This window comes from Hyla sarda, chromosome 7 (assembly GCF_029499605.1).
Source record: "Hyla sarda isolate aHylSar1 chromosome 7, aHylSar1.hap1, whole genome shotgun sequence".
NCBI lineage: Eukaryota > Metazoa > Chordata > Amphibia > Anura > Hylidae > Hyla > Hyla sarda.
In genome coordinates, this window is record NC_079195.1 from 29,125,597 (window position 1) to 29,197,483 (window position 71,887).

The window sequence follows — 71,887 nt, forward strand, 5'->3', positions numbered from 1 at the left end:
TTCGCTCTGTGCGTAATGACGGCCGCCACGCCCCCTCCCATAGACTTGTATTGAAAAGGGCGGGCCGTGACATCACGAGGGGCGGAGCCGTGACGTCACGATGCTCCGGCCCCTGTATTGCCCATCATTACGTGCAGAGCGAACTCGCTCTGTGCTGCAATGATAGTGTGGTGCCGCAGTAGGGATCCCGGGGCTCCCCAGCAGCGGGACCGCGGCGATCTGACCTCTTATCCCCCATCCTTTGGATAGGGGATAAGATGTCTAGGGGCGGAGTACCCCTTTAAGGTCCTTTAAACTTTCCTGGTAAGTTTTATCCTGCAATCCATGTACTAGTTTAGTATCTTCTCTGAACTCTCTCTAGAGTATCTATATCCTTCTGGAGATACGGCCTCCAGTACTGCGCACAATACTCCACGTGAGGTCTCACCAGTGTTCTGTACAGCGGCATGAGCACTTCCCTCTTTCTACTTCTTATACCTCTCCCTATACATCCATGAGCACTTCTCTCTTTCTACTGCTTATACCTCTCCCTATACATCCAAGCATTCTGCTAGCATTTCCTGCTGCTCTATTACATTGTCTTCCTACCTTTAAGTCTTCTGAAATAATTACTCCTAAATCCCTCTCCTCAGATATTGAGGTCAGGACTTTGTCAAATATTTTACATTCTGCCCGAGGGTTTTTACGCCCCAGGTGCATTATCTTGCACTTATCCACATTAAATTTCAGTTTCCAGAGTTCTGACCATTCTTCTAGTTTTTCTAAATCCTTTTCCATTTGGCGGATCCCTCCAGTAACATCAACCCTGTTACATATCTTTGTTTCATCAGCAAAAAGACCAATACATTACCATTGAGACCTTCTGTAATATCACTAATGAAGATAAACAATATTAGTCCCAGTACTGATCCCTGAGGTCCCCACTCTGAATATTCTCCATTGACTACAACCCTCTGTTGTCTGTCCCTCATCCACTGCCTAATGCACTGAACAATATGGGAGTCCAAGCTCAATAACTGTAGTTGACAAGTCTTCTATGTGGGTAAGTGTCAAAAGCCTTACTAAAATCTAGATATGTGATGTCTACTGCCCCTCCGCCATCTATTATTTTAGTCACCCAGTAAAAAAAAAATCTATAAGATTTGTTTGACATGATCTCCCTGAAGTAAACCCCTGTTGTTTTTCATCTTGCAATCCATGGGATTTTATATGTTCCACAATCCTATCCTTTAGTAGGGTTTCCATTAATTTCCCCACTATTGATGTCAGACTTACTGGCCTATAGTTGCTTGATTCCTCCCTACTACCTTTCTTGTGAATGGACACAACATTTTCTAATTTCCAATCTTCCGAGACGACTCCTGTTACCAATGATTGGTTAAATAAATCTGTTAACGGTTTTGCTAGCTCACCACTAAGCTCTTTTAATAATTTTGGATGTATCCCATCAGGTCCGTGACTTGTCTTCACTTTAGATAGCAAACATAGCACCTCTTCCTCTGTAAAGACACATGCAAACAATTAAATTAGTCTTCCCTAACTGAGGTAATTTTCCTTCTTTTTCTTCTGTAAAAACTGAACAGAAGTATTCATTAAGGCAGTTGGCTACCCCTTTATTCTCTTTTACATACCTTCCTTTGTTTTTAGTTATTCCCTGTTTTAATTTCCTTTTTTCATTTATATATCTGAAGTATGTATTATCCCCTTTTTCACAGCCTGAGCTAGTTTTTCTTCTGCCTGCGCTTTAGAAGTTCTTATAACTTGCTTGCCTAGTCTTGCAGATTTCCCTATCTTCATTGCTCTGGGTTGTTTTATAAATACTAAATGCTAGTTTTTTATGATTTTAGCCACTTCTGCTGAGTACCATACATTTACTGACAAGTCTAATGTAGTTTTCTGTTGTTCAATAATGCGTCTTTTAAGTAGTCCCATTTCTCCTGGACTCCGTGTAATCTGTTCCAGTCTGATAGGGACTCATTTATGACTAATCTCATTATTGAAAAGTCTGTTTTTCTAAAATCTAAAACTTTTGTTTTTGTGTGGTGTGACTCCTTTACTGTTCTTATATTAAACCACACTGACTAATGATCACTAGATCCCAAGCTTTCGCCTACAATAACATCATATACCAAATCCCCATTTGTGAATACCAAATCCAAAATGGCCTCCCTCCCGGTTGGCTCCTCAACCACTTGTTGTCGAAATAATCCCAGTAGGGAATTTAGAATATCTGTACTCCTGGCAGAACTAGCTATTTTGGTTTTCCAGTTTATATCTGGAAGATTGAAGTCTCCCATTCTCCTTTCATTGTAATTTTAGCTATTTCTTCAACTAGTAGATAATCTAATTCTTTAACTTGGCCAAGTGGTCTATATATCACACCTACACGAGTTACTGTCTGATTACCAAACTGCAACGTAACCCAAACTGACTATGTTGGCCTCACTAACTTGTATTAGGTTAGATTTTATGCCATCTCTCACATATAGGGCCATTCCTCCTCCTTTCTTGCCTTCTCTGTCTCTTCTGTATAAAGAGTACCCTGGTATGGATATGTCCCAGTCATTACTTTCATTAAACCATGTCTCAGTAACAGCCACTAAATCTACATTCTCAGATGCCATTATTGACCTAAGCTCATTGTTTTTATTACCTAAACTGCAGGCATTTGTAGACAGGACTCTGAGCTTGTCATTTCCTAACCTCTGTGCTACTGACATGTTCTGGCATTGTTTTGGGGGGGCAACTGGACTCATGGATTTTCATTCTTTTGCCCCCCCCCACCCCCCTTGCCTTGTTTAAATATTCCTTAGCAAATTCTTTGAGAGAAATATGCAAACCATCTTTTCCCCCCACGTCTCCACGGCAGCACCCATGAGATTATCTCCTCCTCCTGATTGGGACAGGAAAAAACACTGAGAGGTTAAATTCCCCACCCCTTCATCTCCACACCAGTGTTTTTTCCTGTCCCTGTCAGGGAAGGAGCTGAGAGGCGCAGGTTTTTTTTTTGCTCTCCTGCATGAAGAAAATTGAAGGTCCTTACCGGGGCCTTGCAGACTCGGGGTGCAGACACAGCACACCCCCTGTCTTTTTCTCCCCTTTGGTCCGGTCCACTCTGTAGGTCCGCTCTAGGAGCATGGAGGCGGAGGGATGCCGTGGGAGCACCGTGTAGTGTGCGAGTCTCTGTGCAGTCTCCTTGCAGCAGTCTCTGCCTTCAGCGAGGAGTTCTTTACCTCGTGCGAGCGCTTCTTAGTTTATTTTCTCCCGGAAGATCTCCTTCCGGCCGGGATGTTGGCGTCTGACGTCACTTCTGGCCGCGCTGGGGTGGGGAATTTGAATCTGGAGACCGGCTTTTTACCTATAAGAAGCCCCTCTCCCAGATGGAAGCTGCTCTACCCGATTCCAGCATTGGATAATACAAGGCGGCATCATGAGGTCACCTGCAAAAGTTCCAGATCCTCCAGTGATCCCAGGATCAGTGAGTACTGAGGGCCTATGGGTTCGCCCTGGCCTATCTTCATTGCATGGTGTTTTATCCTTCTCTTCCTTGTATTTGCAGGGAGACAAGGATTCTGCAGGTTCTTCGGTTAAACCGAAAAAAATCAAAATCTAAGAAATGTGTTATTTGCTATAAGGAGTTTCCTGAATCTGCTTCTACACCTCTGTGTATTGCATATATGTGTATATGTATTGCATCAGTAGTAAAAGATGACTCTCCAACTCTTATGCAAGAAATTAAATCCATGGATTCATTCAGAGATTCACTCAGCATTAGCCTCTTTTGCACCTGTTACCCCTGTGGCATCCACCACTATGACTCAGCTGTAAAAAAAAAATACTAAAACGGTGTCTTTTTCGGATTCTGAAGAAAGTGTATCTCCAGAATTGGAAGAAGGAGAATACGTGGAAAATCCTCATGAAGAGGAAGATTCCTCTTGAAAAAATTCTTGTTAAATTCTGAGGATATAGAATCCTTAATTAAGTCGGTTCGTACTACCTTGAATTTAGAGGAAGTTTAGGAGACTAAGTCTATCCAGGATGAGCTTTTTGGAGGCCTAGGAGACCCTGAACTTTCCCTGTTCATACAAATTTGCATAAATTTATTAAAGATGAATGGGAAAAGCCAGAAAAGAATGCTTTTATACCTAGGGGTCTAAAAAGGTGTTATCCCTTTGATGACACAGACTCTACTACCTGGGACACGATACCATTAGTAGACACCCCGGTTGCTAAGGTTGCAAAGCGTACCTCTCTGCCTTTCGAGGATGCTACACAACTTAAAGATCCAATGGATAGAAAGGCAGAGAGTTTACTTAAAAAGACCTGGGAGACTACTTCTTCACTGTTAAGGCCTAGTATAGCCTCTAACTGTGTAGCCAGGACTTTAGGAGTTTGGTTAGACCAGCTGGAATACCACCTCCAGTCTGATATCCCTAAGGACCAGATTTTGGAATCCTTACCCCTGCTTAAGATGGCATCTAATTTTTTATCCGATGCCTCTGCAGAATCGGTAAAACTTGCTTCTCGTACTGCAGTTTTGTCCAATACCACTAGGCGTGTACTGTGGCTGAAATCTTGGTAGGGAGACATGACTTCAAAAAGTAAACTCTGCTCCCTTCCTTTTCATGGAAAATTTTTGTTTGGTCCAGAGTTTGATTCTATTCTGGAAAAAGCAGCAGACAAGAAAAAAAGGATTGCCCTTAGATAAGGTCCAACCTAAAAAGTCTCCTTTTCGTCTTTTTTCCCCAGTCAGACCAATCTTTCAGTAGAGGTAAAGGGAAAATAGGACGTTGGTCTTACAGGAAGGGAGGTAGGGGTAGAAATATATTTACTAACCCCGGTCAGTCTTCTTCCAACCCTAAGCAATGATGCCAGGCCAGTGGGGGCAAGGCTTTCCCATTTTGCCCCAGTTTGGGAGTCACTAATTCCCAATTCCTGGATAGTAGAGATTATATCTCAGGGCCTCCGGATCGAGTTGTTATCATCTCCCCTCCAAGGTATGTTGTTACTCAGCAGAGTAAAAAAAAAAACAGAAATTGGTTTTCAAGGGTGTTCAGGACCTGGGTGCTATCCAGGAAGTTCCTCTCCTTCAGAGGGGCCTAGGTCATTATTATTCCCTGTTTTTGGTTTCCAAACCAAACGGGAAGTTCCGTACAATTATAAACCTGAAACCACTGAACAAATTTGGTTTACAAAAAATTCAAGATGGAAACTGTGAAGTCTGCAGTTCAGTTAATAAAGGAGGTGGGCGGTGATGGCGACTATCGATCTTCACAAAGTATATTACCACATTCTCATCTATTCAAATTCCCAAAAATATTCGAGATTTGCCATCGAGTGGGGGTACAGGGTCTGCCACTTTCAGTTTGTCTGTCTCCCATTCGGCCTGTCATCTGCGCCTCAAATTTTCACCAAGGTCTTAGCAGAGGTGGTTGCCCTTCTCAGAAAGGAGTCTATTCTAATTATCCCTTATCTAGACAACATACTGATAGTGGCAGATTCAGTTCCTTAATTGGAACTTCATTAATAGAGAAAAATTCTTGTTCTCCAGAAGTTGGGTTGGATCCTAAATCTAGACAAATCAATCTTATTCACAGTCAGAGGAACATTTTCCTAGGTACCCTTTTGGATTCAAGGATCCAGACTTCTTTTCTTCCGGATTCCAAAAGGGTATTACTGCAGGCATTAGTCTCCAGATTTCTAAGCCTCCATTCTTGTACAATCAGGACAGCAATGTCCACTCTGGGTCATATGACATCATGCATCCAATCAGTAGCTTGGGTTCAGTTTCACTCCAGGCCTCTACAAAAGTGGATCCTAACCATTTGGGACAAGTCTCAGAAATCTTTAGACAGAAGAGTGATAATTCCCACTCAAGTAAAAACCCATCTAAGATGGTGGACGTTCAAGAAAAATTTAGAGAAGGGAGTAAGTTGGTTTCAGACAAACCAGTTACTGATAACAACAGATGCCAGTGCAGGGGGATGGGGTGCTCACTCAGAAACTCGAGTAGTCCAAGGAAAGTGGGATCCTCAGACAGCAAGAAAATCTTCCAACTTCAAAGAGTTGCTGGCAATATGGATGACACTCCAAGAGTTGGAGGAGATCTGCAAAAATCGCCATATTTTACTTGGACAACATGACTGCAGTGGCCTTTATAAGGCATCAGGGAGGTCCAAGGTACACAGCTCTCCAGTCAATTTTGCATCAAATATTTTCTTGGGCAGAAAACAAGGTGCTTTCTATCTCAGCAGTCCATCTCAAAGGGGTCTGGAACTTGGAGGCAGACTTCCTGAGCAGACACATATTAGACCCAGGGGAATGGTCTCTAGCTCCTTGGGCATTCAGGATGATTATGGAGAGATGGGGGGGGGGGGGGGGTTTCTCTAATAGATCTGTTTGCAACCAGGAGAAATCACAAGGTGGATCTATTCTATTCCCTAAATCCAAGGGACTCTCCGCTAGCAGTAGATGCAGGATTGGACATTAGCTCAGGATTGGACATTCAGTATGGGATACGCATTTCCTCCCCTGCCTCTAATATCTCGGGTCCTTCAGAAGCTAATGAACTATCATTGCATTCTAATCCTAGTAGCTCCATACTAGCCAAAGAGGAGTTGGTTCTCTCTATTAAAGACTAACTGTAGAGGATCCCATCTGCCTTCCTCTACCTCTAGAATCTATGCTAAAACCTGGAAGAAATGTATCTCTTGGTGTAGGGATTCTTTTTCTGTCAACACTCCGGTGATTCCTAAAATTCTAGACTTCCTTCAGCAGGGATTTGATTTAGGTCTTTCCCCTAGTACCCTCAAAGTACAGGTTTCTGCTCTCTATCATGTAAAATTTGCCTGATAACATGTGGATTTCAAGACTTGTTAAAGCGTCCAGCAGATTCAGACCTAAGACTTTAAATATCTGTCCTCAGTGGAATTTAAATACAGTTCTAGCGGCTCTTCCTCTGGATCCCTTTGAGCCTCTGGATTCCATTTCTGAAAAATGTTTGACTCTCAAAACTTTATTTTTAAATTGCCATCACTACAGCTAGGAGAGTTGGTGAAATTCAGGCTCTTTCTATCCGAGAACCTTAGATCAGAATTTTGGACGACAAAATCATTTTTAAGCTTGATCCTAACTTCCTCCATAAAGTTGTCTCTACCTTTCATAGATCACAGGATATTGTGGTTCCATCCTTCTGTTCAAATCCAAAAATTGACTTAGAAAAATCATATAAGCCCAGATTTATCAAACTGTGTCAGAGAGATTTTTCCACAGCAGCCAATCACAGCTCAGCCAACGAGCTGAGGTAAAGTGAAAGCTGAGCTGCGATTGGTTGCTGTGGAAAAATCTCTCCACTTTTCCTCTCACGCAGTTTGATAAATGTGGGCCATAGTCTTTTGGATGTTAGAAGAGCTATCCTCATCTACATTGAAAGAACTAGTCAGTGGAGGAAGGGTGACAATCTGTTTATTCAGTTTGCTGGCCCTAATAGAGGCAAGAAAGCCTCTAGGAGTTCTATAGCCAGATGGATTAAGACTGCAATTTCAGAGGCTTATGTGGCCAGAGGTAAAGCCCCTCCTATACAATTGAAGGCCCATTCTACTAGAGCAATTTCCTCATCATGGGCAGAGAGAGCCGAAGCTTCTGTAGAACAGATTTGCAAAGCTGCCACTTGGAAAAACCTTCACACTTTTTCCAGACATTATAGAGTTCACATTTTGTCTTCTGAGGATATGGCATTTGGACGTAAAGTTCTCAGTGCTGTAGTCCCTCTCTAATAAATTCTTTGGTATTTCTCATGGGTGCTGTCGTGGAGGGAAATGGTGAATTATACTCACCAATTATTCCTTTTCTGGAAGTCTCCATGACAGCACCCATACATCCCACCCTTTGGTTTTTTTATTGTAGTGTTTTTGGTGCACTTTTTTCCTTTCGGTGTTCTTTATAAATACACTGGAGTGGAGAGGAAGGGGTGGGGAATTTAACCTCTCAGTGTTTTTTCCTGTCCCAATTAGGAGGAGGAGATAATCTCATGGGTGCTGTCATGGAGACTTCCAGAAAATGAATTATCGGTGAGTATAATTCACCATTTTTGTAGAGTTCCTTTCTATTCCAAGTAGAGCTATCATGAGACACAAAACCAAATCCTTGCTCTTGACACCATTTACTAAGCCATAAGTTGAATTCCTTAATAGGCCTCTGCCTATCATTCTGAACCTTATGCACAGACAGAACTTCAGAAAAAGAAACAGAGGATGCAAAATCCTGTACATCATTACCAAGTGTGATAAAAGATTCCTTCACCTCTGAAACTTCATTGGAAGCCAGGTCATTTGTCCCTAGATGGACAAAAACATCCACGACCCCTTCCTGCTTTGACTGCTTAACAATATTAATAATACATCTTCTATCTCTTCTAGCAGTAACACCGGGAGACATCTCACAAAACAATTTTCCTTAAGCTCCACACTTCTTATGATTGAATCACCCAGCAACAGCTGCTTCCTTTCAGATTTTACTTTATCTTTTTTGTCCTTGGCTGCAGTCTTGCATATATTAGACATAGGAGTTGATGGTTCCTCACCTTCTGTGCTTGAGACAATATCCATGTTGCCCTTACATTCTGAGAGTGCTGCAAATTAATTGTGCTCAGGGCTTTCATTCGTGCACGTGGTTGCAAAAGTTGACTACCGATTTATACATGAACACATATTGACTAACCAAGAGGTTAGAGTACTTCCATACCTGAGATTGCACCTTACAGACAGACCTAAACCTATACCAATGAGAATGACTAACTCAGTGGTTGAATTGTGCCCATAACCGCGAATGAGGGCACGCCTGAAGAGGGTAAAAAACTCAGACATAGAATTGATAACATTGCTCCTGATCAAGATAACCCACACCACCACTAGTCATATCTATCTACCCCTAACTGAACTAACTAACCTCGAGCAACCAAGAGAGAGTTGAGCCTGCCGTTTCGCGACCACATTGGCAGTACCTAACCCTGAGAAGTAACGGTAGAGCCGCCTACTACGGACGGCCTGACGCTGGAACAGGACCTGACTATATACCTGCTGATTCAAACCTATTGACATACTTACTGTGACAAATGCAGCAAGATGGAACCAATAAACTTACCAGGCATAACATACTCCAGTCCCTGCTAATAAGTCGCAAAGTTTCCACTGTTAGTCAAGTGATACGCAAACTGACAAAATAACCGACCTTTGGTGACAATGACGCCTATACCAATTAAGCCTTGATAAGCAACCTACCTGAAGAGTTGACTCAACTGAACTGTGAGCCATACCCTCACCTGCCCAACATTTCGTCATAAATAAGATCTGAGGAGTGACGACCTGCAGCAAATGATGGTCTCCTTGTCATGCACATTCCTGTAGATTTGACAGAACTCGTGTAACAATTGTGCCTATAGACTGTCGTACATGATTGTGTCTGAAGACATGATCGGTCTCTGCGTGCCTATCGTACCTGTAGATTAGATAGGTCCTGCGTACCTTCGTGCCTATAGATGTGGCAGGACTTTGCGTAATCATTGTGCCCGTAACAAGACAATCTAACTCAAACCTTGTACCTGTGGGCGTGACAGATCTTGAGTAAGCCTGTGGACATGAAGTACATACTCGTGATGTTGACATCACTGGACTAAACAGATTAATGCTGACCACGAACTACAAACGTAAGCACCGTGGACTGCTACCACCGTATATTCAGTGCAAGTTTAAACGTATGCGAAGTATAATGGCACAGAGGTATGTGCGGTGTCACTGTTTGTGATTGTAGAGTACACGCTATGACAATCTGTACAGTATGAAAGCTACGAACGTATGTGTAGTATAATCCATATGCATCCATGAGCATATGACCAGTGCGAGCTATGTGTATGGTAAGACAGTATGAAGCTAGATACGACAACAGTTATGAGCACATATTTCTGGATAGCGACCCACGTATATGTATGAAAGGACGGCACGCGTAAGTGCAATGTGACCACGACAAGCACACAAACAGTGCTCAAGGCATGAGTGTTTAACACTGTCTGTACACATTGCATATAACACAATGAGCGTATGAACAGTGTGAGCTATGTGTATGGTAAGACAGTATGAAGCTAGATACAACAACAGTTATGAGCATATATTCTGGACTGCAACCTGCGTATGTATGGAAAGGATGGCACGCGTAAGAGCAATGTGACCACGACAAGCACACAAACAGTGCTGAGAGTCTGAGTGTATGACCTTATGTCTGTACACATTGCGTGTGACACAACGAGCGTGTGAACTGTACACAACAGTAACTGTACCTGCTGCATGAGACACTATGGGCGCATGTACTGTGTGCAACACTAACTGTGGGTTCTGCATATGACACTGAGTGTACGTACTGTAACAAAAACACTAACTGTACCTGCTGCATATGACACTGAGCCTAAGCACTGTATGCCACCTAACTGTGCCTACCGCCTATAACACTATGAGCGTATGCACTGTATACCATGCCAGTGTGACTGTACCCACTGCATATGACACTGCGCATATGTACTGCAAACTACCCTAACTGTAACTACTGCATGTGATACTATGAGCATATTTACTGTATGCAGCACCTATGAGTGTAACCCCTACAAATAACACTATAAGCATATATATTGGTGTACAAACTAACTATACCCACTGCAACAACCCTATGAGTGCATGGACTGTATATAACACTATGAGAGTATGTACTGTATACGATACTACAACGTGCCCACTGCAAGTACGCCACGAGCGTATGTGCTATGCCTAACCCTGTAACCTACTGCATGCTACTATGACCTTGTGTACTGTACACAACACTGTAACTGCACCTTCTGTATATGATGCTACAACGCATGTACTATATATGCATTTTTTTTTTGTGACTGTACGGTATGAACGCTATGAGTGACTGCACGGTATGAAACGCTATGAGTGACTACACGGTATGAACGCTACGAGTGACTGCACGGTGTGGACGCTATAAGTGACTGCAGGTAAACGCCATGAGTGACTGCACGGTATGAATGCTATGAACGTAATGAACGGTATAAATGCAGCAAATGCACAGTGTACATATGTAATATGTTGTAAGAATGCACGGAATGCAGGCTTGCAAATAATGATCGCCCAGTTATGAGTGAATCTATGGTAATGGCGCAGTGAATGAAAGTGTGGAAACACTACAACCAGTATGAAATGAGCACAGGAACTACTTGCATACTGGCACCCTATAATGACATGGCTCCAATTGCCTCGAGAAGCTAGGAGGCGCACCCCCCCCCCCCCTCCAGTACCTCCGAGGACGCAACATTGGGGCTCTGAGGGCGACGGGCGTCCAGCATATAATGCTGCTGGCATGCAAACATTGCCCCTCCCACCCCCTTACAACACTAAATACCCTCTGCAATTCTGTGCTGGTAACGCTAGGAAAATACTATACTCTGGTCGTATGAGCTCTGGGCTCCCGAATCCTCAGGTCTGACACAGAGCCGGCGGAGGCTTTTTTTTTTTACAACAGCGTCACCTGCCGTCTGCGGGCGGCTTAAAAAACCGTACCGCAGGCCTGCTGAGGCAAACAGACGCCGTCTGCCGCAACCAAACCTGCCATCACCATAGTAAGCAAAAGCACGTGGGATGCCGGTCCATTCCCTGTAGTACGGCCACGAGCGAGCGGCTCCTGCCGGAGACCCCCAGGATAGAACAGTAGACCGCAAACGGTTATCAAGGGAGCGCCAGCTGTGCAGACCAGCCGCACAGCCGGCCAGAACAATACTGGTGCCGGAAGCCGTCCGCCGGGTCCCGGGGAGCATAATGCTGAGGCTCAGGACACCAGCCAAAAAGGTAAGAAAACTTGCCGGAGCCCGGCACTTACTGAACCGATCCTGACGCTATCTCGAACGGCTACGCTCATCCTCTGCTGCACCATACACCCATGGCCCCGCACAGAGAACCGGACCAACTGCCGACGTCCTTCCGCAAAAGGTCACGTACGCCCCGCCTACATGATGCAGGGACATTTTATACTCCTTCCTCTAACATGGCTCCGCCTAGAGGTGGGTGTGAGAATTCCCGCCCCCTCACACAAATTCAGCCTGATAGGCTTCCCACTTATGAGAACCACAGACTGTGAGACATGTCTTCTATCCACAACTCTAAGTCTTCAAGAACCTACAGTAACCCATCTGCCATTTCTAGGGGTCCTCTGTGGCAGTGGCATTGCAGCAGTCCCAGCCAGAGTTGGTTTAACAGATAATTTAATTTAATCTCAGATTTCAAAAATGCAATTTCCTGCTGCAGTAAGGAGAACTGTCTACAGATCTGACCGTATCCAAAGAGTGGAACCTGAAATAAATGCACAATTCATGCACTGAACCATGTCTGCCATTGTAAAGAGAAGAAACATTCAAAACAAGCAAATCCTACCTTTTATAGACTGTATCCATCTCCTGACTATCTCCTGCAATATCTCTCCAATGCACTTAGAAACAGCAGCACTTTGAATATAGCAGCTAATGAAACACCCTCCGCTTTTTTGGCTCCAAACCCTCAAACATGATAACTTGTACAGATTTGACCAGTTTCGGGTCCTCAATATTCATGTCTTATGCTAGAAAAAAAAAAGGCCACCCAGATGTAGAATCTTCCGCAGAGGAGGACTCGTCATCTGAATCCACAGAGCCCAGGATAATTCCCTCTTCTTCTGAGCCTGCACCCCCACTCTCTGTTCCGGCCTGACGCGCAAGCGCCGGCAACCAGTGCTGCCCGACCTGAAGGACGCTCCCCATAATTTTTTTTTTATAAATTGGTGTCGAGAAAATATTTACATCTTCCGAAAATGTTAGGACTTTTTCTTTTTAAGCAACCATATAAAAAAATTACAAATAAAAGGATTTAATATTGAACTTTGAACAAAAAAATAATATTACATAGGAAGCAGCAGCAGCAGGAGGAGGATACCCGGCATCTTCATACCACCCCCCAGACTTCTTCGAAAGCGGTGCAGATCTTGGCGCAGGTGAGGGCTGCGGACAGCGGATACTGACTGATGGACACACTGCGCTCAGTGAAATCTACATTAACCTGCAAGAAAAAATATATATTATTAATAATAAGGATAATAATAATAAATATATATATACACACACACACACACATACATACATACATACATACACACATATACAGCGCTCAAAAAGATAAAGATAACACATCCTAGATCTGATGGAATGAACTAATCGTATGAAATACTTTCGTCTTTACATAGTTGAATGTTCTGACAACAAAATCACACAAAAATGATCAATGGAAATCAAATGTATCAACCCATGGAGGTCTGGATATGGAGTCACACTCAAAATCAAAGTGGAAAACCACACTACAGGCCGATCCAACTTTATGTAATGTCCTTAAAACAAGTCACAATGAGGCTCAGTAGTGTGTGTGGCCTCCACGTGCCCGTATGACCTCCCTACAACGCCTGGGCATGATCCTGATGAGGTGGGGGATGGTCTCCTGAGGGATGTCCTCCAAGACCTGGACTAAAGCATCCGCCAACTCCTGGACAGTCTGTGGTGGATGGAGCGAGACATGATGTCCCAGATGGGCTCAATCGGATTCAGGTCTGGGGAACGGGCGGCCAGTCCATAGTATCAATGCCTTCCTCTTGCAGGAACTGCTGACACACTCCAGCTACATGAGGTCTAGCATTGTCTTACATTAGGAGGAATCCAGGACCAACCGCACCAGCATATGGTCTCACAAGGGGTCTGAGGATCTCATTTCGGTACCTAATGGCAGTCAGGCTACCTCTGGCAAGCACATGGAGGGCTGTGCCCCCCCCCCCCCAAAGAAATGCCACCCCATTACTGTCCCACCGCAAACCGGTCATGCTGGAGGATGTTGCAGGCAGCAGAACTTTCTCCACGGCGTCTCGAGACTGTCACGTCTGTCACATTGTGCTCAGTGTGAACCTGCTTCCTCCACAGGGCGATGGTGCTCCTCCTGCTCCTCCTTGCACAAAGGCAGATGTAGCGGTCCTGCTGCTGGGTTCTTGCCCTCCTACGGCTTCCTCCACATCTCCTGATGTACTGGCCTGTCTCCTGGTAGCGCCTCCATGCTCTGGACACTACGCTGACAGACACAGCAAACCTTCTTGCCACAGCTCGCATTGATGTGCCATCCTGGATGAGCTGCACTACCTGAGCCAATTGTGTGGGTTGTAGATTCCATCTCATGCTAACACTAGAGTGAAAGCACAGCCAGCATTCAAAAGTGACCAAAACGTCAGCCAGGAAGCATAGGAACTGAGAAGTGGTCTGTGGCCACCACCTGCCGAACCCCTCCTTTATTGGGGATGTCTTGCTAATTGCCTATAATTTCCACCTGTTGTCTGTTCCATTTGCACTACATCATGTGACATTGATTGTCAATCAGTGTTGCTTCCTGAGTGGACAGTGGGATTTCACAGAAGTGTCATTGACTTGGAGTTACATTGTGTTGTTTAAGGGTTCCCTTTATTTTTTTGAGCAGTGTATATGTGTCACAATAAAAGGGGAAATACGCAGGGGAACAACAACTCCCAGCCACACCACATGAAGTGTCTACTGTATCCTCTGCTCCTACCTACTTCTGGGCATAGACAGACCCCCAGGGGCAAGAGTAAAAGAGGGAATGAAGTTTAAATGGTGCAGTTGCCCATAGCAACCAATCAGAACGCTTCTTTCATTTTTCAGAGGCCTTTTTGAAAAGTGAAAGAAGCAATCTGATTGGTTGCTATGGGCAACTAGACCATTCTTCCCCAGTGTGAATTCATCACCCATTTTCTAGATATCTGCTTGTTGTTAGGGAATGAACATTTTCTTCTTTACACTCTGATGGTGTTTCCCAACCAGGGTGCCTCCAGCTGTTGCAAAACTACAACTCCCAGCATGCCCGGACAGCCAACGGCTGTCCGGGCATGCTGGAAGTTGTAGTTTTGTAACAGCTGGAGCCACCCTGGTTGGGAAACACTGACAAAAGAATTAAACTGTGGCTAAAACTGCCGTAACTGGGAAAAAGCAGTCATGTTTATCGCAAGTTTTGCGTCAGGTTCTCGAATACTTACCGAGCCGTGGGCGAACGCTCCGATTACGATCATCATTGGCTCCGTGGAGGGGACGAGATCTCGCACACAGGGAACGCTGTCGCCCTGGAAGGAGGTGGCGATCTTCACACAGCCTGCGGGGAGGTGATCTGTTATAGGGTTCTTAATAACCTGGAGACCGAAAAACAAAATAAAATAAACACGCAAGCTGCAGTACCGGGAACCTCCACATGTATGCGCTGTGTTTGTGCAATTAATAAGGACAGGGCAATCACAGGCCGAAGTGGGAGAGTCCTGGTGATGGCGTCTCTTCTATTAAAAAGTCTTAACCCTTTCAGTACTTATCTGCTGTATGCTCCAGAGGCAGTTGTGTAGTCCTTTCCAGTCTGACCACAGTGCTCTCTGCTGAAAGGGTCACTGTCCGGAGCAGGAGAGGTTTGCTATAAGGATTTGCTTCTACTCTGGACAAATCCTAACACGGACAGAGGTGTCAGCAGAGAGCACTGTGGTCAGACTGGAAAGAACTCGGCAACTTCCTCTGGAGCATACAGCAGCTGATAAGTACTGGAAGGATTAAGATTTTTTTTTAATGGAAGCTATTTACAAATCTGTGTAACTTTCTAGCACCAGTTGTTTAAAAAAAATTCCACTGGAGTACCCCCTTTAACCCCTTAAGGACGCAGGACGTAAATGTACGTCCTGGTGCGGTGGTACTTAACACACCAGGACGTACATTTACGTCCTGTGCATAACTGCGGGCATCGGAGCGATGCCCGTGTCATGCGCGGCTGATCCCGGCTGCTGATCGCAGCCAGGGACCCGCCGGCAATGGCCGACGCCCGCGATCTCGCGGGCGTCCGCCATTAACCCCTCAGGTGCCGGGATCAATACAGATCCCGGCATCTGCGGCAGTGCGCGATTTAAATGAATGATCGGATCGCCCGCAGCGCTGCTGCGGGGATCCGATCATTCATAACGCCGCACGGAGGTCCCCTCTCCTTCCTCCTTCCGGCTCCCGGCGTCTCCTGCTCTGGTCTGTGATCGAGCAGACCAGAGCAGGAGATGACCGAAAACACTGATCTGTTCTATGTCCTATACATAGAACAGATCAGTATTAGCAATCATGGTATTGCTATGAATAGTCCCCTATGGGGACTATTCAAGTGTAAAAAAAATGTAAAAAAATTTAAAAGTAAAAAAAAAGTGAAAAATCCCCATCCCCAATAAAAAAGTAAAACGTCCGTTTTTTCCTATTTTACCCCCAAAAAGCGTAAAAAAATTTTTTTATAGACATATTTGGTATCGCCGCGTGCGTAAATGTCCGAACTATTAAAATAAAATGTTAATGATCCCGTATGGTGAACGGCGTGAACGAAAAAAAAAAAAAAAGGCCCAAATTCCTACTTTTTTAATACATTTTATTTAAAAAAAAAAATTTTCTAAATTATTAAGTTTTTTATATGCAAATGTGGTATCAAAAAAAAGTACAGATCATGGCGCAAAAAATGAGCCCCCATACCGCTGCTTATACGGAAAAATAAAAAAGTTAAAGGTCATCAAAATAAAGGGATTATAAACGTACTAATTTGGTTAAAAAGTTTGTGATTTTTTTTAAGCACAACAATAATAGAAAAGTATATAATAATGGGTATCATTTTAATCGTATTGACCCTCAGAATAAAGAGCACATGTCATTTTTACCATAAATTGTACAGCGTGAAAACGAAACCTTCCAAAATTTGCAAAATTGCGTTTTTCGTTTTAATTTCCCCACAAAAAGTGTTTTTTGGTTGCGCCATACATTTATGATATAATGAGTTATGTCATTACAAAGGACAACTGGTCGCGCAAAAAACAAGCCCTCATACTAGTCTGTGGATGAAAATATAAAAGAGTTATGATTTTTAGAAGGCGAGGAGGAAAAAATGAAAACGTAAAAATTAAATTGTCTGAGTCCTTAAGGCCAAAATGGGCTGAGTCCTTAACCCTTTAAGGACTCAGCCATTTTACACCTCAGGACCCGGCCATTTTTTGCAATTCTGACCACTGTCACTTTAAACATTAATAACTCTGGAATGCTTTTAGTTATCATTCTGATTCCAAGATTGTTTTTTCGTGACATATTCTACTTTAACATAGTGGTAAAATTTTGTGGTATCTTGCATCCTTTCTTGGTGAAAAATCCCAACATTTTATGAAAAATTTGAAAATTTTGCATTTTTTTAACTTTGAAGCTCTCTGCTTGTAAGGAAAATGGATATTCCAAATAATTTTTTTTTTTATTCACATATACAATATGTCTACTTTATGTTTGCATCATAAAATTTACGTGTTTTTACTTTTGGAAGTCACCAGAGGGCTTCAAAGTTCAGCAGCAATTTTCCAATTTTTCACAAAATTTCCAAACTCACAATTTTTCATGGACCAGTTCAGGTTTGAAGTGGATTTGAAGGGTCTTCATATTAGAAATACCCCACAAATGACCCCATTATAAAAACTGCACCCCCCAGAGTATTCAAAATGACATTCAGTCCGCGTTTTAACCCTTTAGGTGTTTCACAGGAATAACAGCAAAGTGAAGGAGAAAATTCACAATCTCCATTTTTTACACTCGCATGTTCTTGTAGACCCAATTTTTGAATTTTTACAAGGGGAAAAAGGAGAAAATGTATACTTATATTTGTAGCCCAATTTCTCTCGAGTAAGCACATACCTCATATGTCTATGTAAAGTGTTCGGTGGGCGCAGTAGAGGGCTCAGAAGGGAAAGAGCGATAAGGGGATTTTGGAGAGTACGTTTTTTTGAAATGGTTTTTGGGAGGCATGTTGCATTTAGGAAGCCCCTATGGTGCCAGAACAGCAAAAATCCCCCACATGGCATACCATTTTGGAAACTAGACCCCTTGAGGTACGTAACAAGGAATAAAGTGAGCCTTAATACCCCACAGGGGTTTCACGACTTTTGCATATGTAAAAAAATAAAAATAAAATTTCACTAAAATGTGTGTTTCCCCCCAAATTTCACATTTTTGCAAGGGTTAATAGCAGAAAATACCCCCCAAACATTGTAACCCCATCTCTTCTGAGTATGAAGGTACCCCATAAGTTGACCTGAGGTGTACTATGGGTGAACTACAATGCTCAGAAGAGAAGGAGTCATATTTGGCTTTTTGAGAGCAAATTTTGCTCGGGGGCATGTCGCATTTAGGAAGCCCCTATGGTGCCAGGACAGCAAAAAAAAAAAAACACATGGCATACCATTTTGGAAACTAGACCCCTTGTGGAACGTAACAAGAAATAAAGTGAGCCTTAATACCCCACAGGGGTTTCACGACTTTTGCATACGTAAAAAATAAATTAAAAAAAATCACTAAAATGTGTGTTTCCCCCCAAATTTCACATTTTTGCAAGGGTTAATAGCAGAAAATACCCCCCAAAATTTGTAACCACATCTCTTCTGATTATGGAGGTACCCCGTAAGTTGACCTGAAGTGCACTACGGGCGAACTACAATGCTCAGAAGAGAAGGAGTCATATTTGGCTTTTTGAGAGCAAATTTTGCTCGGGGGGCATGTCGCATTTGGGAAGCCCATATGGTGCCAGGACAGCAAAATAACCCCCACATGGCATACCATTTTGGAAACTAGACCCCTTGAGGAACGTAACAAGGCATAAAATGAGCATTTACCCCCCACTGGTGTCTGTCATATCTGTGGAACAGTGGGCTGTACAACATTTTTAATTTGCACAGCCCACTGTTCCAAAGATCTGTCAGACACCTGTGGGGTGTAAATTCTCACTGCACCCCTCATTACATTCCGTGAGGGGTGCAGTTTCCGAAATGGGGTCACATGTGGGGTTTTGTTTTTTTTGCGTTTGTCAAAACCGCTGTAACAATCAGCCACCCCTGTGCAAATCACCTCAAATGTACATGGCGCACTCTCCCTTCTGGGCCTTGTTGTGCGCCCCCAGAACACTTTACGCCCACATATGGGGTATCTCCGTACTCGGGAGAAATTGTGTTACAAATTTTGTGGGGCTTTTTCCCCTTTTACCTCTTGTCAAAATGAAAAGTATAGGGCAACACCAGCATGTTAGTGTAAAAAGTTTATTTTTTTACACTAACATGCTGGTGTAGACCCCAATTTCACCTTTTCATAAGGGGTGAAAGGAGAAAAAGACCCCCAAGATTTGTTAGTCAATTTCTCCCGAGTACGGAGATACCCCATATGTGACCCTAAACTGTTGCCTTGAAATACGACAGGGCTCCAAAGTGAGAGCGCCATGCGCATTTGAGGCCTGAATTAGGGATTTGCATAGGGGTGGACATAGGGGTATTCTACGCCAGCGATTCCCAAACAGGGTGCCTCCAGCTGTTGCAAAACTCCCAGCATGCCTGGACAGTCAACGGCTGTCTGGCAATACTGGGAGTTGTTGTTTTGCAACAGCTGGAGGCTCCATTTTGGAAACCGTGGCGTACCAGACGTTTTTCATTTTTATTGGGGAGGGAGGGGGGCTGTGTAGGGGTATGTGTATATGTAGTGTTTTTTACTTTTTATTTTATTTTGTGTTAGTGTAGTGGTGTGTAGTGTTTTTAGGGTACAGTCACACGGGCGGGGGATTACAGCGAGTTTGAGCTGCCGCGCAAAATTTGCTGCATCGCAAACTTGCAGCCTGATACTCACTGTAAGCCCCCTGCCCATGTGAATGTACCCTGTACATTCACAGGGGGGGGGCCTCCAGCTGTTGCAAAACTACTACTCCCAGCATGCCTGAGAATGTTTGGGAGTTGTGGTTTTGCAACAGCTGGAGGCACACGGGTTGGGAAACACTGAATTAGGAAACAATGTTTCCCAACCAGTGTGCCTCCAGCTGTTGCAAAACCACAACTCCCAAACATTCTCAGGCATGCTGGGAGTAGTAGTTCGGCAACATCTTTAGAGCCAGATGTTGCCGAACTACAACTCCCAGCATGCTTGGAGTTGTAGTTTTGCAACATCTGGAGGACTACAGTTTGCAGACCACTGATACAGTGGTTCCCAATCTGTGCCCTTCCAGATGTTGCAAAACTACAACTCCCAGTATGCCAAAACTGTCCAGGCATGCTGGGAGTTGTAGTTCTGCAACATCTGAAGGGCCAGATGTTACAGAACTACAACTCCCAGCATGCCTGGACAGTAAGGGCATGCTGAGGATGTGTAGTTTTGCAACATCTGGAAGGGCACAGTGGTCTCCAAACTGTGGACCTCCAGATGTTGCAAAACTGCAACTCCCAGCATGCCCAGACGCCAAGGGCTGTCTGGGCATGCTGGGAGTTGTAGTTTACAGGGTCCTATTACAGCAATGCATGTCGCTTTACGGCGACGTGCATTGCTGTAAAGGGCCCGACCGCGGCTGAAGATCTACTCACCTGTCGCCGCCGCCGCCGTCTTCATCGCCGGGATCCGGGTCTTCAGGGACGAGGTAAGTACCGGGGCCGGTCCCCAGCACTCCCCCGTCCCCCGCCGCGTCCTCCGGTCTTCCTCCCGTCCTCTCCGGACTTTCAGGGGCCGGGCAGGACGGGAGGAAGTAACCGCCCCCCCTCCTGCGATTGGTCGGTTAACTAACCGACAGATCGCAGGGGATCGGAGGAGGTGGCCGGCTTGCCACCTCGCTCCGATACTCCAGCATGGTCCTGGCTGTCTGTGACAGCCGGGATCATGCGAAATTACCGGGCGGTCGGGTCCCAGAGACCCGATCAGCCCGGTATCGCCGCAGATCGCAAGGGCGATTTCCCTTGCGATTTGCGGCGATCGCCGACATGGGGGGCCTACATGGCCCCCCTCGGCGTTTGCCCTGGATGCCTGCTGAAGGATTTCAGCAGGCATCCAGTTCCGATCTCTGCCCGGCGAGCGGCAGAGACCGGAAAACGCCATGACGTATGCATACGTCATGGGTCCTTAAGACCCAGGGTGTGAAGACGTATGCATACGTCATGGGTCCTGAACAGGTTAAGGGGTTAAAAGATTAGATGCCACATTTAATAGCAACCACATGGTTACAAAGAGGCACAGGGCTCCCTTTGTCATTACATCCTTCACCACTGTTTTTTCCTTTTACAGTTTTAACATGTAAACTTTTAAAAGTGGAAAGTTTTGATAGGTGGGGGTCCGATTGTTCAGGCCCCAACGGATCGCTAGAACAAGCCAAGAGAAGAGAGCGCTATACGTGTTATCCCCGACTCTGTGGCCCATGACAAACTTACAATGTAAGTCTATAGCAGTGGTCTCCAACCTGAGGACCTCCAGATGTTGCAAAACTACAACTCCCAGCATGCCCAGACAGCCAACGGCTGTCTGGGCATGCTGGGAGTTGTAGTTTTGCAACATCTGGAGGTCCGCAGGTTGAAGACCACTGGTCTATAGGATTGTCTTGGTCAGTACGCTCAGCCATGTTGCTTCTCATTCTAGCAATCTGTCAGGGTCAGACCCCGACCAATCAAAACTTTTGACATGTTTCTAGGATATGTCAAAAGTTGTTTGTAAAAAGACAGGCTGCTTTACTAACTGCGGAAAAAAGGATTTCAATGTATTATGCAAATTTTAGTCAGGCTTAAATAATAAAAAAAAAATACACTGCACTTAGTAAATCAGGGCTAATGTGCGCACGCTTGGTGGTTCCCCATCTTCTTATAAACCTGCTCTATTTAAAGGGGTTATCCAGGAGGAAACTTTTTTTTAATATATTTTATAAATATATATATATCTCTCTCTCAACTGGCTCCAGAAAGTTAAACAGATTTGTAAATCCCTTCTATTAAAAAATCTTAATCCTTTCAGTACTTATGAGCTTCTGAAGTTAAGGTTGTTCTTTTCTGTCTAAGTGCTCTCTGATGACACCTGTCTCGGGAAACGCCCAGTTTAGAAGCAAATCCCCATAGCAAACCTCTTCTAAACTGGGCATTTCCCGAGACAGGTGTCATCAGAGAGCACTTAGACAGAAAAGAACAACCTTAACTTCAGAAGCTCATAAGTACTGAAAGGATTAAGATTTTTTTAATAGAAGTGATTTACAAATCTGTTTAACTTTCTGGAGCCAGTTGATATATAAAAAAAAGTTTTTTTCCTGGATAACCCCTTTAATCTTACTGACTTGCAGTAAGAACACCATAAAGATAAAAAAAAAAATAATAAATTATATGAAAAATTGCTGTCTTCTTCTATTCCTCCTACAAAGGGTTAATAAAGTTTTATCAATAGGTTTTAAATACTCGAAATAAAAAGTTTTCACACCTTAAAGGGGTACTACCGTGCTGACAGCTTATCCCCTATCTAAAGGAGAGGGGATAAGCTGCCTGATGGTGCGGGGTCCCGCCGCTGGGGGTCTGATGACGGGGTCGGTGATCGTGATGTCACAGCTCCACCCCCGTGTCACGTCACGCTCCGCCCCCTCAATGAAAGTCTATGACAGCGTTCTCGCCCCCTGCCGTAGACTTACATTGAGGGGGCGGAGCGTGAAATCACATGGGGGAGGAGCCGTGACATCACGATACTCCGGCCCCGTGATTGACAGTCATCAGACCCGGAGCGGATGCTCGCTTCGGGGCCTGATGAGAGCGGGGTGCTGCGTGGGAGATCGCGGGGGTCAGCACGGTAGTACCCCTTTAAAGTGTAAACAAACTAGTGTTTGATTGATATTAAAATGAATAAATTGAAATGTAGCTGGTTAATTACCTAATATTAGGTAAAAGGGGTACTCCGCTGCTCAGCGTTTGGAACAAACCGTTTCAAACGCTGGAGTCGGGAGCTCGTGACGTCATAGCCCCTCCCCTCAATGCAAGTGGGGGTGCTCTTACCTTTAAGAGTTTCTGGGGTCCGTCGGCGGCTCTGACACTTAACTTATGAAGAAGTTGTACTAGAAAAGACAGAAGAATAAAGACTGTAAGTGAAAAATCCACAACAAATACGCCTCATGTGAACAAGCGGGAATGAGGGTGTAGAGCAGAGTTTCCCAACCAGTGTGCCTCCAGCTATTGCAAAACTACAACTCCAGCCGGGCATGCTGGGAGTTGTAGTTTTGCAACAGCTGGAGGCACACTGGTTGGGAAACATCATCATAGGATGTAAATAAGAACAACAAGCAGATCTCTTTTAAAACGGGTGATAAATTCACACACTGGAGAGCCAGCCATGCTGGGAGTTGTAGTTTCGCAACAGCTGGAGGCACCTTGGTTGGGAAACACTGGTGTAGACTAGACTGTGATTGGAATACACATAAGATCAGAAGAGCAGCTCCTTACCCATCAGGCCACAGAATCGGGGAAAGGTTCGGGGTATGCGGGTCTGGGGGTTGACCTCTATGAGGACGTTCCGCTGTGTGTGGATATAGACCTGTAACAGTCCGGCCCGATTCAGAGGACTGTCCAATAACATCAGTAGACTCTGCAGAGAACAACAGTAATAACAATAATATATTGAGTTGGGACATATTATGGGTGTCTAAAACTGGCCCTAAAATGGTTATCCAGAATTAGAAAAACTGATACTTTCTTCCAAAAACAGCGCCACACCTGTCCTCAGGTTGTGTGGGGTGGTGTTGCTTAGGCTGGGTTCACACCACGTTTATTGCAATACAGTTCCCATATACCGTATATACGCGAGTATAAGCCGACCCGAATATAAGCAGAGGCCCCTAATTTCACCCCAAAAACTCAGGAAAAGTTATTAACTTGACTATAAGCCTAGCGTGGGAAATACATCATCGCCCCCCCTGTCATCATCCGGACCCCCGTCATTCCCCTTCCCCCCCCCCCCCTTTCATCATCACCGCCTGTCAATCCCTTCAGCCATCAGCTGTCCGGGCATGCTGGGAGTTGTAGTTTTGAATCCTCTGGAGGTCCGCAGGTTGAAGACCACTGTGGCCTTTGTCATCATCCAGACCCCCCCTTTCGTTTTCTACTCACATCCCCTAGGTGGGAAGGAAGGGTGAGCTGGTCCGGGCCATCTATGCTGCAGGGACCGTCCAGTGGGGAGGGTTAGTCGTTCCGGGCTGTCCACTTTCACCGGGGGGGCCCTCTTCTCCGTGCTTGCCCCGGACTAGTGACGTTGTCTTGACGACAACGCACAGGGACGTTCATGAGTGTCCCTGTGAGTCGTCGTCAAGGCAACGTCACTAGTCCGGGGCAGGCCCGGAGAAGAGGGCCACCCCGGTGAAAATGGACAGCCCGTTACGACTAACCCTCCCCACCGGACGGTCCCTGCAGCATAGATGGCCCAGACCAGCTCACCCTTCCTTCCCACCGAGGGGAGGTGAGTAGAAAACTAAAGGGGGGGGGGGGGGTCTGGATGATGACGAAGGCCACAGTGGTCTTCAACCTGCGGACCTCCAGAGGTTTCAAAACTAAAACTCCCAGCATGCCCGGACAGCCGATGGCTGTCCGGGCATGCTGGGAGTTGTAGTTTTGCAACATCTGGAGGTCCGTAGGTTGAAGACCACTGAGAAAGGATTGACAGGCAGAGAGTTCACTCGAGTATAAGCCGAGGGGGGCGTTTTGAGCACGAAAAATCGAGTATATACGGTATGTTTTCAATTTGAAAACCGTACTGAACCGTATTGAATACCGTATGCCAAAAGATGCATCCGGTTGTATCCGTTTTGCATCCTGTACAGTTTTGTCAGTTTTTTTTTCCCCGTACCCAAAACCGTAGTCTACCACGGTTTTTGAACCGGGTGAAAAACCATATTTAAACGTATATGTTTTTTAAACATCGGAGTCAATGAGAACCGTATGTGCGTACGGTTCCATCCGGTTTTTGACTCTGCACAGTTTTTTTTCTCAGAATTTCTTAAAAAAACTGATGCAACCGTATACGGATTAAAATTTGTACACACGTTTTGATATAGTTTAGTCAGGTTTTGAGGAATTTTATTTATTTTTTAATCAATAACCTGATATGGGAACTATATTGCAAAACGTAGTGTGAACCCAGCCTTAGTTCGATTGAATTGAACAATGCCGAGTTGTAAAACCACACACAACCCCTGACCAAACCTGACCCTGTTGTTGGAAGAAATCAGCTATGGTTTTTACTAATCCTGGAAAACCCCTAGGGTGGGTTCACATCAAGGTTTTCTATCAGGTTTTTAGTAAAAACCATATTCCTCAAAACCGGACCAAATTATATGTAACCGTGTGCTTAAAAAGAACCCATAAAAGGTTTTTAAACAATGACATCAAATCTGGTTTTAAGATTTTTGTTCTTTAATAAATAAAGTTTTAATTGTTCGGTGGGTGTGACTTTAGAATCGCAATGCGCATGTGCAAAGTTAAAAACCGTATAAGGAAAACCGGATTGAAACGGTTCTCATTGACTTCCACTGTACAAGAACCATATACGGTTACAATACGGTTTTTCCCCTGGACCAAAAACCATGGTAGAACACGGTTTTGAGTAGGGGAAAAAAAAAACAAAAAAACGTATTACTAACAAACCGCACGCAACCGGACGCATCAGGCTGCATACGGTTTCCAATGCATTGCCTATGGATACGTTTTCCAATACGGTTGCATACAGGTTCAAACATGAAACCGTACACGGAAGTCGCGGGGACAAACCGTGATGTGAACCCACCCTAAGTTGCTGAGTAGCCCATAGCAACCAATCAGATGGCTTCTTTCATTTTTCAGAGGCCTAAAGTTGCCGAGTTGCCCATAGCAACCAATCAGATCGCTTCTTTCATTTTTCAGAGGCCTAAAGTTGCTGAGTTGCCCATAGCAACCAATCAGATCGCTTCTTTCATTTTTCAGAGGCCTAAAGTTGCTGAGTGGCCCATAGCAACCAATCAGATCGCTTCTTTCATTTTTCAGAGGCCTAAAGTTGCTGAGTGGCCCATAGCAACCAATCAGATCGCTTCTTTCATTTTTCAGAGGCCTAAAGTTGCTGAGTTGCCCATAGCAACCAATCAGATTGCTTCTTTCATTTTTCAGAGGCCTAAAGTTGCTGAGTTGCCCATAGCAACCAATCAGATCGCTTCTTTCATTTTTCAGAGGCCTAAAGTTGCTGAGTGGCCCATAGCAACCAATCAGATCGCTTCTTTCATTTTTCAGAGGCCTAAAGTTGCTGAGTGGCCCATAGCAACCAATCAGATCGCTTCTCTCATTTTTCAGAGGCCTAAAGGCCTCTGAAAAATGAAAGAAGCGATCTGATTGGTTGCTATGGGCAACTCAGCAACTTTTCCTCTGGCCGGATTTTGATAACCCTACCCTTACAGAGCTGACACATTTTCTATTTAGAATTTTTTTGTTAAAGGAGATATCCAGTGCTGAAAAACGTATCCCCTATGCTAAGGATAGGGGATAAGTTTCAGATAGCGGGGGGTCCGACTGCTGGGGCCCCCTGCGATCTCCTGTACAGAGCCCCGGCAGCTCGCGGGAAGGGGGCGTGTTAACCACCGCACGAAGCAGCGGCTGACTCGCCCCCTCAATACAACTCTATGGCAGAGCTGGAGCGCTTCCTTCGGCAATCTCCGGCTTCGCCATGGCGCTGTATTAAGGGCACGTTCCGGCCACCTATTTGGGCGGTGGTCGACACCCGTTATCTGGCCAGCGAGCCGGGGCCCCGTACAGATCGCAGGGGGCCCCAGCGGTCGTAACCCCCCCCCCCCCCCCACGCAATCTGAAACTTATCTCCTATAAGTTTTTAAAGGGGTACTCCGGTGAAAAAAATATTTTTTTTTTTTTTTTTTTTAAATCAACTGGTGCCAGAAAGTTAAACAGATTTGTAAATTGCTTCTATTAAAAAATCTTAATCCTTCCTGTACTTATTAGCTGCTGAATACTACAGCGGAAATTATTTTCTTTTTGAAACACAGTGCTCTCTGCTGACATCTCTGTCCATTTTAGGAACTGTCCAGAACAGCATATGTTTGCAATGGGGATTTCCTTTTACTCTGGACACTTCCTAAAATGGACAGAGATGTCAGCAGAGATCACTGTGCTCATGATGTCAGCAGAGAGCTCTGTGTTTCAAACGAAAAATAATTTCCACTGTAGTATTCAGCAGCTAATAAGTACAGGAAGGATTAAGATTTTTTTTAATAGAAGTACCAGTTGATTAAAAAAAAAAAAAAAAAAAAAAAAAAGGTTTTTCACCGGAGTACCCCTTTAATCCTTCCAGTACTTTTTTAGGGGCTGTATACTAAAGAGAAATCAAAAAAATAAATGCATTTCCTCTGATGTCATGACCACAGTGCTCTCTGCTGACCTCTGCTGTCCATAGCAGCATATGTTTGCTATGGGGATTTTCCTCTGGACAGTTCCTGAAATGGACAGCAGAGGTCAGTAGAGAGCAGTGTGGTCATGACATCAGAGGAAATGCATTTCGTTTTTGGATTTCTCTTTAGTATACAGCTTCTAAAAAGTACTGGAAGGATTAAGATTTTTTAATAGAAGTGATTTACAAATATGTTTAACACGGGAGTACCCCTTTAATTCCTCCTCATCTAATAGCTCTTATTTTTCCACCTACAGACCCAATTTTACCACTAAATCTATGGTAAAACAAAAACCAAAAAAATTATTTGTGTACTCAAAAATTCCCGCGATTTTCCAACTTTTATTTATTTTTTACGCAGTGTACTTACAGTAAAACTGACACGCTCTCTTTATTCTGTAGGTCAATGTGATTACAATGACACTCAATTTATATCTTTTATTACTTAACCCCTTCAGGACGGAGCCCATTTTGGCCTTAAGGACCGGAGCGTTTTTTGCACATCTGACCACTGTCACTTTAAACATTAATAACTCTGGGATGCTTTTACTTATCAATCTGATTCCGAGATTGTTTTTTCGTGACATATTCTACTTTAACATAGTGGTAAATTTTTGTCGATACTTGCATCCTTTCTTGGTGAAAAATCCGTAAATTTGATGAAAAATTTGAAAATTTAGCATTTTTCTAACTTTGAAGCTTTCTGCTTGTAAGGAAAATGGATATTACGAATACATTTTTTTTTTGTTCACATATACAATATGTCTACTTTATGTTTGCATCATAAAATTGACAAGTTTTTACTTTTGGAAGACACCAGAGGGCTTCAACGGTCAGCAGCAATTTTCCGATTTTTCACAAAATTTTCAAACTCAGTATTTTTCAGGGACCAGTTCAGGTTTGAAGTGGATTTGAAGGGTCTTCATATTAGAAATACCCCATAAATGACCCCATTATAAAAACTACACCCCCCAAAGTATTCAAAATGACATTCAGTCAGTGTATTAACCCTTTAGGTGTTTCACAGGAATAGCAGCAAAGTGAAGGAGAAAATTCACAATCTTAATTTTTTACACTCACATGTTCTTGTAGACCCAATTTTTGAATTTTTACAAGGGGTAAAAGGACAAAATTTTTACTTGTATTTGTAGCCCAATTTCTCTCGAGTAAGCACATACCTCATATGTCTATGTAAAGTGTTCGGCGGGCGCAGTAGAGGGCTCAAAAGCGAAGGAGCGACAAGGGGATTTTGGAGAGTACGTTTTTCTGAAATGGTTTTTGGGGGGCATGTTACCTTTAGGAAGCCCTTATGGTGCCAGAACAGCAAAAAAAAAACCACATGGCATACCATTTTGGAAACTAGACCCCTCGGGGAATGTAACATGGGATAAAGTGAACCTTAATACCCCACAGGTGTTTCACGACTTTTGCAAATGTAAAAAAAAAAAAAAAAAATTTTTACCTAAAATGCTTGTTTTCCCAAAAAATTTTTATTTTTAAAAAGGGTAATAGCAGAAAATACCCCTAAAAATTTGAAGCCCAATTTCTTCCGATTCAGAAAACACCCCATATGGGGGTGAAAAGTGCTCTGCTGGCGCACTACAGGTCTCAGAAGAAAAGGAGTCACATTTGGCTTTTTGAACGCAAATTTTGCTCTGGGGGCATGCCGCATTTAGGAAGCCCCTATGGTGCCAGGATAGCAAAAAAACCCCACATGGCATACCATTTTGGAAAATAGACCCCTCGGGGAACGTAACAAGGGGTTAAGTGAACCTTTATACCCCACAGGTGTTTCACGACTTTTGCATATGTAAAAACATTTATTTTTTTTTTACCTAAAATGCTTGTTTTCCCAAAAATTTTACATTTTTAAAAAGGGTAAAAGCAGAAAATACCCCTCAAAATTTGTAACACAATTTCTCCCGAGTACGGCGATACCCCATATGTGACCCTAAACTGTTGCCTTGAAATACGACAGGGCTCCAAAGTGAGAGCGCCATGCGCATTTGAGGCCTAAATTAGGGATTGCATAGGGGTGGACATAGGGGTATTCTACGCCAGTGATTCCCAAACAGGGTGCCTCCAGCTGTTGCAAAACTCCCAGCATGCCTGGACAGTCAACGGCTGTCCGACAATACTGGGAGTTGTTTTGCAACAGCTGGAGGCTCCGTTCTGGAAACAGTGGCGTACCAGACGTTTTTCATTTTTATTGGGGAGGGGAGGGGGGCTGTGTAGGGGTATGTGTATATGTAGTGTTTTTTACTTTTTATTTTATTTTTTTGTGGTAGTGTAGTGTAGTGTTTTTAGGGTACAGTCACACGGGCGGGGGGTTCACAGTAGTTTCTCGCTGGCAATTTGAGCTGCAGCAGAAAGTTTGCGGCAGCTCAAATTTGCAGCCAGATACTTACTGTAATCCTCCGCCCATGTGAGTGTACCCTGTACGTTCACATTGGGGGGGACATCCAGCTGTTGCATAACTACAACTCCCAGCATGCCCGTTGGCTGTCGGTGACTGCTGAGAGTTGCAGTTTTGCAACAACTGTAGGCACACTGGTTATGTATCACTGAGTTTGTGACCTAACTCAGTGTTTCACAACCAGTGTGCCTCCAGCTGTTGCAAAACTACAACTCCCAGCATGTACGGTGCATGGTGTACGGTGACTGCTGAGAGTTGTAGTTTGCAACAGCTGGAGGCACACCGGTCGTGAAACCGATTTGTGCTGAAATCGGTAGTTTTTATCGCCACCATTTTTGTTTTGATAGGACTTTCTTTACTTGTTTGTTTTCTGGTATATGAAGTGACCAAACATCAGCAATATTTTTTTTACATTTACGTTAGACATTTCCTTTGGTTTCATTTATATTTTTATTGTTCGGAAAATGTCACAAGTGGTGATAAGAATATGTTGTTGTTTTTCTTACATTTCTTTTATTTGAAAATGGGAATTTTTATTAGAGGAGGAGCTTATATATTAAATGTATTTTTTTTTTTTTTTTTATTATTTACAAGTGAACTGTTCAGTGTTAGGCCATAGTTTAGCACTGATCAGCACTTTCGGCAACCTACTTGTACAGTCTGCCTTAGGCGATGGATCTGACGAAAGCAAAAGCCCTCGGCCACCATTTTAACTGATTAAGGTGTCAGATCCCCAAACCCAAAAAAGAAAAACTGTTCTATGTTGCTCAATATCTCATCCTGATCACGTACATCTAATTTTTAGGTGTCTGCAACCTACAATTCTCTCAGAATTACCTTTATTTACTTGCCATCATTTGCTCAGTGAGGTTTCTGTCCATGCAGAGGCATGGGGCGTGTCCCTCTCTTCTCCTCACTGTGATGACTCCTCCCCCTCCCTCTGCTCTGACTCACAGCAGCTCTGGACTTGCCTGCAGCCCTGTCCCTGTCAATCACTCATGGTGTCCATGACATGTCAATGACCACTGGACGCTGCAGGACTGGTATGTGTCCCAGGAGGCATGAGGACCCCTAGTGGCCAGTTTTTTGACTGGCTTTTTCAGTATGAAATACTGAAAAATTTCTGATGAAAGCAATTTCAAAACATATTGGGGGAGATTTATCAAAACCTGTCCAGAGGAAAAGTTGCTGAGTTGCCCATAGCAACCAATCAGATCACTTCTTTCATTTTTGAAAAGGCCTCTGAAAATTAAAAGAACGATCTGATTGGTTGCTATGGGCAACTCAGCAACTTTTCCTCTGGACAGGTTTTGATAAATCTCCCCCATTGTTTTTGCATGCTTTATAACATATCAAAAGTTATTGTATCTGACAGAGCCCCTTTAAGGCCACCGCACTGTGGAGCAGAGGTCCCAATCAGTCCCATGAACCCACCGGAACACATAATTTCAGTTTTAGATGCTGTAACTGACACTGATCACTGCATCTAAAGGGTTAAATGCCAAACATCAGTGTTACATCAGACACAGAGCTGTACATTTTGTAGCGTCTTTGCTGGGTACTGCAGCTCATGTGAATGGGACTGAGCTATGTGCAGTACCAAATATATGGCGCTGTTCCTATAAAGAGACTGCAGCACTCCACCAAGTGCAGACACACCAAGGACTGTCTGTCTGGGCATGATGGGAGTTGTAGTTTTCTGCAGGTTGGGAATTACTGTCCTAACGGGAGCAGAGAAAATCCCTCAAGAGCGGAGATCCCCTTTAACCCCTTCCCGCTATAGGACGTATGCATACGTCCAAGCATCCGATACGTTCGCGCAATTGGACGTATGCATACGCCATAGCGCTCTCCGGCACTGCCGTGGGCATCGCAGGAGATCGGCAACGGGAGCCAGCTGCTAATCACAGCCGGAGTCCCGCCGCAGCTACCAGAGCCGCCAGTCCCGGCAGCATTAACCCCCTAGATGCCATGATCAATCCTGATCTCGTCATCTATGGTGTTGACAGGGCAGCGCTCTCCTGTTCACCAACGGCGGCACCGCGATATGGTCGCGGGTCGCCGTTGGTTGCTATGGCAGCAGGAGGTCAGATCATGACCTCCTGTCTGCTTGCTACGGAAGCCTGTGACATCTTGCCAGAGGCTGGATTGCAGACTGTACTGTGTGCAGATGATCGGGTCATACTTTGCTGCAGTACAAATGTATTGCGCATTGTATAACCTGGAAAAAATAAAATAAAAAGTTCTTCAATAAAAGTATGAAACGTAAAAAAAAAAAAATGCCCCTTTCCCAATAAAAGCCCTGTATTATCACCCCAAAAAAAATCAAAAACCACAAATCACGCCCCCTCCCATAGACTTGCATTGAGGGGATGGGGCATGACGTCACACAGGGGCGGAGTCATGACGTCACGGACTTCCGTTCCCGTGGTCGCGACCCAGACCCTCCAGCGCTTCCGGACAAGAAACAGGTGGGTGCCGCATGCTATACTGCGGGGATCCCCAGCAGTGGGCCCCCCCGCGATCAGACATCTTATCCCCTATCCTTTCGATCAGTCATCTTATCCCCTATAGGGGATAAGATGTCTAGGGGTGGAGTACCCCTTTAAGGGGTTGAGCCAATGATAACGTACCTGATGTGTGATGTCCGGACGCACCTCCCCGGGGTCTCTCCCGTTCTTCACCAGGATGTTTTTATGTTGGTCGCAATTTAGTAATTCGTAGGTTTTTCCTACCTGGAACAAGAAAGAGATATAAAAATACTAGAGCCGTAATAATTCATAAGATCTGTCGTATGTAAACTGCAGACTCAAATCCAAGACTTCTAGGCTGTGTTCACACCAGCACAGTGGTCTCCAACAGTGTGTCTCCAGCTGTTGCAAAACAACAACTCCCAGCATGACCGAGCAATGGCTGTCCGGGCATGCTGGGAATTGTAGTTTTGAAACAGCTGGAAGCACCCTGGTTGGAAAAAAATAACTCACATCCTTGGATACGGGACCTCATTACGTATCTATTCATACTAAATATAAGAGCTCAGCTGCTTCCACACACCCCTGACTGCAGTGGAACCGGCCGAGCACATGTACTGACTGAATGTAAAGAGAAATGGGCCGGACCATTCAGCTGATTATGGGGGTGTACATCTCACATGAATCAATAATCAATGACCACGAGTTACACAGTAAGACAGGAGCATGCTGATACTTCTAGTTCACCAGGTCACAATCATACAGATAAATTACCCGCACGGTCTCCAGACTGGCCCCCTCCAGTAACACGATCAGCCTCCCGTCTTTCCGCCGCTTTACCCGGGGCTCGTCGTCATCTGTCCGGTTTACACTCGTGGGTCCCCAGCGATCCGCCATGTCTGGTGGCTGGCAAAAAGAGTCACTTCCGCTCAAGAGGGCAGCCATGTTGGGGTTGGCCTCCAGCGAGTCACGTGACACCAACGGAACTAGAGCGCACGCGGAGAAGCGGCTGCCCGGAGCTGACAAGTAGGTGCGCACTTCCGGTGTCCTTCTACTGCCGGGGCTGACATACAGGAGGAGACACGTGAAAGAGGGGTGAGGACGCGGGGACTACGGGGGGCGCTGAGGGTTACCGGGGATGTATGTGTCGTGTATAGCAGACTCGCCGTACGGCGGGCGGTGCTGTGACTGAGGCCCATGTGGTTGTATTTGGACTGTACTATTACTCATCATATACAGGGGGGTTGTTGTCTCTGTTTGACACTTTCTCCAGGGATAATTAGACAGATAGTTTGTCAAGGTCAGCGCTCCCCAACTTGTGACTGCAGCAGAACTATAACTCACAGCATCTCCGGATAGATGAAGGCTCGCGGGGCATGATGGGAGTTGTAGTTTTGCAGTTGCTGTAGGGTCACAGGTTGGGGGTGTCATGGAAACAGCTTGTCATCTGTGTCACAGATAGGAATTCATATTGGGGTGAAGATTGGGTGAAGGTCACATGAAGAATGGATAGACAGACAAACCGGTGGGGATGTTTAAAATTAGGAATGGGGGGGGGCGGGGGTGAGAAATTAGGAACGGGGGGGGGGGGGGCGGGGGTGAGAAATTAGGAACGGGGGGGGGGGGCGGGGGTGAGAAATTAGGAACGGGGGGGGGGGGGCGGGGGTGAGAATTAGGAACGGGGGGGGGGGGGGCGGGGGTGAGAAATTAGGAACGGGGGGGGGGGCGGGGGTGAGAAATTAGGAACGGGGGGGGGGCGGGGGGTGAGAAATTAGGAACGGGGGGGGGGGGCGGGGGTGAGAAATTAGGAACGGGGGGGGGGGCGGGGGTGAGAAATTAGGAACGGGGGGGGGGGGCGGGGGTGAGAAATTAGGAACGGGGGGGGGGCGGGGGTGAGAAATTAGGAACGGGGGGGGGGCGGGGGTGAGAAATTAGGAACGGGGGGGGGGCGGGGGTGAGAAATTAGGACGGGGGGGGGGGCGGGGGTGAGAAATTAGGAACGGGGGGGGGGGTGAGAGATTAGGAACGGGGGGGGGGTGAGAGATTAGGAACGGGGGGGGGGGTGAGAGATTAGGAACGGGGGGGGGGGTGAGAGATTAGGAACGGGGGGGGGGGGTGAGAGATTAGGAACGGGGGGGGGGGGGTGAGAGATTAGGAACGGGGGGGGGGGTGAGAGATTAGGAACGGGGGGGGGGGGGGTGAGAGATTAGGAACGGGGGGGGGGGGGGTGAGAGATTAGGAACGGGGGGGGGGGTGAGAGATTAGGAACGGGGGGGGGGGTGAGAGATTAGGAACGGGGGGGGGGTGAGAGATTAGGAACGGGGGGGAGAGATTAGGAACGGGGGGGGGGTGAGAGATTGGGGGGGTTATAGAAAATTAGGGACGGTTGGATGGGTGTGTGTGGAAGTTTAGGGATGGACATTGAAGGGATGTTGAAGATAAGTGATGGACAGACTATGGGGTCCTTGGATCTCCTGTGCTATTAGCTGAGGAGTCTCTCCGGTCGCCTCTCTATTGGCTGAGGAGCCTCTCCGGTCGCCTCTCTATTGGCTGAGGAGCCTCTCCGGTCGCCTCTCTGTTGGCTGAGGAGCCTCTCCGGTCGCCTCTCTATTGGCTGAGGAGCCTCTCCGGTCGCCTCTCTATTGGCTGAGGAGCCTCTCCGGTCGCCTCTTTATTGGCTGAGGAGCCTCTCCGGTCGCCTCTCTGTTGGCTGAGGAGCCTCTCCGGTCGCCTCTCTATTGGCTGAGGAGCCTCTCCGGTCGCCTCTCTATTGGCTGAGGAGCCTCTCCGGTCGCCTCTCTGTTGGCTGAGGAGCCTCTCCGGTCGCCTCTCTGTTGGCTGAGGAGCCTCTCCGGTCGCCTCTCTGTTGGCTGAGGAGCCTCTCCGGTCGCCTCTCTGTTGGCTGAGGAGCCTCTCCGGTCGCCTCTCTGTTGGCTGAGGAGCCTCTCCGGTCGCCTCTCTGTTGGCTGAGGAGCCTCTCCGGTCGCCTCTCTGTTGGCTGAGGAGCCTCTCCGGTCGCCTCTCTGTTGGCTGAGGAGCCTCTCCGGTCGCCTCTCTGTTGGCTGAGGAGCCTCTCCGGTCGCCTCTCTGTTGGCTGAGGAGCCTCTCCGGTCGCCTCTCTGTTGGCTGAGGAGCCTCTCCGGTCGCCTCTCTGTTGGCTGAGGAGCCTCTCCGGTCGCCTCTCTGTTGGCTGAGGAGCCTCTCCGGTCGCCTCTCTGTTGGCTGAGGAGCCTCTCCGGTCGCCTCTCTGTTGGCTGAGGAGCCTCTCCGGTCGCCTCTCTGTTGGCTGAGGAGCCTCTCCGGTCGCCTCTCTGTTGGCTGAGGAGCCTCTCCGGTCGCCTCTCTGTTGGCTGAGGAGCCTCTCCGGTCGCCTCTCTGTTGGCTGAGGAGCCTCTCCGGTCGCCTCTCTGTTGGCTGAGGAGCCTCTCCGGTCGCCTCTCTGTTGGCTGAGGAGCCTCTCCGGTCGCCTCTCTGTTGGCTGAGGAGCCTCTCCGGTCGCCTCTCTGTTGGCTGAGGAGCCTCTCCGGTCGCCTCTCTGTTGGCTGAGGAGCCTCTCCGGTCGCCTCTCTGTTGGCTGAGGAGCCTCTCCGGTCGCCTCTCTGTTGGCTGAGGAGCCTCTCCGGTCGCCTCTCTGTTGGCTGAGGAGCCTCTCCGGTCGCCTCTCTGTTGGCTGAGGAGCCTCTCCGGTCGCCTCTCTGTTGGCTGAGGAGCCTCTCCGGTCGCCTCTCTGTTGGCTGAGGAGCCTCTCCGGTCGCCTCTCTGTTGGCTGAGGAGCCTCTCCGGTCGCCTCTCTGTTGGCTGAGGAGCCTCTCCGGTCGCCTCTCTGTTGGCTGAGGAGCCTCTCCGGTCGCCTCTCTGTTGGCTGAGGAGCCTCTCCGGTCGCCTCTCTGTTGGCTGAGGAGCCTCTCCGGTCGCCTCTCTGTTGGCTGAGGAGCCTCTCCGGTCGCCTCTCTGTTGGCTGAGGAGCCTCTCCGGTCGCCTCTCTGTTGGCTGAGGAGCCTCTCCGGTCGCCTCTCTGTTGGCTGAGGAGCCTCTCCGGTCGCCTCTCTGTTGGCTGAGGAGCCTCTCCGGTCGCCTCTCTGTTGGCTGAGGAGCCTCTCCGGTCGCCTCTCTGTTGGCTGAGGAGCCTCTCCGGTCGCCTCTCTGTTGGCTGAGGAGCCTCTCCGGTCGCCTCTCTGTTGGCTGAGGAGCCTCTCCGGTCGCCTCTCTCTTGGCTGAGGAGCCTCTCCGGTCGCCTCTCTGTTGGCTGAGGAGCCTCTCCGGCCGCCTCTCTATTAGTTCAGTCTGATCTGATGTAACCGGCTGCAATGCTTTGGTTCCCATCGTTAGACTCTCTTACTGTAAGGACTCGCTCTGTGACATAGAGGGAGGTGTCAGTGCTCAGGAGGAGCCACAGCTGAGGGGCCCCTCTATCCTCTGACTCCTCTGGAGCGGTCATGTGACCTGTTCCAGCACTTCTGATTGGTCAGGAGAGCTCCTTAGGCCAGGACATGCACCAGCAGCTATACACAGTATTGGAGCCAATTCCCAGGATTCGTTAGATGTCAATGTTCTCCCAGAATTGTCCTGTGTAGGATCCGGGGGGGGATATCACCCGTACAGACTTTTCTACCACATAATACATAGTTCGATCCTTCTTACAGCTGAGTGTTTGCTACAGTTGTATCCAGTCTAAGTAAACCTAGGATTTGCCATGTGACCTCTGGGATTCCTGCCAAACAGATGCTGGATTGCCTCCGGTGAAAGTTTTAATTAGTGATGAGCGAACTTACAGTAAATTCGATTCGTCACAAACTTATCGGCTCGGCAGTTGATGTCTTATCCTGCGTAAATTAGTTCAGCCTTCAGGTGCTCCGGTGGGCTGGAAAAAGTGCATACATTCCTAGGAAAGAGTTTCCTAGGACTGTATCCACCTTTTCCAGCCCACCGGAAAGCTGAACTAATTTATGCAGGAAAAGTCATCAACTGCCGAGCCGAGAAGTTCGTGACGAATCGAATTTACTGTAAGTTCGCTCATCTCTAGTTTTAATAGTCTTTTCCACTGTTGCCCAACCAGGGTGCCTTCAGCTGTTGCAAAACTACAACTCCCAGCATGCCCGGACAGCCTTTGGCTGTCCGGGCATGTTGGGAGTTGTAGTTTTGCAACAGCTGAAGGCACCCTGGTTGGAAAACACTGCAGTAGACTAGAGAAGGTACTTGCCCATCACTGGAGTACAACATAAAAATAGTATAAAATTCGATAACATTCAACACACAAAAAAAATTAAATAAAAACAATGTGCACTCGATTTTTTATATATCCAGTTGATATATTCCCCTTGCGTGTATTTATTTTTCGCATTGACTTGTACCAAAATGATCATCAAGTTTGGCGCTATTAGTTGTCTGCACCGGCTTTGTCATTTTTCTTGTGCCCTGCCAGGGGGTGTGGTTAGCAGATGCGCTGGATTTAACATTTGCGCAAAAATTTTTTTCGGGGAAATGTACTCCAGTGACCGACTGGCATAGAAATGTTTGTGAGCTTTTTCACAGTTTTTCTTATTTTTTTTTTCTGGGGTCTTCCTGTCATTTGAGCAAATTTTGAAGTGATGGGCACAATATTAAAGGGGTACTCCGGTGGAAAACTTTAATTTTTTTATATCAACTGGTGCCAGAAAGTTAAACAGACTTGTAAATTACTTCTATTTAAAAATTGTTATCCTTCCAGTACTTATCAGCTGCTGTTATGATCGACAGGAAGTTCTTTTCTTTTTTGAATTTTCTTTTCTGTTTGACCACAGTGCTCTCTGGTGACACCTCCGTCCATTTTAGGAACTGTCCAGAGTACAAGCAATTCCCCATAGCAAATCTCTCCTGCTCTGGAAAGTTCCTAAAATGGACAGAGCACTGTGGTCAGACAGAAAGGAAATTCAAAAAGAAAAGAACTTCCTGTGGAGTATACAGCCGCATAGAAGTACTGGAAGGATTAAGATTTTTGAATAGAAGTAATTTACAAATCTGTTTATCTTTCTGGGACCAGTTGATTTAAAAAATAAATAAATAAGTTTTCCAGTGGAGTACCCCTTTAAAGGGGTATTCCGGCCGGCCTTATACATCTTATCCCCAATCCAAAGGATAGGGGATAAGATGTCTGATCGCGGGGACCCCATGATCTCTATGCAGCACCCTGCATTCTGCGTCACGGCCATGACCCCCTCCTGGTGACGTAACGCCACGCCTTCTCCATGTCTATGGGAGGAAGTGTGACACCGCCACGCCCCCTCCCATAGACATGAATGGAGGAGGCGTGACATCACAAGGGGGCGTGGCCATGATGTCATGTCTTGGAGGCAGCGCCCGACACAGAATGCCGGGTGCTGCATGGAGATGGTGAGGGTCCCAGCAGTGGGACCCCTGTGATCAGACATCTTTACCTTTCACTGACAGCAAGCAGAGATGTTGTACTCAATGAAAAAACAGAAACTCACAGGGGGGATTTATCATGAGCGCCAATTTTTGCACAATGCGAATCCTGCTGTGCAAGTGGTGGGGTTTTCCAGTTGCTCAGCAAAATTTATTAAAGAGGTATTCCTATACAATACAGGAATATGGATGCACTACTGTGGTAGATGTACACAATGACATTGGCTATCCCTCAACACTGATGTTAAAATTGAGACATTCGCCAGTGTATCCTTATATGAAGGACACACCAGAGCCCGCACACCAACGCCAAGGTTTCTCAAGATGGTGCGGGACCTAACGCTAATCCTACCTGTGCTTGATAAACAGAACAGGGGCCAGTGGGCAATTACGGCAGCATTCGGCTGGCTCACAACTTCCTTCCAGATACCCTCCAGTGTTACTACGCACACATGCAATGGGAGGAGGGAGGCAAGCTGCAAGCCCCACCTGAGTTGGCTATTATGGGTGCCTGACCTCACAGGTGCTTCCTTAATGCTGCCTTGTAGATATTCAAGGCGCATTTATTTTGTAGTTTACACATCTCCAAATATAAAATTTAAACAAACAACAAAAAACGTGGTCTCAAATGGCTGGAGGTGCTCAACCCCAAATGCGGTTGTGCATTTATACTGGGGGAGCAGATCCTGCCCTTGTAGTCCGTTGCTAGGGGCGAACCCCAGCATAAAAATACGTACAATGGAGGATGCCTGCAGCGGACTACAAGTGCCACAATAGAATCCTACACCAGATAAACGGTGTGGATGTGTAACAATTAGAATAATACAATACAGGAATATGGGTGCACTACTGTGGTAGATGTACACAATGACATTGGCTATCCCTCAACACTGATGTTAAAATTGAGACATTCGCCAGTGTATCCTTATATGAAGGCCAGGCACCCATATTAGCCAACTCAGGTGGGGCTTGCAGCTTGCCTCCCTCCTCCCATTGTATGTGTGCTCAGTCACGCTGGAGGGTATCTGGGAGGAGGTTGTGAGTCGACCGAATGCTGCCGTAATTGCCCACTGGCCCCTGTTTTGCTTATCAAGCACAGGTAGGATTAGCGTTAGGTCTCGCACCAATTTGAGAAACCTTGGCGTTGGTGTGCGGGCTCTGGTGTGTCCTTCATATAAGGATACACTGGCGAATGTCTCAATTTTAACATCAGTGTTGAGGGATAGCCAATGTATTGTTTACATCTACCACAGTAGTGCACCCATATTCTTGTATTGTATTCTAATTGTTACATATCCACACCGTTTATCTGGTGTAGGATTCTATTGTGGCACTTGTAGTCCGCTGCAGGCATCCTCCATTGTACGTATTTTTATGCTGGGGATCGCCCCTAGCAACGGACTACAAGGGCAGGATCTGCTCCCCCAGTATAAATGCACAACCGCATCTGGGGTTGAGCACCTCCAGCCATTTGAGACCACGTTTATTGTTGTTTGTTTAAAGGGGTATTCCCCCTTTAGCTGATGCGAAACTACAACTCCCAGCATGCCCGGACAGCCAAAGGCTGTCCGGGCATGCTGGGAGTTGTAGTTTTGTAACGGCCGGGGGCACCCTGGTTGGGCAACAGTGGGATAGACTATTAAACTTTCCTCGGAGGCAATCCAGCATCTGTTTGGCCAGGAATCCCAAATCCTAGGTTTACTTAGACTGGATACAACTGTAGCAAACACTCAGCTGTAAGAAGGATCGAACTGGCCGGAATACCCCTTTTATTAAATTCTGCTTCGCAACTGGGAAAACTTGCACAGCAGGATTCGCATTGCGCAAAAATTGGCGCTCATGATAATCCCCCCTGTGAGTTTCTGTTTTTTCATGGAGTACAACATCTCTGCTTGCTGTCAGTGAAAGGTAAAGATGTCTGATCACAGGGGTCCCGCTGCTGGGACCCTCACCATCTCCGTGCAGCACCCGGCATTCTGTGTCGGGCGCTGCCTCCAAGACATGATGTCATCGCCACGCCCCCTTGTGATGTCACGCCTCCTCCATTCATGTCTATGGGAGGGGGCGTGGCGGTGTCACACTTCCTCCCATAGACATGGAGAAGGCGTGGCGTTACGTCACCAGGAAGGGGTCATGGCCGTGACACAGAATGCCGGGTGCTGCATAGAGATCATGGGGGTCCCCGCGATCAGACATCTTATTCCCTATCCTCTGGATTGGGGATAAGATGTATAAAGCCGGAATACCCCTTTAAAAGGGGTACTCCACTGGAAAACATTTTTTTTCTTTTTTAAATCTACTGCTTGCTGTCAGTGAAAAGTTTACCTGTGCCTACATTCAGGGGCTGAGAAGCCGCCCTGATCGCAGGTGCGGGAGTCGTTGCAGTGTATCAGGGCTGTGCAATTATGTGGAGAACACTTGATCGGGACTGGCTGTAAAATCATTTACTGACAGCAAGCAGAGATCTTGGAAGCGAGTTCAAACAGACAGTTAGCAGAAAGTTATGTAACGTTTACCTTATTAAACTGGAAGCCCCCCTTTAATTATTAGAGCCTCGCCAGTCATGTTTATACCTTTTTATTCTTCTCTTCTGCAGATCATGGCTCAGAACCTGAAGGATTTTGCTGGTCGTCTGCCCGCGGGGCCCCGTGGTCTGGGGACCGGTCTGAAGCTGCTGCTGGGTGCGGGTGCAGTGGCCTATGCCGTCAGGGAGTCTGTCTTTACAGGTAAGTAACACCCCACCCCCCACATTAAAGGGGTACTCCACTGGCAAATAAATGTTCCCACCGCTGTTTTGGCGTTGCGGAGGCCGGTCACACCCCTCGTGACATCACGTCCACGCCCTCAATGGAAGTCTATTGGAGGGGGCATGGCCAACCCCCCTGCAGCGCAAAAACAGCGTTCGGGACATTTACTTCCAAACACTGGCCAGTGGTGTACCCCTTTAAACCTCCTAATCCCAGAACCTGTATAGTATCTCACCCTCGTCTCTCCCTGCAGTGGAGGGCGGTCAGAGAGCCATCTTCTTCAACCGCGTCGGGGGTGTGCAGAAGGACACCATCCTTTCCGAGGGACTTCACTTCAGGTACTGCTCCTTCTAGACTGTAAATGGGGACCAGCGCCCTCCCAGCATGGTTATCCAGTATACCTAGAGTCCAGCATGGTAGATCTGCCTAGTTACAGCAGTGGGGTGACCATGCGAGAGCTGTTAAAGGGGTAGTCCAGTGGTGAAAAACTTATCCCCTATCCTAAGGATAGGGGATAAGTTTGAGATCGCGGGGGGTCCGACCGCTGGGGCCCCCTGCGATCTCTCTGTACGGGGGCCAGGCTCTCCGGCCAGATAGCGGGTATTGACCCCCGCATGAAGCGGCGGCCAACACGCCCCCTCAATACATCTCAAAGGCAGAGCCGGAGATTGCCGAAGGCCGGGCTTCGGCTCTGCCATAGAGTTGTATTGAGGGGGCGTGTCGGCCGCCGCTTCGTGCAGAGGTCGACACGGCCCCTTCGCCGCGGGCTGCCGGGGCTCCGTACAGGAGATCGTATGGGCCCCAGCGGTCGGACCCCCCGCGATCTGCAACTTATCCCCTATCCTTAGGATCGGGGATAAGTTGTTCACCACTGGGTCACCACTGGACTACTCCTTTAAAGGGGACGTATGGATGGCTTAGGCTATGTTTACACAGCATAACCAAAAATAAGGGCTTAAATACTACAATTTAAATAGGGCAAGGTGTCCCTTAAATGAAATAATAAACCTACATAATGACACCAAAGAGCCACTTGTAACAAAAATGACAACTTTATTGAATATTCCATACACATAAAATCACTTAAAATAGCAGCAAAGAGTCAGACTGCACCAATAGACCCACAGGGACAGTCCCATAATACAAGGTATATGGCAGCAGGAAAAATAGAGATCACTCACTTGTGGGCAGTGTAATTGCACATCTGTATCCATCAGGCCATGAAGTATGGTATATATGAACCAAACCGATGTGACCACAGTGCTCACCAAATATAGTAATATAAAATACCTTGCCAAAAAAACCATATCTGGACAATAAAGAGAAGGGAAAAGAGAAAGGACAAGTGGTGCAGGTGACAGAGAGATGGAGAGAGGATGATGGACTAGGGAGGGGGGGGGGGGGGGGGGGACAGAGCACCAAACACAAAAGGAGGGGAACTACCACCCACACACTGTCAGCACTGAACCCCTCTCCGCTGCACCAGCAAAAATGAGTTGCCGTCACCAAATCTCCATCAATGTTAACACACACCAATAGCCTTACCCACTGAACCTGGAGTCACCCCAACGCTTCCTCAGGGAGTGGTTACATATGAGATCTGAGATTATTTATGTGCCCATCGGCCAATCACAAACAAGAAATAAGTTAAAAACAGCTGGAGTTAATTACCTGGAAAGCGTGAGGTACTGGGAATGGCGGCCGCCATGTTTGATAGTACAGAGCATGCGCATAGAAACAGCGACGGGACGCATCCGACCACGTCACTGCGGCAGCGTCACTAACACGGTGTCTAACGCCAGCGTCATGACATCATGGAAAAAGAAATGCGCTGTGACTATCATCCCGTCAGATAGAATAAATGCGCTTGTGGGGTACCAGATGACGGATCTCATTCATCCCAGCATGTCAACATGCTAGCGCATGCGCGGATGACAAGAAATAGACTGCCCCTAGAGGATATAAGGGGAACTTACCACCATTGTACAAATAGACAAAAAACAAGTGAGTGATCTCTATTTTTCCTGTTGCCATATACCTTGTATTATGGGACTGTCCCTGTGAGTCTATTGGTGCAGTCTGACTCTTTGCTGCTATTTTAAGTGATTTTATGTGTATGGAATATTCAATAAAGTTGTCATTTTTGTTACAAGTGGCTCTTTGGTGTCATTATGTAGGTTTATTATATGTTTACACAGCCTAAATTTTGGGGACATTCCATCCACGGCATGTGCGCCAGGACTGCTCAGAAACGCGCCTTCTTAATAGACTGCAATGTCATTTCCGAGCGGGTTCTGCGGATAGAATTGACATGTTCATTCTTTGAATGTCTGCGACCGATGTTTGGTACCTGCACACAGTTTGTATACACAGCACAGGAACAAGATTTGGAAACCATGTGACACTGACCGGCAATAATGCGAATACTGGGGAAGATCTATCAAAACGTGCAGTTGACCAGGAAAAGTTGACCAGTCGCCCATAGCAACCAATCAGATCGCTTCTTTCATTTATAATAAGGCCTCTGAAATATGAAAGAAGCCATCTGATTGGCTGCTATGGGCGACTGGTCAGCTTTTCCTCTGCACAAGTTTAAAAAATGTCCCCAACTGAGTATGCCAGAGCATTGTACATATGATCACAGGACAAATAGTGATGTCCCTGGGTAAAAAAAAATTTAAAAAAATGGACAGTAAAAGGAAAGTGCTCAGTAAAATGGGTGTGTGTGGAAAAAAAATATATATATATATATATTAGTGTGTGTATATGTTACATAATATATCGCAGTGGCAATTGAATTGCGATTATTGCCAATTGCGAAATGTCTATTTAGCCCTTCCCAAAATTTTGCGATGAACCTAAACACTATTGTGAGGAGAAACAGTGGGCCGCACAATGGAGGGTCCGGGCCACATCGCACAGGAGCCGACAATTAGGGGGAACAAGGGAGCAGAGCCTGGCTATGGCAGTAAGCTAAGCTCCCATGCAGCGCGGCTTGGCCCGGCCCCTTCAGCGTGCAGCCGACTGTCTCTCCTCCCAGCAGTGCTCAGCGCACAAGGTGATGTCAGGCATTAACCCTTTGTACGCCGCAATCAACGTTGATCGTGGCATCTAAAATGCCGAAAACAAGTGCCGGTAGCTCAGTGGAGCTGATCGGGACACCTGTGGCAAAACCTGCAGGGTCCCGATCAGATGAGAGGACAAGTGGAGGTTCCCTACCTGCCTCTAGCTCGTCCGATCAGCGCTCCAATAATGGGCTCCTATGGCACAGCATTGATCAGTGTCTAGAAGCAAAAGATTACATCTGTGTGTCTACAGCTGTTACAAAACTACAACTCCCAGCATGCCCGAACAGCTTTTGACTGTCTGGGCATGCTGGGAATTGTAGTTTTGCAACAACTGGAGACTGTGTAAAAACACTGCCCCATGGAGACTAAAAAATATTGTGGGAAAAAAAGTGAAAAGGCAATAAACATGAAAAAGCCCCCTCCTCTAAATAAAAGTTTAAATACCCCTCCCCCTTTTCCACCCATTTTTGAAATAGAATAAAAATAAACCTAAACATGTGGTATCGCCACAAGCATAAATGTCCGAACTATTAATATATAATGTTAATGAAACCGCACAGTCAATGGCGTAAACCTAAAAAAAAAATACAAAGCCCAGAATTGTTTATTTTTGGTCACTTCATATAGCAGGTAAAAATAAAAAGTGATCAAAAAGTCCCATCAAAACAGCAATGGTGCCAATAAAAAATACAGATGACGGCGCAACAAATAAGCTTCATTACAGCCCCGTATATGGAAAAATAAGAAGGTTTTAGGAGTCAGAAGGGGACATTTTTGTCACAGTGCAGTAAAACGTACCCTCATCCAAAGGAAAGGCGACCGCTGGGAACCTCCTGCAATCCTGTACAGTGACCCCCCCCCGACCTACGATGGCCCCGACATACGATCATTTCACCATACGATCACTCTGAGGCCATCACATGTTGAAGGCAGCATCAACATACGATGCTTTTGTACGTCGGGGCCATCGCATAAACTGCTATCCGGCAGCGCAGACTGCTTCAGCTGCCACCGGATAGCCATTTACGGTGCCCCGTGTGGTCCGGTGACGATCACTTACCTGTCCTCGGGGCTCCGGCGCGTCCTCTTCGGGATCCCCTGCATCGCCGGCGCTCTCAATCATCATCATCACGTCGCTGCGCACGCCGTCCCGTCATCCAATAGGAGCGGCGTGCGTAGCGACGTGATGGCGGCGACGGAGAGCGAGGATCCCGGGGAAGCAGAGGCCTTGCCGGAGCGTCGGGGACACCTCGGGGACGCGGCGACAGCGATGGAGGGTGACATCCAGGGCAGCGGGGACAGGTGAGTATAACTTCCAGTACCAGTGATCTTCAACCTGCGGACCTCCAGCTGTCCGGGCATGCTGGGTGTTGTAGTTTTGCAACATCTGGAGGTCCGCAGGTTGTAGACCATTGTCCTATACTTTACATTGCACGGATCCCTCAACATGCGATGGTTTCAACAAACGATGGTCCATTTGGAACGGATTACCATCGTATGTTGAGGGACCACTGTACATGGCAGCCCGTCAGTCCCTAGGAAGGGGGCGTGCCGACCCCCACACGAAGCAGCGGCCAACACACACCCTCCTTGTATCTCATAGAGCTACATTGAGGGTGTGTGTCGCCAACCATTTCCTGCAGGGGTAGACGCACCCCCTTCCTAGGGACTGCCGGGGCACTGTGCAGGGGATTGCGGGGGGGGGGGGGGTCCCAGCTGTCGGACTCCACGCAATCTGAAACCTATCCCCTTTCCTTTGGATTCGGGATGAGTTTTGCTGCACTGGAGGACTCCAATCCCCCCATCTTATGTTGGCTATATGAAATGAGGAGATTGGACATGAAATAGGGGGGATTTCACCATTTGTTATATCGCAATCGAATATAAAAATCTCAATATTTACCTCCATAATCGCAATCGCACATTTTCCGCAAATTGTGTAGCCCTAATAAAAATTTTTTTTAAAAGTGTATATATATCTCCTTTTTCTTTCTATTTTCCATTTTGTATAAACATAAAAAATTCCCATATGTTATTTCTCTGTAACCACCAGAGCAATAAAGTAAATTACGTCATTGAAATCACAGTGTCAAAATGCCATGTCCGGGTATGCTGGGAGTTGTAGTTTTGCTATAGCTGGACTTGTGCCGTCTTGTATTTTGCAGGATTCCCTGGATCCAATATCCGATTATCTATGATATCAGAGCAAAGCCCCGAAAAATCTCCTCCCCCACTGGGTCCAAAGGTGAGAACCTAAAACAAGTCTGTAATCCTGAGCAATGTCACCATATCAGAGACTGTAAGGGGAGAGTCTGAGGACAGGCTTTAAAATAACAAGCAGCAGAATAGTGAGTGCAGCTCTGGAGTATAATACAGGATATAACTCAGGATCAGTACAGGATAAGTAATGTAATGTATGTACACAGTGACCTCACCAGCAGAATAGTGAGTACAGCTCTGGAGTATAATACAGGATATAACTCAGGATCAGTACAGGATAAGTAATGTAATGTATATACACAGTGACCCCACCAGCAGAATAGTGAGTACAGCTCTGGAGTATAATACAGGATATAACTCAGGATCAGTACAGGATAAGTAATGTAATGTATGTACACAGTGACCTCACCAGCCGAATAGTGAGTACAGCTCTGGGGTATAATACGGATATAACTCAGGATCAGTACAGGATAAGTAATGTCATGTATGTACACAGTGACCCCACCAGCAGAATAGTGAATACAGATCTGGAGTATAATACAGGATATAACTCGGGATCAGTACAGGATAAGTAATGTATGTACACAGTGACCCCACCAGCAGAATAGGGAGTGCAGCTCTGCAGTATAATACAGGATATAACTCAGGATCAGTACAGGATAAGTAATGTAATGTATGTGCACAGTGACCACACCAGCAGAATAGTGAGTACAGCTCTGCAGTATAATACAGGATATAACTCAGGATCAGTACAGGATAAGTAATGTAATGTATGTACACAGTGACCCCACCAGCAGAATAGTGAGTACAGCTCTGGAGTATAATACAGGATATAACTCAGGATCAGTACAGGATAAGTAATGTAATGTATGTACACAGTGACCTCACCAGCAGAATAGTCAGTACAGCTCTGGAGTATAATACAGGATATAACTCAGGATCAGTACAGGATAAGTAATGTAATGTATGTGCACAGTGACCACACCAGCAGAATAGGAAGTACAGCTCTGGAGTATAATATAGGATATAACTCAGGATCAGTACAGGGTAAGTAATGTAATGTATGTACACAGGGACCTCACCAGCAGAATAGTGAGTACAGCTCTGGTGTATAATACAGGATATAACTCAGGATCAGTACAGGATAAGTAATGTAATGTATGTACACAGTGACCCCACCAGCAGAATAGTGAATACAGATCTGGAGTATAATACAGGATATAACTCGGGATCAGTACAGGATAAGTAATGTATGTACACAGTGACCCCACCAGCAGAATAGTGAGTACAGCTCTGGAGTATAATACAGGATATAACTCAGGATCAGTACAGGATAAGTAATGTAATGTATGTACACAGTGATCCCACCAGCAGAATAGTGAGTACAGCTCTGGAGTATAATACAGGATATAACTCAGGATCAGTACAGGATAAGTAATGTAATGTATGTACACAGTGACCTCACCAGCAGAATAGTGAGTACAGCTCTGGAGTATAATACAGGATATAACTCAGGATCAGTACAGGATAAGTAATGTAATGTATGTACACAGTGACCTCACCAGCAGAATAGTGAGTACAGATCTGGAGTATAATACAGGATATAACTCAGGATCAGTACAGGATAAGTAATGTAATTTATGTACACAGTGACCTCACCAGCAGAATAGTGAGTACAGCTCTGCAGTATAATACAGGATATAACTCAGGATCGGTACAGGATAAGTAATGTAACGTATGTACACAGTGACCTCACCAGCAGAATAGTGAGTACAGCTCTGCAGTATAATACAGGATATAACTCAGGATCAGTACAGGATAAGTAATGTAATGTATGTACACAGTGACCTCACCAGCAGAATAGTGAGTACAGCTCTGGAGTATAGTACAGGATATAACTCAGGATCAGTACAGGATAAGTAATGTAATGTATGTACACAGTGACCTCACCAGCAGAATAGTGAGTACAGCTCTGGAGTATAGTACAGGATATAACTCAGGATCAGTAATGAAATGAAATCTTGTATTTGTGGTGTTGTCTGTGCGGACTATAATGCTGCAGTCCTCTTCCCCAGATCTACAGATGGTGAACATCACCCTCCGTGTCCTCTCTCGCCCTCTGGCCTCCGAGCTCCCTCTGATGTACCAGCGGCTCGGCTTGGATTACGAGGAGAGGGTCCTGCCATCCATTGTAAATGAGGTCCTGAAAAGCGTGGTGGCCAAATTCAATGCTTCACAGCTCATCACACAGAGAGCTCAGGTAATGTCTTTCCCCACGCTGAGACGGGGGGTAATGGCGTATAAAAATTGTCTGCAAAGGTAATGGGTAGAGGAGGAAGGAAAATTGGTAGGATGACAGAAGAACACAGTACAGGGGAAGTAATTTATGGTTGCACAGTTTTATACATAGACTTAAACACTAAGTACGGTCTATGGCAGAGGCCTTTATACTGTGGATGTTGCAAAACTGCAACTCCCAGCATACCCAGACAGCTAATAGCTGTCCGGGCATGCTGGGAGTTTAGTTTTGCAACAGCTGGAGGGTCACAGTTTGGAGAACACAATCAGGTCCAGATCAGCAGCAGTGCAACGAATTAGTGGGTTCCCTAGGGGTTATCCCATAGTCACCAGCGTAGGTGATCCATGTCTGATCATTGGGGCCCTAGTGCGAGTCACTAAAACAAGGGGGCCCGGTCCCTTCTGTCTGGAGACACGTACATGTCGTAAGATTATCTACAGAGGAAGTAATTTGTGTACACACAATGAAGTCAACAACTGAATGAGACTGGGAACTTACCAGGTAATTTGATTCTGTTACAGGGAAGCATTTGATGGGTGCACCTGTTGCATGGTGTTAAAGGATTACTCCGCTGCTCAGTGTTTGGAACAAACTGTTCCGAATGTTGGCGCCGGTAGCTCGTGATGTCATAGCCACGCCCCCCTCATGACTTCACGCCCCGCCCCCTCAATGCAAGTCGATGGGAGGGGGCGTGACGGATGTCACGCCCCCTCCCATCGACTTACATTGAGGGGGCGGGGCGTGAAGACATGAGGGGGGCGTGGCTATGACATCACGAGCTACCGGCGCCAACATTCGGAACAGTTTGTTCCAACGGCTGAGCAGCGTAGTACCCCTTTTAAGTGGGAAGCTCAGTGTTACGGACCCTCTTTTGTTTGTCGCCCTCAGGTCTCTCTCTTGATCCGTCGGGAGCTGACAGAGCGGGCAAAAGATTTCTACCTGATCCTGGACGACGTGGCCATCACAGAGCTGAGCTTCAGTAGAGAATACACAGCGGCCGTCGAGTCCAAGCAAGTGGGTAAGTGACCTCCTCCGCACCTTCTTCTCCAGGACCTGCACAGACGCCTTTCACCTACCTATTGCTGAGGGTTGTGACCGTTTCTCTCTGTTTTCACCCCACAGCCCAGCAGGAGGCGCAGCGAGCTCAGTTTTTGGTGGAGAAGGCCAAGCAGGACCAGAAACATAAGATCGTCCAGGCCGAGGGAGAAGCCACCGCAGCCAAGATGATATCCTTCACAGCCAGATAGGATTTACTGTTCATCGCTTTGGACCTGCTGGGGGTTTCCTATTTGGGACGGGAGGGTGGGGTCCATCCATTACTGTGAAGGATTACAGACATGGACATATGGGGGGGATTTATAATGGCTGCCATCTTCTCTTATTCTCTTCCCTTTTCCTTGACCAACCTTTGTACATTGGTGATGCTCTCAGTAAAAACCCCGGTTACTTGAAGCTGAGACGGATCCGTGCAGCTCAGAGCATAGCCAAGACGGTGAGTAAGGTCTATAGACATGGGGACCGCCATCTACAAGGGTCTCTAAAAAGGGTTGGGCCGATCGTAAAGTCGGCCGAAATACATGGGATTGAAGGGACAGAGCTCTCTGTGTCATGTGCATCGGGGTGGTCACTTCTCTCTTTAAAGGGATACTCCAGCATTAAAAGACTTGAATAAGGGCGTAAGTGTCTGATCGTGGGGATTAGAGATGAGCGAAACTTACAGTAAATTCGATTCGTTGCGAACTTCTCAGCTCGGCAGTTGATGACTTTTCCTGCATAAATTAGTTCAGCTTTCCGGTGCTCCCGTGGGCTGGAAAAGGTGGATACAGTCCTAGGAGACTCTTTCCTAGGAATGTATCCACCTTTTCCAGCCCACCGGAGCACCGGAAAGCTGAACTAATTTATGCAGGAAAAGTCAGCAACCGCCGAGCTGAGAAGTTCGTGATGAATCGAATTTACTGTAAGTTCGCTCATCTCTAGTGGGGTGGGTCTGAACTTTGGGACCCTCTGCGATCTCCAGAACAAGGCCCCCGAATCTCCCTGCTTCATGGAGAGCGAGGTTGTGATGAGCCCCATGCATTCTCTATGGGAGCGCTGGAGATACACAGGTGTCTCAGGAGCCCGTATAGAGTATGCATGGGGCACATGTGGACCCCTGCAATCAGACACCTATACCCTAGTTTTTTTTTTTTTTTTGTTTGTTTTTTTAAGACTTACCTTAAGGGATTCTCCTGATTATTTGGATGATTAAAGGGGTACTTCGCCCCTAAACATCCTATCCCTATCCAAAGCATAGGGGATAAGATGTCTGATCGGGTCCCGTCACTGCAGCGATCTCTACGGCGGCCCCCCAGACATCCGGTGCACGGAGCGAACTTCACTCTGCCGGATGACTGGACATGCGGGGCGGAGGCTGGTGACTCCGGAGCTGCACCCGGTGCTCTTAACGAACGCCAGGTGCAGCAGGGGGATCGTGGGGACCCCAGCGGCAGAACCCCTGCGTTCGGACATCTTATCCCCTTATCCTTTGGATAGGGATAAGATGTCTAGAGGCGGAGTACCCCCTTAAATACCATGGGATAAGATGGGGGTAGGGGGGCTGTTTACCTGTCCCTGTTGTCCCCCCTGGAGCTGCATAATCTAAGATGGTATATATTAGCAGAAAGTAGAAAACGGAACTCTCCATCCAATTTTAGTTAACATCTTCATCTTTATTTCATCATTAAAAATATTTTGTGCTGGGAGAGAGGGACGGGCAGCGGTAGCTACTTTGCGCGCCTTCTTCGCTTCTCTCTCCCAGCTAGCCTGCTGGCACGAAATATCATTTTAAATGATGAAATAAAGATGAAGATTTTAACTACAATTGGATGGTGAGTGCCGTTTTCTATATATCTGACAGAATGGGCGCTGGTTATTGGGGAATAATCCAAACAATCCAGTGAGCTCTGGTGTCCAGGAAAGGCACTTGCTGAAACGCTTGAATCCATAAAAGGAAGATTTCCTTGGCATATTCCTTAAAGGGGTACTCCACTGCTCAGTGTTTGGAACAAACTGTTCTGAACGCTAGAGCCGGTCCCGGGAGCTCGTGACTAGAGATGAGCGAACTTGCAGTAAATTCGATTCGTCACGAACTTCTCGGCTCGGCAGTTGATGACTTTTCCTGCATAAATTAGTTCAGCTTTCAGGTGCTCCGGTGGGCTGGAAAAGGTGGATACAGTCCTAGGAAAGAGTTTCCTATGACTGTATCCAGCTTTTCCAGCCCACCGGAGCACCTGAAAGCTGAACTAATTTATGCAGGATAAGTCATCAACTGCCGAGCCGAGAAGTCTGTGACGAATCAAATTTACTGTAAGTTCGCTCATCTCTACTCGTGACATCATTGCCCGGTCCCCTCATGACATCACTCCCCACGCCCTCAATGCAAGTCATGGGAGGGGGGGCGTGACAGCTCCCGGCTCCAGCGTTCGGAACAGTTTGTTCCAAACGCTGAGCAGCGGAGTACCCCTTTAAAATCTGCTGTCGAAATGTCATAAAACAAGCATGGCATCTTGTATGTGTTAGACTGACGCGTTTCCAGCACGCAGTGTGTCATAGTCTATGCCAGTGTTTCCCAACCAGGGTGCCTCCAGCTGTTGCAAAACTACAACTCCCAGCATGCCCAGACAGCCTTCGGCTGTCTGGGCATGCTGGGAGTTGTAGTTTTGCAACAGCTGGAGGCACCCTGGTTGGGAAACACTGGTCTATGTCAACTGGGGACTAAGGACATACCAATGTGTTCCGCCACAGAGGGGGGGGGGGGGGTGTCTATATTGGGGCGGACTGCAATTCCTTATATCCTGTGTCTATTACAGATCGCTGCATCCCAGAACCGGGTATATCTGAACGCTGACAACCTGTTCCTCAACCTCCAGGATGACGCCTTCACCAGGTGAGGACCATTTTTGACTTTACGGTCAGCGGTCACAAAAGGGACGCATACAAGAGTATGGCGAACATTCTATAGGCCAATGAATTCGGAAGATGCCTCTCAAAATCTATGAGAGGAAAACAGTGTTAGGTCAATCTATCTCTGTGTATCAAGACCCGTGCAGAGGAAAAGTCGACCAGTTGCCCATAGCAACCAATCAGATCGCTTCTTTCATTTCTCTGAGGACTTTTTAAAAGTGAAAGTAGCGATCTGATTGGTTGCTATGGGCTACTGGTCAACACTTCCTCTGCACAAGTTTTGATAAATCTGCCCCAAAGTCTTTACCTATAGGGGGAGATTTATGAAAACCTGTCCAGAGGGAAAGTTGCCCAGTTGCCCATAGCAACCAATCAGATCACTACTTTCATTTTGCAGAGGCCTTGTTAAAAATGAAAGAAGCGATCTGATTGGTTGCTATGGGCAACTTCTCCTCTGGACAGGTTTTCGTTATTTAGTCATACACACTACATGACCTCCACATTTCTTGTTTTTGTTTTGTATGTATAGTGTTTGTGGATTTTATTGCATAATACTGATTTGAATTTTTCTCTTTTTTTTTTTTTAACTCTCTCTAACCTGGAATTGTGTGAATCCTACAGAGCAAGGTAAGTCCTTGTTTAATGAATTTGTGCGTGAGGGACAGTCTATAGGAGGCATTAAAGGGGTACTCTGCCCCTAGACATCTTATCCCCTAGACCAGTGTTTCCCAACCAGGGTGCCTCCAGCTGTTTCAAAACTACAACTCCCAGCATGCCCTGACAGCCAAAGGCTCTGGTTAATTTTGTAGGTCAGTGTTTGCCAACCAGGGTGCCTCCAGCTGTTGCAAAACTACAACTCCCAGCATGCCCGGACAGCCTTCGGCTGTCCGGGCATGCTTGGAGTTGTAGTTTCGCAACAGCTGGAGGCACCCTGGTTGGGAAACACTGCCCTAGATATCTTTTGGATAGGGGATAAGATGTCAGATCAGGGGGGGGTGTCCAGCCACTGGGACCCCCGCGATCTCCAGGCCGCCACCGCAGCATTCTAAACACAGAAGCCTGGGGGCATCAGTGTTTGTGACGTCACACCACACCCCCCTCCATTCATGTCTATGGGAGGCATGAATGTAGCCGGGACCTCCATGATCTCTGGCTTCCATGTTCAGAACGCCACGGTTCCGGCCTGGAGATCATGGGGAGTCCCGGCAGCTGGCCACCTCACAATCTGACATCTTATCCCCCATCTTTTGGTCTCCGGGGGGGGTGGACGAGTACCCCTTTAAGGACGAGAAATGGATCAGCTGCCACATGCCTTTATTCCCTCTTATTCTGTAAATGTAACTAAAACTCCAGTGGGGGGGGGGGAACAACCATAGCAGAGTGGATAATTCACATTTAGAGATGAGCGAACTTACAGTAAATTCAATTCGTCACGAACTTCTCGGCTCGGCAGTTGTTGACTTATCATGCATAAATTAGTTCAGCCTTCAGGTGCTTCGGTGGACTGGAAAAGGGGGATACAGTCCCAGGAAAGAGTCTCTTAGGACTGTATCCACCTTTTCCAGAACAAGGGAGCACTGGAAATCTGAACTAATTTATGCAGGAAAAGTCAGCAACCGCCGAGCCGAGAAGTTCGTGACGAATCGAACTTACTGTAAGTTCGCTCATCTCTATTCACATTCTATAGAGATTCCCAGCAGCTTCAGCAGGACAGGTCTCAGGTCTGGCGCGCTGCACTATGGGAGCACTCTGGTTTTTCATCTTCTATAACTGTCTGTGTGATCCATTGGTGCGGCTGTATATAGTGGAGTGGTAAGGGGGACCTCTATAGCATTTCAATTAGGAGGGGAGGTGGGTGGGAGCAGGATCATATGATGCCTTTCCAGTGACGCCATTGACCACTGGAGTAGATGAGTGGGTTTAACTATTGGCATCTAGAGCAGTGTTTCCCAACCAGGGTGCCTGCTGCTGTGGCAAAACTACAACTCCCAGCATGCCTGGACAGCCGAAGGCTGTCCGGGCATGCTGGGAATTGTAGTTTTGCCACAGCAGGAGGCACCCTGGTTGGGGAACACTGAACTAGAGGAATGGAATACTTTTGCAGGGCAGTGTATCATGTATTTGCTGTAATTCATTTACAATACACATCACTCTGGTTTTCCTGACTTTGTGATTCTTTTTGCAGTGACAACCTCGTAATACAGAAAGGCAAGAAGTGATGAACGCCGACCAAGACTCGCTAGGACCTCATGGAATTCTTCAGTCTCCCCCCCCCCCCCCCCCAGATTAATTAAACAGACATTAAAGGGGTATTCCAGGAAAAAACTTTTTTTTTTTTTTATATATATATATATATCATCTGGCTCCAGAAAGTTAAACAGATTTTAGTAAATAACTTCTTTAAAAAAAAATTTTAATCCTTCCAATAATTATCAGCTGCTGAAGTTGAGTTGTTCTTTTCTCTCTGGCAACAGTGCTCTCTGCTGACATCTCTGCTTGTCTCAGGAACTGCACAGAGTAGAAGAGGTTTGCTATGGGGATTTGCTTCTGCTCTGGACAGTTCCCGAGACAGGTGTCATCAGAGAGCGCTTAGACAGAAAAGAACAACTCAACTTCAGCAGCTCATAAGTACTGAAAAGATTAAGATTTTTTTTAATCTGTCATTTACAAATCTGTTTTAACTTTCTGGAGCTAGTTGATGTATAAAACATTTTTTTTTCCTGGATAACCCCTTTAACCCAGGCTGGATAACACTTATTGGACTGTGTCCATAGAAGAGCATTGATGTGTGAACTTTATATATAAAAACAAATTCAGATACTTAACGTGAGTGTTTTTGTTTTTTTTCCACAACCCCAGTGATTTGTAAGTTTTATTTCTTGTGCGTCTGTATTCTAAGCCTATGTTGTCTTTGTGGAAAGAGGGTTCAGTGATGATTAATAGTGTCATTTAAGGAAACACACATTAGTTATAAAGAATAATATAGAGGTTCTTGTGTATGCCTTGTGCTTACCCTCTTTTTTCAGCTGGCCGGCCGGGTGGAGACCAAACTAACTGTTTGACTTGTGCAGGGAACAGAACAGAGCCACCTAGTGGCCGTTTTTTTCAATCCCATTAAAAATATATGAAGGTTGAGAATTTTAACAGCAAGTAAATAGCAAAGTGTCTTATAATTGCACAAGGAACAATATATTAAAAGTTTAGTTTGGTGACAGGTACTCTATAAAGTTTTTTTTTTTAGATAAATAGTTATTCAGCAATAATTTTTTTATATATTTTTCCATAATTTTTATTCATTTTTATTTTTTTTCCATTATGCCTGGGCTGCCGCAATAACAATAATAAACTTTCACTTTCCACCCGCCTCTGACCCGATGCCACTGGAATCGGTCAGCAGTCCTCCGGCCCAAGTCTTCTTCCTGACACAACACTGCGCTGATCTAATTGCCAGTTGTAGCGATGTTATGTATCTGGCCACAGAAGCCGGAAGAAGACCAGGGCCAGAGGATGGCAGAGACTGATTGCAGCGGCATTGAGGGAGAAGTAGAGGGTGAGTTAAAGTTTATTATTCTTATTGTGGCAGCAGAATAAAAAAAAAAATTTATAAATAAATTGCTGGATAATCCTTTTTAAAAATGACAAAACATTTACTGTGTGAACACAGCCTCAGGGGAGGGGTATAAGGCTGGGTTCAGACCACGTTTTTGCAATACATTTCCTGTATCAGGTTTTTGATTAAAAAAAACAAAACGATTCCTCAAAACCGGACTAAACTGTATCAAAACTTGTACAAATTTTAATCCGTATACGGTTTGAAAAATTATGTCCGATTGAATCTGTTTTTTAATATAAAAACTTATACGTTTCACTTGTTGGAATTTCAATCAAAGAAAAAAAAACTGTGGAAAGTCAAAAACCGTATGGTGCAAACCGGATGGAACCTTATGCACATACGGTTCCCATTGACTCCCATATTTAAAAAAAAACTTATACGTTTCAATACAGTTTTTCACCTGGACCAAAAACCGTGGTGGGCTACGCTTTTGGGTACGGGAAAAAAAACTGACAAAACCGTGCAGGACGCAAAACGGACACAACCGGATGCATCGTTTGGCATAATACGGTTTTCAATGGAGAGTCAATGCATACGGTATTCAATTCGGTTCTGTACGGTTTTTATATTGATAGCGTATACGTCACTAGGTCTTTCAAATTCTTTACATGTATTTTTTTTATGTGTCTAGTTTCTGTATTTGGCTCACAAATCCCTCTGTTCTGCTGCTCACTCATTCTGACATCCACTGCCCAGGAAGGGAGGTGTCAGACACTGAGCCCACCCTTACTCACCATGCATTCACTTCCTCCCTGAGTCTTCTGTGCTGTGCTGGGTCTCTTCATACAATCACATCCGGCTGCTCTGTTATCCCCTTTAGTCTGATAGGACAGGAGTGAGCACAGAGGAGTGCTAGTCCCGCCCTCATTTCCTGGACTTTGTCCCTGCCTGTGCTTCAGCTGGGACAAAGATGATGCTGCAGCCTGACAGGATTATGTTCTGGTTGGTATGGGGACCCCTAGTGGCCTTTTTTTTTTTTTTTCTAAGATGCGATTTCTATAAAAAGGAGATTTTTTTTTAAAGTATTTTAGAAAGGTTAAAGGGGTACTCCGCTGCTCAGCGTTTGGAACATACTGTTCCAAATGCTGGAGCTGGGAGCGTGTGATGTCATAGCCCCGTCCCTCATGTCAGCCCCGCCCCATCAATGCAAGTCTATGGGAGAGGTCATGCCCCCTCCCATAGACTTGCATTGAGGGGGCGGGGTTATGTCACAAGCTCCCGGCGCCAGCTCCAGAGTTCGGAACAGTTTGTTCCACACGCTGAGCAGCGGAGTACCCCTTTAATGTTTTGCCAGGATGTACAACATATAAAAAGTTTTTGTTGCAGACTAGAGATGAGCGAACTTACAGTAAATTCGATTCGTCACGAACTTCTCGGCTTGGCAGTTGATGACTTTTCCTGCATAAATTAGTTCAGCTTTCAGGTGCTCCCGTGGGCTGGAAAAGGTGGATACAGTCCTAGGAGACTCTTTCCTAGGACTGTATCCACCTTTTCCAGCCTACCGGAGCACCTGAAAGCTGAACTAATTTATGCAGGAAAAGTCATCAACTGCCGAGCCGAGAAGTTCGTGACGAATCGAATTTACTGTAAGTTCGCTCATCTCTATTGCAGACCGTGCCCATTTAATGTGATGTTAGTTGCACCAAAATGACTCCCAGTGTGCACGCACTTCCCTAGGACACTGGGGTTGTAGAACATGTACAACAGAATTTTTGGCAATCCGTAATGGGGTACAACCACTGTGAGTTAGTCATCGTCTCTCCGCACAGGCTGCTATAGTCAGTTTGATAAATGTTTCTACTTCCTATATTGGTTTATTTTCAAAGTGGAGAAAAAATAAATAAAAATCACTAAATCCAACATTTTTTGGCGGCCCCTGCGATCTCCTGTATGCTGGAAGGGGGCGTTCCATCTCAACATGACGTGGTGGCAGACCAGCCCCCTCCATGTATCCCATAGAGATACATGGAGGGGGGTGTGTCAGCTGTGGACAAAACGGCGCTTCATGCACAGACTGTTGCAGCCCAGTACAGGAGATCGCGGGGGGCGGGTCCATCCGCTGGGACCCCCGCGATCTCCTGTACGGGGCTGCAACAGTCTGTGCATGAAGCGCCGTTTTGTCCACAGCTGACACACCCCCCTCCATGTATCTCTATGGGATCTATAACTTAACCCCTATACAAAGTTGTATTGCACTACAGTTCTCCTTTAAACCTAGGGGGGCGCCATACCATGTCATAGGCGCAGGTGCCTTGCCGGTCTCCCTCATACATCTGATTAATATATAATTCACAGCTTTGCGTAACACTTTATTAAATTATCAGAAACTTTACATTTATTTTCTAGCAAAAAAAAAAATAAAAAAAAGCCGAGTTGGCAGAACAATCCTGGATCGGGCGACAATGGGTTCGGATGCTGGAGAAATACTGAGGAGGTCCGACCTGTCAGGAGAGAAAAAAGAAGAAAACCAGATGAAGAGTGGGGTCTGTGATGTGAGGCTCTGTTCACATAGGGGGAGATTTATCAAAACCTGTGCAGAGGAAGAGTGGTGCAGTCGCCCATAGCAACCAATCAGATTGCTTCTTTCATTTTCCACAGGCCTCTTTAGAGGCCTGTGGAAAATGAAAGAAGCAATCTGATTGGTTGCTATGGGCGACTGCACCACTCTTCCTCTGCACAGGTTTTGATAAATCTCCCCCATGGTGATTTATCAAAACCCGTGTAGAGGAAGAGAGGTGCAGTTGTCCATGGCAACCAATCAGGTCGCTTCTTTCGTTTTTCACAGGTCTCTTTAACCCCTTAAGGACCGGGCCATTTTGCATTTTTGCACTTTCGTTATTTCCTCTTCACGTTCTAAAAATCATAACGCTTTCAATTTTGCACCTATAGACCCATATGAGGGCTTTTTTTTTTTTTTTTTTGTGCCACCAATATCACTTTGGGATGACATCAATCATTTCACTACAAAATCTAAGGTAAAAACAAACAAAAAATATTTGTGGGGCAAAATTGAAAAAAAAATAATAATGCCAATTTTGTAATTTTTGGGGGCTTCCGACTCTACACAGTAAATTTTTCTGTAAAAATGACAACTTATCTTTATTCTGTAGGTCCATACGGTCACAAGGATACGTAATTTATGTAGGTTTTATTTTTTGTTTTATTACTTAAAAAAAAATTATAACTACATGCACCAAAATTAGTATGTTGAAAATTGTCATCTTCTGACCCCCTATAACGTTTTTATTTTTCCATATACAGGGATTTGTGGGGGCTCATTTATTGTGCCGTGATCTGAAGTTTTTCTAGGTACCATTTATGTTTTGATGGGACTTTTTAATTGCTTTTTATACGTTTTTTAGGGTATACAAAATGACCAAAAATATGCAATTTTGGACTTTGGTATTTTTTTACATAAACACCATTGACCATGAGGTTTAATTAATGTTACATTTTTAAAGTTTGGACATTTGCGCACGTGGTGATACCACATATGTTAATTTTTATTATGTTTACATATTTTTTATATGGAATTTGGGAAAAGGGGGGTGATTCAAACTTTTAATATGGAAGGGGTTAATGGGTGTTTTTTTTACTTCCATAGAACCACATTGATCTGTGTGCTCTATGCTTGATTGATAAAGCCTGGTCACAGAGCCGGGACCAGCACACAGTGGATCCCCCTAAACCCCCCATCCACCCCACTGGACCACCAGGGACTGGTTAATGGTCCCTTTAGACGCTGCTGTCAACTTTGACAGCGGCGATCTAAAGGGCTAATAGCCGCCCGCGGCGATTGCTGCATGTCGGCTATTAATGGCGGCCCTCAGCTACAGAAATCAGCTGGGGGCCTGCCAGTATGGCGCGGGCTCGAATCAGGAGCCCGCACCATAGACCGCTTGCCGTTGTAGGACGACCCGGCTCCTCCTTAGACGGCAACCAGTTAAAAATGAAAGAAGCCATCTGATTGGTTGTTATGGGCAACTGCACCACTTCCTCTTCACAGATTTTGATAAATGTCCCCCAGTATGTGGACCTCCAGATGTTGCAAAACTACTACTCCCAGTATGCTCGGACAGCCAACGTCCTCAGGCTGATAAAGGAATCTGGACAACTATATTTCATGTTGGAAACTCTGCCGTTGCAAAACTATAACTTCCAGCATGCCCGGACTGCCATTGCTGATATCTCTATGAGATCAGGATATACAGTAGTTATACACCTCCCCTCCAGCTCTATCTGTATACTGCTGATATCTGTATGGGATCAGGATATATAGTAGTTATACACCTCCCCTCCCAGATCTATCTGTATACTGCTGCTGATATCTCTGGAATCAGGATATATATTCGTTCTACACCTCCCCTCCCAGCTTTATCTGTATACTGCTGCTATCTGTATGGGATCAGGATATATAGTAGTTATACACCTCCCCTCCAGCTCTATCTGTATACTGCTGCTATCTCTATGGGATCAGGATATATAGTAGTTATACACCTCCCCTCCAGCTCTATCTGTATCTATATACAACTTCTTTTCTAAGATTTTCATGTACAGTATGATGCAATTAGCTAAGATACTGTTAATATTTTTTTATTGAGTGGGATACTGTTAGCTGAGGCCATGTATCCAAGTTTGTTGTGTGATACTGTCTATTGAGCCCTTATCGTCTATTTTCTATAAGCCTTATCTTATGTAATACTGTCTACTAAGCTGCTGTATCTAAGGCTTTTGACCTGTGATACTCTCTGCTGGGCTACCATATCCATTCAAATAATGCGTGATACCATATTCTACCTCAGGGTGGCGCTCCTCTTTAGATTACGCAGCAGTGTCTCATGTGTAGAACTACAACTCTCAGCATTCTCTCCTACTCACCCCTGTCACTTCTTCTTTATAGAGGTCCGAGGTTTTTCTCGTTCTGATGAGACTTTTTTGTTAACTTTTTCTTTTTTATCTTTCTTGGCGTTCAGATTTTCATAAACCGTTCCTTCCGTTTTAGGCCTGAAACATAGCAGAGCCGAGACGGGTGTGAGAATGTGTGAACCGGTGAGGAGGGGGTTAAGCAGGACACGGAGGACACGGACGTCTTACTTAGAGGAGCTCCGTGTAACCTTCATCTTGGACATAGACAGATCCAGGTTTCCATATTCAGATTCTGCGGCCTTTGTTCTCTGTTGGAAATTGGGGAGAAACTTCCTTAGAATTTATTATCACTGTATACAGTAACGTTCCATTAATCCGGAATCTAAGCAAAGACTTTTCAGTACATTTTCTAGACTTTTTCTGTTCCAACAATCCACATTATATACAGTACTGTGCCCGATTATCAGATCCCACATTATATACAGTACTGTGCCCGATTATCAGATCCCACATTATATACAGTGCTGTGCCCGATTATCAGATCCCACATTATATACAGTACTGTGCCCGATTATCAGATCCCACATTATATACAGTACTGTGCCCGATTATCAGATCCCACATTATATACAGTACTGTGCCCGATTATCAGATCCCACATTATATACAGTACTGTGCCCGATTATCAGATCCCACATTATATACAGTACTGTGCCCGATTATCAGATCCCACATTATATACAGTACTGTGCCCGATTATCAGATCCCACATTATATACAGTACTGTGCCCGATTATCAGATCCCACATTACATACAGTACTGTGCCCGATTATCAGATCCCACATTATATACAGTACTGTGCCCGATTATCAGATCCCACATTATATACAGTACTGTGCCCGATTATCAGATCCCACATTATATACAGTACTGTGCCCGATTATCAGATCCCACATTATATACAGTACTGTGCCCGATTATCAGATCCCACATTACATACAGTACTGTGCCCGATTATCAGATCCCACATTATATACAGTACTGTGCCCGATTATCAGATCCCACATTATATACAGTACTGTGCCCGATTATCAGATACCACATTATATACAGTACTGTGCCCGATTATCAGATCCCACATTATATACAGTACTGTGCCCGATTATCAGATCCCACATTATATACAGTACTGTGCCCGATTATCAGATCCCACATTATATACAGTACTGTGCCCGATTATCAGATCCCACATTACATACAGTACTGTGCCCGATTATCAGATCCCACATTATATACAGTACTGTGCCCGATTATCAGATCCCACATTATATACAGTACTGTGCCCGATTATCAGATCCCACATTACATACAGTACTGTGCCCGATTATCAGATCCCACATTATATACAGTACTGTGCCCGATTATCAGATCCCACATTATATACAGTACTGTGCCCGATTATCAGATACCACATTATATACAGTACTGTGCCCGATTATCAGATCCCACATTATATACAGAACTGTGCCCGATTATCAGATCCCACATTATATACAGTACTGTGCCCGATTATCAGATCCCACATTATATACAGTACTGTGCCCGATTATCAGATCCCACATTACATACAGTACTGTGCCCGATTATCAGATCCCACATTACATACAGTACTGTGCCCGATTATCAGATCCCACATTACATACAGTACTGTGCCCGATTATCAGATCCCACATTATATACAGTACTGTGCCCGATTATCAGATCCCACATTATATACAGTACTGTGCCCGATTATCAGATCCCACATTATATACAGTACTGTGCCCGATTATCAGATCCCACATTACATACAGTACTGTGCCCGATTATCAGATCCCACATTATATACAGTACTGTGCCCGATTATCAGATCCCACATTATATACAGTACTGTGCCCGATTATCAGATCCCACATTACATACAGTACTGTGCCCGATTATCAGATCCCACATTATATACAGTACTGTGCCCGATTATCAGATCCCACATTATATACAGTACTGTGCCCGATTATCAGATCCCACATTATATACAGTACTGTGCCCGATTATCAGATCCCACATTATATACAGTACTGTGCCCGATTATCAGATCCCACATTATATACAGTACTGTGCCCGATTATCAGATACCACATTATATACAGTACTGTGCCCGATTATCAGATCCCACATTATATACAGTACTGTGCCCGATTATCAGATCCCACATTATATACAGTACTGTGCCCGATTATCAGATCCCACATTATATACAGTACTGTGCCCGATTATCAGATCCCACATTATATACAGTACTGTGCCCGATTATCAGATCCCACATTATATACAGTACTGTGCCCGATTATCAGATCCCACATTATATACAGTACTGTGCCCGATTATCAGATCCCACATTATATACAGTACTGTGCCCGATTATCAGATCCCACATTATATACAGTACTGTGCCCGATTATCAGATCCCACATTATATACAGTACTGTGCCCGATTATCAGATCCCACATTATATACAGTACTGTGCCCGATTATCAGATCCCACATTATATACAGTACTGTGCCCGATTATCAGATCCCACATTATATACAGTACTGTGCCCGATTATCAGATCCCACATTATATACAGTACTGTGCCCGATTATCAGATCCCACATTATATACAGTACTGTGCCCGATTATCAGATCCCACATTATATACAGTGCTGTGCCCGATTATCAGATCCCACATTATATACAGTGCTGTGCCCGATTATCAGATCCCACATTATATACAGTGCTGTGCCCGATTATCAGATCCCACATTATATACAGTGCTGTGCCCGATTATCAGATCCCACATTATATACAGTACTGTGCCCGATTATCAGATCCCACATTATATACAGTACTGTGCCCGATTATCAGATACCACATTATATACAGTACTGTGCCCGATTATCAGATACCACATTATATACAGTACTGTGCCCGATTATCAGATCCCACATTATATACAGTACTGTGCCCGATTATCAGATACCACATTATATACAGTACTGTGCCCGATTATCAGATCCCACATTATATACAGTACTGTGCCCGATTATCAGATCCCACATTATATACAGTACTGTGCCCGATTATCAGATCCCACGTTATCTACAGTACTGTGTCAGATTATCAGATCCCACGTTATATACAGTACTGTGCCCCATTATCAGATCCCACATTATATACAGTACTGTGCCCGATTATCAGATCCCACATTATATACAGTACTGTGCCCGATTATCAGATACCACATTATATACAGTACTGTGCCCGATTATCAGATCCCACATTATATACAGTACTGTGCCCGATTATCAGATCCCACGTTATCTACAGTACTGTGCCCGATTATCAGATCCCACGTTATATACAGTACTGTGCCCCATTATCAGATCCCACGTTATATACAGTACTGTGCCCCATTATCAGATCCCACATTATATACAGTACTGTGCCCCATTATCAGATCCCACATTATATACAGTACTGTGCCCGATTATCAGATCCCACATTATATACAGTACTGTGCCCGATTATCAGATCCCACATTATATACAGTACTGTGCCCGATTATCAGATCCCACATTATATACAGTACTGTGCCCGATTATCAGATCCCACATTATATACAGTACTGTGCCCGATTATCAGATCCCACATTATATACAGTACTGTGCCCGATTATCAGATCCCACATTATATACAGTACTGTGTCCGATTATCAGATCCCACATTATATACAGTACTGTGCCCGATTATCAGATCCCACATTATATACAGTACTGTGCCCGATTATCAGATCCCACATTATATACAGTACTGTGCCCGATTATCAGATCCCACATTATATACAGTACTGTGCCCGATTATCAGATCCCACATTATATACAGTACTGTGCCCGATTATCAGATCCCACATTATATACAGTACTGTGCCCGATTATCAGATCCCACATTATATACAGTACTGTGTCCGATTATCAGATCCCACATTATATACAGTACTGTGCCCGATTATCAGATCCCACATTATATACAGTACTGTGCCCGATTATCAGATCCCACATTATATACAGTACTGTGCCCGATTATCAGATCCCACATTATATACAGTACTGTGCCCGATTATCAGATCCCACATTATATACAGTACTGTGCCCGATTATCAGATCCCACATTATATACAGTACTGTGCCCGATTATCAGATCCCACATTATATACAGTACTGTGCCCGATTATCAGATCCCACATTATATACAGTACTGTGCCCGATTATCAGATCCCACATTATATACAGTACTGTGCCCGATTATCAGATCCCACATTATATACAGTACTGTGCCCGATTATCAGATACCACATTATATACAGTACTGTGCCCGATTATCAGATCCCACATTATATACAGTACTGTGCCCGATTATCAGATCCCACATTATATACAGTACTGTGCCCGATTATCAGATCCCACATTATATACAGTACTGTGCCCGATTATCAGATCCCACATTATATACAGTACTGTGCCCGATTATCAGATCCCACATCATATACAGTACTGTGCCCGATTATCAGATCCCACATTATATACAGTACTGTGCCCGATTATCAGATCCCACATTATATACAGTGCTGTGCCCGATTATCAGATCCCACATTATATACAGTGCTGTGCCCGATTATCAGATCCCACATTATATACAGTACTGTGCCCGATTATCAGATCCCACATTATATACAGTACTGTGCCCGATTATCAGATCCCACATTATATACAGTACTGTGCCCGATTATCAGATCCCACATTATATACAGTACTGTGCCCGATTATCAGATCCCACATTATATACAGTACTGTGCCCGATTATCAGATCCCACATCATATACAGTACTGTGCCCGATTATCAGATCCCACATTATATACAGTACTGTGCCCGATTATCAGATCCCACATTATATACAGTGCTGTGCCCGATTATCAGATCCCACATTATATACAGTGCTGTGCCCGATTATCAGATCCCACATTATATACAGTACTGTGCCCGATTATCAGATCCCACATTATATACAGTACTGTGCCCGATTATCAGATCCCACATTATATACAGTACTGTGCCCGATTATCAGATCCCACATTATATACAGTACTGTGTCCGATTATCAGATCCCACATTATATACAGTACTGTGCCCGATTATCAGATCCCACATTATATACAGTACTGTGCCCGATTATCAGATCCCACATTATATACAGTACTGTGCCCGATTATCAGATCCCACATTATATACAGTACTGTGCCCGATTATCAGATCCCACATTACATACAGTACTGTGCCCGATTATCAGATCCCACATTATATACAGTACTGTGCCCGATTATCAGATCCCACATTTAAGTGTTACTGTGGTTAGAAACAACTTTTTCCCATTTAATACTCCCTTAAAAACTAAGCATTTTTCTTATATTTGATTGCTAAAGATGTGAAAAAAGGGTTTTAAAAATGGCCACTAGAGGTTTCTGTCTTTTTAATTTTGCAAACGAACCCAGAAAATTTAGCCTTTTTGGTCCTTTAACAAAAAATAAAGAAGGACCAAAATATGTGAGGGGAGGGGGGGAGGTGTGGTTATCTCCATTCTCTGCCTCAGAGCACAGACAAGATCCAGAAGAGTCCTCATGCACAGTTATAAGCAATACAAGGTGCTAAACTATTATATATATGCAAAATGGTTTCTCTTTGGTCATTTTATGAACTTATTTGTTGTGTATTTGCACCATGTAGGTTCACATAGCTGCTTTAGGGTTATAAAAAGCATGCACTTTGCTTACAAAGCAGTAAAAATCTTATTTTTAGGAAAAAAGCAGGTTTTCTCTTCTGTCCTTGTACCATATTGTTTCACATGGCTACATTCCAGTTATTTGAGCATGCATGGCTGCATTACAGTTATATAGAGCATGCATTTAGACAGTATGTTTTGCAAATGTAAAAATGTTTGTGCAGAACTCATGACAATGGAGAGGGAGCGGGGAGGAAAGGAGCTCATAATACTCCAGGGAAAACACCTCCAGACTGAGAGAAATGCAAAAGACTGAGCACAGGAAAACATAGATCAAAAGGTATTTTACATATGAACACATGCATATTAATATGCATACAGGTCTTAGGGCACATTACTACACTGATTTAAGCCTTTTTTTAAATTTTCTTAATAATGACAGTAACGCTTTGAAGGAATTCATGACATCAAGTCCATCATTCAACCACACGTCCTGTACCTCTAGAGCTTGCATTTTATGTTTGATGTAGTCGATATATTGGGCGACGGCGGCGTAAATGAACCTGTACTGCGCCTCCGTCTGCACCATCCCGGAGCGCTGGGACCTCACCATCTGGATGGTTTTCTGTATGTCTATGTCACAGTCCACACCTGTAGGAGACACATGAGACATCATGGGAGAGATATTATTATATTAATCTTGGGATAAGCAGCGCCAGTGTGTTTGTTAAATGCTTATCCTCCATATATGAAAAACACAATGCCAGAATTTCTTTTTTTTTCTCCAGCCTATTAAAAGAGTACACCACTGGAAAACATTTTTTATTTTATTTTTTTATTTTTAAATCAACTGGTGTCCGAAAGTTAAACAGATTCGTAAATTACTTTTATTTAAAAATCTTAATCCTTCCAGTACTTATCAGCTGCTGTATACTACAGAGGAAGTTTTTTTCTTTTTGAATTTCTTTTCTGTCTGACCACAGTGCTCTCTGTTGACACCTCTGTCCATGTCAAGAACTGTCCAGAGCAGGAGAGGTTTGCTATGGGGATTTTCTCCTGCTCTGGACAGTTCCTGATATGGACAGAGGTGTCAGCAGAGAGCATTGTGGTCAAACAGAAAATAACCATACAACTTCCTCTGGAGCATACGGCAGCTGATAAGTATTGGAAGGATTAAAAATTTTAATAGATGTAATTTACAAATCTTTTAAACTTTCTGGCACCAGTTAATAAAAAAAAACCAAAAAAAAAAATAGTTTTCCGCTGGAGTACCCCTTTAACATTGTCTGGAATCCACTTCCTGTTTCATCACAGGTTCAGGTTGGTTCTGTTTCTCCCTTATGCTTTATACTGCAGCTCTGCTTGGCATAAGGACAGAGCAGTGTTTGCCAACCAGGGTGCCTCCAGCTGTTGCAAAACTACAACTCCCAGCATGCCAGGACAGCCAAAGGCTGTCCGGGCATGCTGGGAGTTGTAGTTTTGCAACAGCTGGGGGCACCCTGGTTGGGAAACAGTGGGATAGAGGCTAGATTGGGACTTTAGCCATGACACGGGTCATGTGGCCAAATATTGCTGTGTGATGGGGATCCTCGTTGAACTCATGTATATATAAAAAGTGTATAAGGGCATGAATGGTGTATGTGGTTTTAACTTGTTATTATCCTACTTACCTTTCATTTGGATTGTGTCAACCAACATATCTATGGCAATAATGGTCCCGGTACGGCCAATCCCGGCGCTGTGAACAGAGCAGAAGAGGCACCATGAGTCGGGGATGGACTTCACTTACCTCCACTTGGAATTTCTTTTTACATCTATTGTAGTTACCTGCTTTAACCTATACTGATATTGCATTACATCATGTTTAAAGGGGTACTCTGGTGAAATATTATTATTATTATTATTATTATTATTATTATTTAAATGAACTGGTGCCAGAAAGTTAAACAGATTTGTAAATTACTTCTATTTAAAAATCTTAACCCTTCCAGTACTTATCAGCTGCTGTATACTACAGAGGAAGTTCTTTTCTTTTTGAATTTATTTTCTGTCTGACCACAGTGCTCATGGCTGACACCTCTGTCCATGTTAGGAACTGTCCAGAGTAGGAGCAAATCTCCATAGCAAACCTCTCCTGCTCTGCACAGTTCCTGACATGGACAGAGGTGTCAGCAGAGAGCACTTGTGGTCAGACAGAAAGGAAATTCAAAAATGAAAAGAGCTTCCTGTAGAGCATACAGCAGCTTATAAGTACTGAAAGGATTAAGATTTTTAAATATAAGTAATTTACAAATCTGATTACTGTTCTGGCACCAGTTGATTTAAAAAAAAAAAGAAAAAGAAAAATAGTTTCTCACTGGAGTACCCCTTTAATGCTCCAGCCTCCTCCAGAGCTGCATTAAAGAGGTACTCCCCTGGAAAACATTTCTCTTTTGAATCAACTGGTGCCGGAATGTTATACAGATTTGTAAATTACTTCTATTAAAAAAATCTTAATCCTTCCAGTACTTATCAGCTGCTGTATACTACAGAAGAAGTGGTTTTCTTTTTGAATTTCTTTTCTGTCTGACCACAGTGCTCTCTGCTGACACCTCTGTCCATGTCAGGAACTGTCCAGAGCAGGCGAGGTTTGCTATGGGGATGTGCTCCTTCTCTGGACAGTTCCTAAAATGGACAGCGGTGTCAGCAAAGAGCACTGTGATCAGGCAGAAAGGAAATTCAAAAAGAAAATAACTTTCTCTGTAGCATACAGCAGCTGATAAGTACTGAAAGGATTAAGATTTTATAATAGAAGTAATTTACAAATTTAACTTTCTGGCACCAGTTGATTGAAAAAAATAATGTTTTCCAGTGGAGTACCCCTTTAAGAACTCTTCCTCCTGCTGCAGGAATATGTCATATTCCCCTAATACACTGTTTTCCCAAACAGTGTGTCTCCAGCTGTTGCAAAACTACAACTCCCAGCATTGTGCCTAATGCCTTGCATGTATTGTCCTCAATGCCTCCCATATACTCTGTCCCCTCCCATATATTGTGTCTCATGTCTCCCATATATTATGTCTCATGCAGTTGTGATCAGTGAAACAACAACTCCCAGCATGCCCTTACCACTGCCTAGATCAGCCTTTGGCTGTCCAGGCCTGCTGGGAGTTTTAGTTTTTCCAACAGCTGGAGACACTGCCCTAACAGCAAGGTCTGTACAGGAGGATGAGTCCAGTCGTGGCCTGAGGGTGTCATCCGGATGTGAGTGGAGCGTTGGTACAAGAAACGTGTCGGTTGTGACGTTACCTGCAATGTACAATGATGGGTCCGGCTCTAGGAATGCTCTCTTGGATGCGGTTCACCTCTCCCAGGAAGCTCAGGACACCTCCGGGGTCAGAGGGCACACCATGGTCCGGCCAGCTCAAGTATTGATAGTGAAAGATATCCCGGCTGTTGGCACGCTAAAAACACACATGTAACATAGGCAGTTACCAAAAGAGAGACACATACTATAGCCATAGATTTGTGTTTCCCAACTAGGGTGCCTCCAGCTGTTGCAAAACCACAACAGTAGTTTTTTTTTTTTGTAGTTTCGCAACAGCCTAAATAGTTCCAACAAGTGGTACCTGTAAAGACACGGGTAGGTAACCTAAAAACATTGGGTTCAGAAGTTAGTTCCTGAGATGGATCCTTGAGAGGACTACAGAGAATATCACTGTTTGGCTCCTGGCAGTGGAAGGATTATATATATATATATATATATTTTTATATATATATATATATATATATATATATATATATATATTTTTATATATATATATATATATACTGCTCAAAAAAATAAAGGGAACACTAAGATAACACATCCTAGATCTGAATGAATGAACTGAATGAGGTCTAGCATTGTCTTGCATTAGGAGGAACCCAGTTCCAACCGCACCAGCATATGGTCTCACAAGGGGTCTGAGGATCTCATCTCGGTACCTAATGGCAGTCAGTCTACCTCTGACAAGCACATGAAAGGCTGTGTGGCCCCCCAAAGAAATGCCACCCCACACCATTACTGACCCACCCCCAAACCGGTCATGCTGGAGGATGTTGCAGGCAGCAGAACGTTCTCCACGGCATCTCCAGACTATGTCACGTCTGTCACATGTGCTCAGTGTGAACCTGCTTTCATCTGTGAAGAGCACAAGGCGCCAGTGGAAAATTTGCAAATCTTGGTGTTCTCTGGCAAATGCCAAACGTCCTGCATGGTGTTGGGCTGTAAGCACAACCTTCACCTGTGGACGTCGGGCCCTCATACCACCCTCATGGAGTCTGTTTCTGACCGTTTGAGTGGATACATGCATTTTGCAGGGCTCTGGCAGTGCTCCTCCTTGCACAAAGGTGGAGGTAGCGGTCCTGCTGCTGGGTTGTTGCCCTCCTATGGCCTCCTCCACATCTCTTGATGTACTGGCCTGTCTCCTGGTAGCACCTCCATGCTCTGGACACTACGCTGACAGACACAGCAAACCTTCTTGCCACAGCTCGCATTGATGTGCCATCCTGGATTAGCTGCACTACCTGAGCATCTTTTGTTGGCTGCAGACTCCGTCTCATGCTACCACTAGAGTGAAAGCATCGTC

The 71,887-nt window shown here is 45.3% G+C and overlaps 3 protein-coding genes across 15 annotated transcripts in view; 1 reads left to right on the top strand and 2 right to left on the bottom strand.

Annotated features, from left to right (window-relative positions):
- Positions 1–1,412: 1,412 nt before the first annotated feature.
- On the bottom strand, positions 1,413–33,265 carry EMG1 (EMG1 N1-specific pseudouridine methyltransferase). 2 transcript variants are annotated; one of them, XM_056529217.1, is made up of 7 exons: positions 33,041–33,265; positions 32,429–32,530; positions 23,407–23,548; positions 22,963–23,021; positions 15,151–15,300; positions 12,974–13,127; positions 1,413–1,499 (listed from the first exon to the last, which is right to left on the bottom strand). In XM_056529217.1, the coding sequence occupies exons 1-6, from the start codon at positions 33,209–33,211 to the stop codon at positions 13,014–13,016; spliced, it is 738 nt and encodes a 245-aa protein (XP_056385192.1). In that variant the 5' UTR covers positions 33,212–33,265; the 3' UTR covers positions 1,413–1,499; positions 12,974–13,013. The 2 variants fall into 2 exon arrangements, with proteins under 2 accessions (XP_056385192.1, XP_056385191.1); XM_056529216.1 differs by lacking the exon at positions 1,413–1,499 and having other exon boundaries at positions 12,920–13,127.
- Positions 33,227–52,990, top strand: PHB2 (prohibitin 2). 4 transcript variants are annotated; one of them, XM_056529212.1, is made up of 9 exons: positions 33,227–33,361; positions 41,265–41,394; positions 41,669–41,753; positions 46,649–46,728; positions 48,779–48,963; positions 49,891–50,020; positions 50,125–50,228; positions 50,417–50,494; positions 52,851–52,989. In XM_056529212.1, exons 2-9 carry the CDS (start codon positions 41,268–41,270, stop codon positions 52,929–52,931), a joined length of 870 nt encoding a protein of 289 aa, XP_056385187.1. In that variant the 5' UTR covers positions 33,227–33,361; positions 41,265–41,267; the 3' UTR covers positions 52,932–52,989. The 4 variants fall into 4 exon arrangements, with proteins under 4 accessions (XP_056385187.1, XP_056385186.1, XP_056385190.1 ...); XM_056529211.1 differs by lacking the exon at positions 33,227–33,361 and adding an exon at positions 33,381–33,461 and having other exon boundaries at positions 52,851–52,990; XM_056529215.1 differs by lacking the exon at positions 33,227–33,361 and adding an exon at positions 33,384–33,406 and having other exon boundaries at positions 52,851–52,990.
- A 5,868-nt stretch (positions 52,991–58,858) lies between these two features.
- The window catches only part of PTPN6 (protein tyrosine phosphatase non-receptor type 6), a 102,528-nt gene continuing 89,499 nt past the window's right edge, over positions 58,859–71,887 (bottom strand). For all 9 annotated transcript variants that reach the window (XM_056528994.1, XM_056529002.1, XM_056529003.1 and 6 more), the window contains 6 exons: positions 70,566–70,720; positions 68,948–69,015; positions 67,777–67,928; positions 61,652–61,731; positions 61,436–61,561; positions 58,859–58,998 (listed from right to left, as the gene is read on the bottom strand). In XM_056528994.1, coding sequence (XP_056384969.1) covers positions 61,441–61,561; positions 61,652–61,731; positions 67,777–67,928; positions 68,948–69,015; positions 70,566–70,720 — 576 coding nt within the window. In that variant the 3' untranslated portion in view covers positions 58,859–58,998; positions 61,436–61,440. The remainder of the gene's footprint in view (positions 58,999–61,435; positions 61,562–61,651; positions 61,732–67,776; positions 67,929–68,947; positions 69,016–70,565; positions 70,721–71,887) is intronic.

What these genes read in the sequence shown, in the direction of transcription:
- EMG1 (XM_056529217.1), bottom strand. Translation starts at nt 33,211, where the DNA reads ATGGCTGCCCTCTTGAGCGGAAGTGACTCTTTTTGCCAGCCACCAGAC. An exon ending in GTCCGGACATCACACATCAG is followed by an intron (nt 23,549 to 32,428) that starts GTACGTTATCAT and finishes TGTTCTCTGCAG; the next exon opens with AGTCTACTGATGTTATTGGA. An exon ending in GACCCCAGAAACTCTTAAAG is followed by an intron (nt 15,301 to 22,962) that starts GTAAGAGCACCC and finishes TTCGGTCTCCAG; the next exon opens with GTTATTAAGAACCCTATAAC.
- PHB2 (XM_056529212.1), top strand. Translation starts at nt 41,268, where the DNA reads ATGGCTCAGAACCTGAAGGATTTTGCTGGTCGTCTGCCCGCGGGGCCC. An exon ending in CAGGGAGTCTGTCTTTACAG is followed by an intron (nt 41,395 to 41,668) that starts GTAAGTAACACC and finishes CTCTCCCTGCAG; the next exon opens with TGGAGGGCGGTCAGAGAGCC. An exon ending in TCATCACACAGAGAGCTCAG is followed by an intron (nt 48,964 to 49,890) that starts GTAATGTCTTTC and finishes TGTCGCCCTCAG; the next exon opens with GTCTCTCTCTTGATCCGTCG.